Source organism: Garra rufa, chromosome 6 (assembly GCF_049309525.1).
Source record: "Garra rufa chromosome 6, GarRuf1.0, whole genome shotgun sequence".
NCBI lineage: Eukaryota > Metazoa > Chordata > Actinopteri > Cypriniformes > Cyprinidae > Garra > Garra rufa.
The window spans coordinates 16,222,465-16,284,130 of record NC_133366.1 but is presented as its reverse complement, the minus strand read 5'-3'; the positions used below and the strand labels follow the sequence as shown (position 1 = coordinate 16,284,130).

Genomic DNA, 61,666 nt, shown 5'->3' with positions numbered 1-61,666 from the left:
GTATATATATATGCAGCATGGTTCACAAGGAAAGTAAGTAAATACTAAGTGACAGCTAAAAAATAACTTTTAATTAAAAAAAATTTAAATCTATTGGAAAATAGAGAAATGCCAAATGACAAGATGTGCATGATATTTACAATTTACACTCAACAATAAGGGGAACAGTAGAAGAAACGCTCAGCTACTTAATGAAAACGATACAATTCTTCTGTTCCTCTGAGTCATACAGTTTTTACAAAATGACTGATCTGGGAGGTCAGGATTGCAGACACTGCTTCTCACGAACAAACACTATCCCTCTGACCGCTCAGACACAGCAAGTGAGCTTTTAAAAACCTCCTGGCACAGATACTCTTGCAGTAAAATGCTGTGACCATCCAGACAAGGTTCTGAGAACAGCTTAACAGTACTTGTAAAGAATCATAAACAGATATTGTACATAGCCTGTATGTGTGGTCGTTCCTCATCTTAAACACGACAAATTAAACTTACCCCGACACTTCACAATGGTAAACACGGACTAATTCTAAGTGCATAATAAAAACTGGGCCATTTTTGATCCAGTTCATAAAGACATCTAGACCATAACAAAGCCCTCAGCTGTTCCATAACAAAACCTCTCTCTGGGTTATCCTGTAGGACAACACCTAAGCACTTTTTTATTCTTCAGCTCAACTAACCTACTGGAGGTAACACAAATGATTTAGCATTCATCCCTTTAATCTTATATTTAAAGCAAAGCCACTGGAAATCCAACATGATTGTGCTATCAGTTATTATTGTTATTCTTGAACAAAACCCACCTCTGGAGCGTTCCAAGCAAAACAATTGACCCAAATCAAATCCTCGTATTCTGCCAACTTACTTAAAATATGTATTTACTTTACTTTCAAGGAATTGGATGGAGAGACTGGGGAAGGCAGGAATGTCCATTTAAGTCAGACATATTAATAATCTACCAAAAGCAGTCTGCATAAACTCACCTTCCCACACCAAGGAGGAGACAAACAGACCTGTCAGCCATAAAGCGATCACTAAGGGGACATTCAGGGTTAACGATAATGTCAACTAAAAAAATTAAAAAAAAAACATTGCAGGAGTTGATCTAGACATATCAGATTTTAATACTTTTTTAAAACATAAAATGTACTTTAAAAATACACATGTGAAAAGTAAAAACAAAATGGAAAAAAAATGCTAAGTAAATAATAATAATAATAATAATAATAATTATTATTATTATTATTATTATTATTATTATTATTATTATTATTATTATTAACACACTTACATATGCCATACAAGTACTGGACTCATGGGACAGGAATAATAATAATAATAATAATAATAATAATAATAAATAATAAGATTGTTTATTATTGTTAGCACACTACCATATTTCATAGAAGTACTGGACCCATGGGAGAGTAATAATAATAATAATAATAATAATAATAATAATAATAAATACTATATTGTTTATTATTATCATTAGTATTAGTATTATAAACATGCTTACATATATATGCCATACAAGTACTGGACTTATGGAGAGAAATAATAATAACAATAACAACAACAACAACAACAACAACAACAACAACAACAACAATAATAATTATAATAATAATGAATACTATATTGTATATTATTATTTGTATTAGTACTAGTATTAGTATTAGTATTATAAACACGCTTACATATATATGCCATACAAGTACTGGACTCATAGGAGAGCAATATTAATACTACTACTACTACTACTACTACTACTACTACTACTACTACTAATAATAATAATAATAATAATAATAATAATAATAATAAAGTATTAATAAATATTTATTATTATTATTATTATTATTATTATTATTATTATTATTATTATAGCCCCTAGCCTGACTGGTAAGGCATATTCAAGCATGTTACAATCACGATAACAATTTTCAGGTCAAATCAGAGAAGATGTACTCACCTAAATGACAGTGTTTTGTCTTTCTTTACAATGCGATTTTTAACTGACTCCCTCGTTTCCTCCATTTCTCCTGAATGGCAGTTCCATCTGTGAGGTGAGGATGGTAAAGTGCCCGTGTGTGTGTTATTTCGAATATGCCACATTAATAAGCTCTAAAACGGTCCTCTTGTTCTGAATGTAGGCGGGGCATGTGTGTGTGTGTGGGTGCCTGTGTGTTGGGTATTAAGAGTTGGGCATTGTTATGCAAATAATCCTCACATCCAACAAATTTCCTGCACTGTTTGCTGTTTCTCAGTATGGCTAATGCAGACATCAAAGTCACCTAGACTGGGTAATAAACAGAGAGGTTACATGTTTTCTAAATTGGACTTGATGTGTGATTTGGATGAAATAATTGCTTTTCCTAAGTGGGAAGTCGAAGGACACATTCTGCTGTATTGACAGTCTGGATTTCACAGATAAGATCGGTAAACACACTGCATTCCATTCTGATCTCAGAACGAGTTTAGCTCTGCAAGGCTTTGGCCAGGCACATAGGGAATCTGTGCCCACACGACTTTGGAAGATTTTTGGCTCGATCTATGGAGTTATTTAATGATGATGAATACACAAATTAAAATTCATTTTGAACATTTTTGTGAGGCTTAAAGTAAAAACAAAAAAACAAAAATGAAATATGGTGCTGTAAGATTAAATAAAATAAATAAATAAATAAATAAATGTGCTGACATTCTTGAAAAATATACATTTGCATTAGCCTGGCATAATAATAATAATAATAATAATAAGTATAATAACATTTGTGTTACTTATAATAATAAGTAACAATAACAAACAATGGTAATAATAATTGTACAAGCCTAAAACACCAAGACAGTTAAAGGATTGGTTCACTTCCAGAACTAAAATTTACAGATAATTTACTCACATGTTCATGTTTTTCTTTCTTCAGTCATAAAGAAATTTTGTTTTTTGAGGAAAACATTTTAAGAAATTTTCTCCATATAGTGGACTTCTATGGTGCCCCTGAGTTTGAACTTCCAAAATGCAGTTTAAATGCAGCTTCAAAGGGCTCTAAACAATCCCAGCCGATGAAGAAGGGTCTTATCTAGTGAAACTATTGGTTACCTTCATTAAAAAATTACAATTTATACACTTTTTAACCACAAATGCTCATCTTGTCTAGCTCTGTGATGCACTGTTCGTTGTCGAAAAACTCCAATCTCATTTTCTCATCCAACTTCAAAATCGTCCTACATCACTGTTTTACCTTTTTTTGTAAAGGGTGTTTGACCTTCTTTGAACGTTCAGTTTGTAAACACTGGGTCGATACTTCTGCAGCGATGTAGGACAATTTTGAAGTTGGAGGAGAAAATGAGATGGAAGTTTTTCAACATACCCTAACTGTATTGAACCGGAGTGCACAGAGTACACGACACAGCATTTGAGGTTAAAAAGTATATACATTGTAAGGTTTTTTTTAATGAAAACAACCAATCGTTTCACTAGATAAGACCCTTCTTCCTTGGCTGTGATCATTTAGAGCAGCGGTTCCCAATTACAGTCCTCGCTCCCCACCGCTCTGCACATTTTGCATGTCTCTCTTAGTTAACACACCTGATTCAGAAAACCAGCTCATTAGAAGTGAGGTCCGTGCAGGAACTGCGATCCGATTGACATGGTCCCTGCAAAGTGTTCATTGCTCCCTGCTCCCTAAGCGCGGGAAATCTGTTTACTATACTTCAAAACATTCATCCACATATTTGCGCTATGCCACCGCATGTAGCGTCTTCACACACAGATGAAACTTACTAGAGAAGTGTGACATAAGTGCATCTGTAAATAAATGCATTTTAAATTTACGTCTCGCACACTTTAATGACCTTCAAATGGAACACATACGCTCGCTTCGAACTAATGAATAATGGCGGAATATCCTGTGATGTCCACTTCGAAGGGCAGTAACGTTGGAAGAGAACAAACGTCGGAAGCGATGCGTGAAACACACAAAATGTGCAGAGCGGTGGGTCGCGAGGACTGGAATTGGGAAGCGCTGATTTAGAGCCATTTGAAGCTGCATTTAAATGGCATTTTGGAAGTTCAAACTCGCTGGCACCACAGAAGTCCACTATATGGAGAAAAAAGGGGGTGAGTAAATTCTCTGTAAATTTTTGTTCTGGAAGTGATTTAATTCTTTAAGTGTTGTGGCTCCTTAGCATACTGAGGATGATAAAATTAGGAAAAAATATTCCTTTGGATCCACATTGAACATCTGCTCATGGCAGCTCTCTACAGCAGTGTCACAGGCTGCCTAGCAGAGAACATTTGCAGTGGATGAGATGAGCTTCAGTGTTGCTTTTTATGCATTATCCATTAAAATGCCAAAAAGGAAACAGTCCATAATACCCCCTTTCCTTTTTTCCACAACTAAAATGTCAGGCACTTAAAACAAACCACTTTCAAACAATGAGAGTGTTTAAATATACAACACAACTCTGATAACTAAAAAATCAGCTCATTATATAAAAGTTTTTTTTTTATGTCAAAACATGAACAGCCATGAGAACAAGATGTGCAGTTACTGAATAAAGTGCCAGAACACTGGGAGAGTGCACAGTTCAAGGTGGTTACACGACCTTGACAGGTTATTAAGCATAACTGGTGTACGATTATGCATGTAAAAGCATTCAATACTTCATCACCTGACACATCACGAAGGCATCGTAACTGCAAAGGTTAATTGCCACTACTTGATTATTATGGTGTGAATAAAAGCAACACACTCTGCACAAGATTGATGATTACATTCACAAACCCACTCAAATCTAATTCCCATTCTCTTTCCAAATAGCAATCGTTTTTTAAAGTCAAATGATTTTGTTAACATATTCTTTTCCACTGGTTTATCTAACTGCAAGCAGCTTGCTTGCTAATGTAATTCAAGAGATACAAATAATTATTACTAAACTATTAAATTAATTGTAAAACATCATTTAGATGACTTCAAAACAACTTGCTGTAGGACTAAAAAAAACCAAGATATTATAAAGAAACAATGTCTATTGTGAAAATGTAAAAATTCTAATAAATTTGACTTGACACAAATATATTTAGGTCTTTCAACTTATGCATAAGACCAAATGTAACCCTTCTTATTATCTTGCCAAGCCCACTGTGCTATTTGCGTCCCTCTCCCCTCCAGAAACCCCTGCTGTGTTACATCTGGCAGGTGAAACTGGCCTCCAGATACCTGGAACGTCTGTCTGTGCTCAAGTCCTTCAAGTGTGTAGGATGAGCTTTAATTAAACATGTGGGGTTTTCAATTGCTCCCAGATAAAAGGCACACTCACTCCTTGGCCAGCGGTGTCTCCAGCCCAGTCATTCATATGTAATGTGAGTGTTTGTCAGGAGAGGCACAGAGCATCTGCGCTATTGAAAAAGCAGACTGAGACCAACAGGCAGGGATGTGTCACATTGAATTCTGTATAATGAGAGTTTAGTTAATTATGAATATGATCAAGGATACTGTATGACTATAAAGCAGCAGAATTCACTGGAGGTAATCACAGACTACATTACATTGTTGCCCATGTTGGCTGCATTGGGCTATCCATTCATCCATCCATCCATTTGACTTTCTGTCATCTGTCCATCCATCCATCCATCCAATTAACCATCCATCCATTCACCCAAATTAACCATCCATCCAGTCATGCATGCGTGCATCCAATTAACAATGCAATTAACTATCCATCCATTCACCCAAATTAACCATCCATGCATTAACTCACCCACCCATCCATCCATGCATCAATCCACCCAATTAACCATCCATCTATCCATCCATCCACCCATTAACTATCCATCCATCCACCTAATTAACCATGCATCTATCCACCCAATTTACCCTCCATCCATCCAATTAACATTCATCGATTCTTCTATGTATTCATCCATTCATCCACTCAACTAACCATCCATCCATTTATCTTCCCAATTACCATCCATCCACACATCTATCCATCCATCCATCTATCCATCCATCCATCCACCCACCAATTAACCATCCATCCATTATTCTATGTATCCATCTATGCATTCATCCACCCTATTAACTATCTATCCATTCTTTTATGTATTCATCTAGCCATGCATCTATCCATCCACCCAATCAACCATCCATCTTCTATGTTTTCACCCATCCACCCAATTAACCATTCATCTAATTAACTATCCATCCACCAATCAACAGAATCAACCATCCATCCATCCATCCATCCATCCACTCAATTAACCACCTATGTGTCCATCTACCCAATTATCCATCCATCCATCCATCCATCTATCCATTCACCCAATTAACCATCCATCCATCTACTCAATTAGCCACCTATCTGTCCATCTACCCAATTATCCATCCATCCATCCATTCACCCAATTAACCATCCATCCACACACCAAATTAACCATCAATCCATCCATCTTCCCAATTACCCATCCATCCATGCATCCATCCATCTGCCCAATTAACCTGCCATCCATCCATCTACCCAATTAACCATCCATCAGTCCAATTAATGTTTCACCATCCATCCGTGTGTGTACTTATTAAAACACATTATAATTGATTATATTGTTTTGATAAATAATTGTATCAACACCCATATTACTATGATTAAAGTTTTGTTATTTAAAGCTTACAATAATATAATGCATTATAACACATTAGGAAATATAGTGTTAAAATGAGAAAAAATGCCCTCCTTCCAGAAAATAAAACATATTGGCCTGTTTTACAGACAGTGCTTAGAGTAAGCCAGGATTAGGCCATAGTTGAATTAGGAAATTTAAGTAATTTATATTAACATGCCTTAGAAAAAAAAAAAACATTACCAGTGAGCATCTTCAGACAAAACAAAGGCATTGACGGTCAGGGAGCTCTCAGATTTCATCAAAAATATTTTAAACAAAGGTCTTACATGTTTGAAACAATGAGGGTGAGTAATTAATGACAGCATTGTCATTGTTTAGGTGAACTAACCCTATAAGATCAATTAGTGCAAGTTTTTTTCATTTGAAACAGGTCATACTTACATATTTGTCTGGGGCTAGGCTTAAACTATGTGAAACCGGGGATTACGTTGAAAATCTATATTACAATTTATTAAATAATAATGGGACAACATAATTTGATTAAAAAGAATACAGACTTTGAAAAATAAACAGCTATTTAATCAGGCAAAGAAGCAGTGTAGTCATTTTCAAAATTATTTGAATTACTCTGCTTTTACTTAATTAAAGATGCATCTTGAACCTCATAAAAAGTGCTGTGTAAAATGCATATTCTGCATTGTATTTGTTTTTGTACATTAACAATAACATTAACAGTCTTTGACTTTTACTGGCTGAAGAAAGCAGGATATCCTTCAATCTGCTCCAGGATGTTTGGGTTAAAACTCTCCTGTTTTGTTGAATCTATGTAACAAGAACAATGATCTGCATCAAGTAGTTAAACCACTCATGGCAGCTGCGTATCAGGTCATCACAAAAGAAAACAAGCCCACAATTGTGGAGTGGTCAGCAGGGAGACACTGACAGGCTTTGAAGATTGATGGGACATTTGCGGAGCCGGTCACAGGTCAGCAAAAAAAAGCCCAGGCCCATTCAGGCACATCTCCTACAGACACTTCTCACCCAACACTGCCTCGCTTATACAATATGAGCTAGCTCCGCCCATAATTACTCATCCAGCCAATGACTGTCCACAACACGCCAGTGCCAACAAGGCATAAAGCCAAAGCAAACATACTGCACAAACCGTTTCTACTGTAAACATGACCCGTATGTAGCTTATAACAACACAAGACAACAGGGTGACCATGAGGAGGAAGTAACCCCATCAGCACATTCAATGCATATAACAAATCACCCGTTTGGGGGTCTTGGCTCATTGTAAGAAAGCGCCTCTCAGAGGACACTGATCCGGCTTCCGTGACAAGAATCTTAACCGGAGGGAAATTGCTAAAGTGGTCTTGGATGAGTGCCGTTGCTACTTAAGGGATACATTATATACTATATTACAGGAAGCAGGCAGCAACCTGAGTAAGAAATGAATTACAAGGCAAACATGATTATCTTTGAATTCTGCACAGGAGCTCGCGGTGTACCTTTAAGAGATATAAAATAAAGTATTCATGAGGGATTTGAATTTGATTAAGTATTTGTGAGTGATTAGAGTCAAAATACTTGATTTTGGAATCTTTGTTGAACTGAATGTGTTTGTATTATAATCTCGGGGGAAAATCATTCCAGTGTCCAAAAGCTTTGCACAAATAGTGGCACATTGGAAAGGGAAAAAAGCAAACTTATCTCATGATGTGTGTCAACACCTATAATGCCGTGATGCGGTGTTGCATATATATTATAAGGTAGGACTAAATGGGCCTACTGACAAAAAAAGTAAAATATTCCAATGCCAAATATGGAACAACATACAAAAAAATTATAAAAAGCTGCCTTGATTAAAATATGTAAAACAACCATCTATTAATCAGGCAAAGAGGAAGTGAACTTAATCAGTATGTATTTTTAATTTTGTTTTTGTTTTTTACAGGATGTATTATTATGCTTTTAGTAAATGAAAAATGTATCTTGGAGCAAGTTCAGCTTATGCAAGCTTTATAGAAAGTGTTACATAAAATGCATACAGTAGCCAATTCTGCATTATATTTTCATTTTTTTATACAATAACACCAAGATTCTTTGTCTTTTTAAGTGATATAAAAAAGTGTTCCTGGGGATTTGAATTTGATTAAGTATTCATGAGTGAGTCAAAATGCTTGCTTTTGGAGTCATTTCATGACTAAATGCGTTCATAATAATATTTCTGGGGGGGGGGGGGGGGTCAATTTAATGTCTAGAAGCTATGCAAAAATAGATGTGCATGGTATCAGTAAAATGTCAGAAACTCTAAGGGGGAATATCAATGTGATCCCATGAAAAAACATACCTATTTCACAAGGTGGAAATTTCAGATGAATTCATGTGATTCTTATGGAAATATAAAATTTTTACATAGAAAGTATGCATGATAGTCCACCCCTAATTCTAAGTGCTAATGGGGTGTGGGTACATTGCACAGAAACATCATACAGAAACAGCCACCAATTCACTAAAAAAATGTAATAGTTGCAAACTGCCAAAGAGTGTGTTTAATAAAAGAAGTTAACAAAGTTACCTAATCTTTACAATAAAATCAAACCACATTTTTTTATCAAAGCCTGAAATATCACAAAAACCCATTGTTTTTTTTTTTCAGTTCATGTTTCACTTTAATCAGTTTCCATCCTGAATTTATCTTTTAAACAACACATCTTTAAAATGCCCCAAACTTTGGTATATTATTTCTGAATACAGTTCACAGATTTAATCATTCATCTCCTGAGATGTTTGTGTTTGAATTGAAGATTATCTGCAGGAACAAATTCAAGCAAAGTCAAGATAATTTTCGCATTAACTCCAAAAAAAGCACAGACAGACAGACTCATGATGCTTAAAACGTGCTTTTTTATTTCCCCAACAAAACACACAGCCATTCTACACAGCAATGTCTTGTCTGAAAATTGTGCTTTTATGACCCCTGTCACAAGAGGGCAAAGGTTACCAGAAAGCAAGAGGGAAGTAATGCCGATGTGGACAGTCCCTTTCAGCAACGGTAATTTGTAGACTGTTAAGACGGAATCTAGAGTTTTTAGAGGTTTGCTGTCAATATGGTACAACAGTTAAAGGCTTTTAGTGAAAGCTCCAGTGGCAATGCAAGATAGAGATAACTGGTTAAAAGCCAGAAGGGGAATGAATCACAGAGGGTCAACTGTGGAATGAGAGAGCTATTAATGTAATGACCTGCTCTCAGCAGTGTCCATATAGGTGACAGATTACAAAATACAGTCCAACAAAAATGCCCTGTGGTAGAAGAATTGATTTATGAGCACTACCAATGTGAAATGAGTGCTCAAATGCAAGTAAACACTTACAGACATCAGATTAATAAAAAATGGAAATAAAAGATCTTTTGGATACTATTTTCCATTACATTACAGTGCCCAATAAACTTTGTGGTTAATATAAAGATAAAACTTGAATACTGTAACTACAAAAACACTTTGGTATTGATACACACTACTTTTTTTAATGTATTAATACTTATTCTGCAAGCATGTATTCATTTTGTAACAGTAACAGCAACATTTCATTAAAGAACCCTAAAAAATGTTTCCACAAATTGCATTTTTACACAAACATCAAGCAGCACAACTGTTTTGAACAGTGGTAATAATAGTGATTTGGTGTTCAAGAAACATTTCTGAACATTTATACTGAAGAGTTAATGTATTAAAAACAGGTGTGTGTAATATATTTAATATATTTGTAACAATATTTCATATTTTTTGTGTATTTTTCTTCAAATATATATGGAAGCCCGTTTCTACAACTGAATAAAAACAATTAATAATAATTATTATTACTTTTTATCTTACGATTCTGACTTTTTTTTCTCATAACTGAAAATTTATATCTTCTAATTCTACATTTCTTTCTCAAAATTGGGTGATATAAATTTGCAACTGCAAAAAAAAAAAGCCTGAATTTCAAGAGATAAAGTCGCAATTTTGACTTTTTCTTTAGAATTGCGTAATATAAGCTTGCAAGTAATAAAGGCAGAATTGAGAGTTATAAAGTCGTATTGCGTGTTATAAACTCAGAATTGTGAGATACAAACTCGCAATTATGAGAAAAGAAGTCACAATTGCAAGATATTAACACAATTTTAAGAAAAAAGTCAGAAATGGGAGATATAAACTTGCAATTTTGAGAAAAAAATGTGAATTGCAAGATATAAACTTGCAATTTGGAGAAAAATAGTCAGAATTGTAAGATATAAACTCACAATTTTAAGAAAAATGTCAGAATTGTGAGATATAAACTCACAATTTTGAGAAAAAGTCAGAAGTGCGAAATGTCAACTTGCAATTTTGAGAAAAAAAATCTGAATTGCAAGATATAAACTCGCAATTTTGAGAAAAAAGTTAGAACTGTGAGATATAAACTTACAATTTAAAAAAAAATGTCAGAACTGTAAGACATAAACTCACAATTGTTAGAAAAATGTCATAACTGTAAGATAAATTGCAATTTTGAGGAAAAAAAAGTCAGAATTTTGAGATATAAACTCGCAATTGTGAGGAAAAAGGTCAGAATTGGAAGATTTAAACTTGCAATTGCAAGAAAAAAAGTCTTTACTTCTGACAATTCTGACTTTGCTTGCATTTCCTGTTATTGAGAGTAACCTTCAACAGAGTATCAAAGACATATGAAACGGGCTTTCATAGAAAGAAAACACACAATACAAAGTAGAAACAATGTAATACACTCTGAAAACATCCCTTTTTTTGTTTGTTATTTTTTGTTTTGCATGTTAAAAAGTATCTAAACCTGGGACATCTGGTTTAGTAGTCCTCTCCCAAAAGCCAGTATGTCCTCACCCAGCCCTTTCCCTGAAATGGAAGAGAACAGGGAGGTGAGAGCAGCTTCGAAGCTTTATAAACTTGTTAAGAGGAAGCTATTGAGTTCTATTTATAGGTCCTTACCAGCTGTGACTCGTTAAAGGATAAATATTTCCACTCTTTCTGAAATTATGTTGCCATGTGTACATAACTTTTTGGATATGAATGTTTGTAGCCTTGATTGTAGTGATGATGTCATTTTATTACACTATGGTTTTGTAACACAATGGTTGTGTCACTTTTAGTGGTAGTAGTTTTGAAGCACCAATGCTAAAGAATCAGCTGAGCGAATCGAATTGTTGTGATGTGGTAAGACAGGTGAGATGACAGCAATATGATGCTTTCTGAGGTGAATGCCAAAGTGACAGAAACTCCGTACCTTTATGTGGATGTCACCTCGCAGTTCACAGTGGAAAGTCTTGAAAGTGTCAAGAAGAGACTTGGTGGAACTGCTCACATGAATCCTTAGTGCTGGAGAGGGAAAAGTACAACGATATGGTATCTGTCTCAGCTATTACATAATTAAAGACCGGTCAAAAAAAAGTGCTTGAGGTCAAGGCAGTGCTCAGATCAATCAAATGGGTTTCATTTAAAATGCTTCTCTGACATATCTTCCTAATCTGCTGTCAGCACATCCTTCATGAATGATCTTACGTAATCCATATGTCTCCATCCTTGAGGCCGTGTTCACAGTGTCTCCAAATAAACAGTAGCGTGGCATTTTCAGACCCACAACCCCTGCGACACAAGGCCCTGTAACAAACAAAATGAGTTTTTTCCACAACTGCTTGTTGTTTTAACAAACACATTCAGATAGTGTCTTCTGTTCCTCTATTGTAGTACTCAGTATTATCATGGTGTTATGCAATGTATAATGATGTATTTAATTAGAATTTTTCTTATATGTGTCATAAGGCAAGTTGGCAAGTTGTAATCAGTGCACGAATGCCTGAGCAGCATAAACACTCCTTTGATGCGTAAATTGACCAAATCAGATGGAATATACAAATGCGTCATTGATTTCGGCTGAAAACACATCTGAAAAAGGCAAGAGAGAAGAAATGAAATGTACTGTATAAACCTTTTGTATAAATAACCAGTCATAACCAAATATATTTATGAGAAGTAGCCCCCCAAACCATTACAATGCATGATTTGTTACATCTATTTCTTACAGTATAGTGCATATTTTTTTACATATTTTATTTGCCATATACTATACTATATAATTTATTTCTGTGATGGCAAAGCTGAATTTCTAGCAGTGCAACGTGATCAATGATAATTCGCATACATTTTACATAAAATGTGATTCTACAAAACATACATTTGCTTATGTTTTTCCAGACATTAATGCTGCGTTCCAGGCAGGTTTTTTAGCTCATAAATCACGACTTCAAATCACGACTCACGACTTTGTAGCGTCCCAAGCAAGTCATCCCAAACTGCCTGAGCGCATTTATTATTATTACATTATTATTCATTTGTTTGCAACGTTAAATTGTCCTAAAGGCTATTTTTTCACTGTGTACCACTTGCATAAACACCGCACCCGTAGGTGCTGACATAGTGGTTTTGCGGGCTATGTCACGTCAGAACTCGTAACTGGGAGTACATCGATCTAATAGTACGAGTTCACGACTCGAGTGGGAAGTCACGGGTTCGACTGCCGTTCCAGTGAACTTTCACGGGTAGAAGGTTGGAAAAACACGAGTAACGGGTTGCCTGGAACGCGGCATAAAACGTACAATCCTGACGTATTTACAGCATCTAAACGTACAAATACGTATTTTTTATCATTTTAACGTACAACACTTACTTATTGACCACACCCCAAAACAAATCTTATGAATATTGAAATCGCGGCATTAATTTCATTGTTATTGTTGTTTTTAGTTGTCATACCAATGGCCTTATGTTTTCAATTGCATTATTGCATTATATAGTTTAAACGTTTACTTAATATGAAATTACATCATTGTGTTCTGTGTGATTTCCAGCTCGTTTTCAAGATTAGTTCTATCTACATAATGTTAAACAAGACTACACTTTAAACCCTTAAAAAACAACATTTCTGCAATCGTTTAACCATTCATGTAATATTAATGTTGAAAGGAACTGAGTTCGCACTGATTACTATTGCGGTGCCAACCGTCTCAGAGGGTCGATTACCACAGCTGATGCCCAATGGCCATAAGACAAAAAAGCACAGTCATTTGTATTAGTTTACTAATTTACTCTGGTTGAACAGGAATCACATACAAGTTGTAAATATTCAGTGTCAAGGAAATCACTGCAATGTAAACATCAATATAAAGGGCGTAGGCCTGCGCAAAATAATAAACAAACAAATGATTTCAACAGGTGCAGAATTTAAGGATACAGATCTTAGCTACTGCACAATTAGCAGAGAAACAATTACTGTATTAGTTCGTGCTGCTTCCACAGTCCCTTTCAAACGTCCGGTTTCCGATATGAAGCCAGTCTTTAGGCTGCAGTCTCAAGTCCTGTGATGCACGATGAATCCGCAGCGATGACACAGATGCACAGGTGCATAAGTCAATGAAGTGTTACTGAATGTTTATCTTGTTGTCTGGGATGACTCTCGAAAAATGGTTCTATTAATAGACAAATGAACATAATCTGTAAACAGAATCTGCATCGATGTGCGATAAATCCTAACAACGCAACAGCAATTGCTGCGTCATTACAGCAACATAATGGGCGATCGTGCTCGCCGCTAATATCTCTCTTAATTAGGTGACTACACACTGAACCACGCAAATACAGTGCTGCACCGCATCAGTAACAGTAAACAAATCAATAATTATGTGATGAACGCTTAAATGACTCACGTTTTGCAATGACGCACATTCAAAAATCCCCGTAGACAAGCTTCCATAAAGGTTTGGGATAAATCAGTACCATCCACTGCTAAATTGGATTACAAAATATTCTCCTCTACAGATCACGAGTGAAGGAACTGCAGAAAAGGATCTTGTTCTGCTTCATTTGGCCGCGTCACAGGTGAGATTGCAGGACCTCTGCTTTCACTCGGTCGGTTTCGAAATGAACTGATTCGCTCTCCCGCGATCGCTGAATAGACCGCGCCTCCAACACGTAATAGCTCTACAACTCTGTATAATAAAGGGAACAAAAACTGAACGTGGGCTTTTTTACAGCCGCCCCAAATTTGGTAGACAAATTTGTCCAAACCTACTGAGTAACATCTGCATCTTGTGGCAAAGCAGGTAGTCTAATCAGTCGAGCAACTGGTCGAGTGTAAGTATGCTCTTTCACTTTAACAACAGCAGTTCTAACTCTACCATCAGAGCTAGGAACGATGGAGGAAACCGTACCAACCCACCAGAGTGCCCTTGGCAACTGCTCATCAACAATAAGAACTATGGTTCCAACTGTAATGTTCTCTCTCTCTCGATTCCATTTCTGGCGTGCCTGTAATGTTGGTAGAAAGTCATGCACAAAATGCTTCCAGAAGTGATCACTGAGAATCTGACTGTGTCTCCACCTTTTCCGACTGAGCAGATCAGACTCAGGATAAACTACCTGAGGTAGGGAGGAGTCAGGCCGCCCCATGAGTAGTGAATTTGGTGTTACAGGATCTGGATCTGATATATCACTAGAGACGTAACCCAAAGGTCTTGAGTTTAAGATTCCTTCAACCTCTACTAGGACAGTCCTCAAGACTTCTTCCGTGATAATCTGAGCACCGAGCGTGCTCCGCAGAGCCGTTTTCACAGACCTCACTTCTCTTTCCCAGGACCCCCCAAAGTGAGGTGCACTGGGAGGATTAAAGCGGAATCTGATCTGTTCTTTGGCTAGTTGATCCTTGAGAGTGGGTTGCATCTGGATGAAAGCCTCCTCCAATTCGTTACTTCCCCCTCTGAAATTGGTTCCTTGGTCCGACAGAAGCTCATAGGGCTTTCCCCTACGTGCAACAAAGCGTCTGAGGGACAACAAGAATGAATCAGTGTCCATATGATCTAGAAGGTCGAGGTGAATGGCCCGAGTGGTGAGGCATTTATAAAGAACACCCCACCTTTTCTCTGTGCGGCGGCCCACTTTTATTGTAAAGGGCCCAAAACAATCAACCCCAGTGGAGTAAAATGGGGGTTTGAATAGCCTGAGACTGGAAGGTGGAATGTCTGACATTTTTGGAATTTCTGGTCGCCCCCTCCATTTCTGACACTCCGGGCAGCAACGCTGGTGTTTCTTCACTGCCTCTCTCCCTCTCAAAATCCAGAACTTCCGTCTTAACTCAGCGTACACCCTTCCAGGTCCCGAATGAAGTAACTGGGCATCATAGTGTTTAATAAGAAGCTTCACCACTGGATGAGTTGGAGATAGGACCACAGGATGTAAAATGTCTTTGGCAAGACTGTCACATCTTCTAAGTCTGCCACCCACTCTGATTAGATTGGAATCTTTATCATACTCAGGTGCAAGCCCTATCAGTCGACTGCGGACTGGAAGAGTCTTTCCTTCGTTGAGTAAAGCAAACTCTTCAGGGAAGTCTTGCATTTGACAGTGCCTCAGAAGAATCAATTCTGCCTCACGGAATGTATCTGCGTCTGGCGGTTCGGTGCTGTCAGCCGCCCCATGAAGGGATCTAACTGTGGCTTCTAGAAGCTCTTGATAACTATTGAACTGATGTATATCAGGAATGTTGGGTGTTGCAGTTTGGTTAAGCACACCACAGAATACAGGTTTCCTAAGCTCCTGAATTTCATCAGGGGTTTGACATTCAGGTGCTTTCGGCCAACTGCTCCTGGGTTGTGTCAAGAAAGCGGGACCCTGCCTCCAGCGAGTGTCCTGCGCCAGCTGCGTCAGTGTCAGGCCTCGAGTAATATCATCAGCTGGATTAGACGATGAATCAACGTAGCGCCAGGATTGTGGGTCACACAATTCTTGTATTTCGGTAACTCTGACTCCCACAAATACTTTGTACCTGCAAGAGTCCGACTGTAGCCAAGCGAGTACCGTGGTAGAATCAGTCCAGAACAGAAAATTGTGGATGTCCAAAGTTAGCTCTTTCTGCAGTACGGCACCTAACTGAGCTCCTGTCAGTGCAGCACAGAGCTCTAAGCGTGAGATGGAGAGCTGCTTTTTAGGAGCGACCCTGGATCTTGCCGCCAGGAAGGCTATCTGAATGTTGTTCTGATCATCCTCAGTACTCAAGTATGCTACAGAGCCATAGGCTCGCTCAGAAGCGTCACAGAATACATGAACACTGCAACTCTTGATTGCGTGCTGGGGGCTGGAGCTGTAGCATCTCGTCTGAGTGATCTGTGACAAGTGAGGGAGCTCACTCTCCCACTGTTGCCAAGCAGCAAGCAGATCAGTCGGGAGGCAAGGGTCATCCCACCCTCGTTTCTTGTCCCAAAGCAGTTGCACAATGATCTTAGCCCTTGTAGTGAACGGGATCAAATACCCAAGGGGATCATACTGCTTTGCAAGTGTACGGTAGATCTTGCGCATGGTGGTTTCACCTTCATCCTTCTGATATGGCTTGTATGCCAAGGTGTCAGATTTGCTGTGCCATATCAGTCCAAGGGTACGTTCCTGAGGATTAGCCATTTCCTGACTCAGCCAAATCTCATTGCTCGTTGATTTAAGCTCGGAAGGAAAGTGGTGAATGACGGTAGGAACATTACTGGCCCATTGTCGCAACTCAAATCCCCCCTCCATTAGATGGTGCTGTAATCTGTTCACCAGTTTCTTGGCCTGGTTTTCATCCGGGATACTTTTTAGACAGTTGTCTACGTAGAAGTTATCTTCAACAGATTTACGCACATCATCTGTCGACTCGAGATACTTCCCTACATGTGACTGGAGAGCAAATGTAGCGCAGCAGGGGCTACATGTGGTTCCAAAGGGCAAAACTTCCCACTGATAGACGGTAGGAGGATCAGCTGCATTGCATTCACGCCACAAAAATCTGAGGAAAGGCTTGTCTTCATCAAGGAGGCGAACTTGATGAAACATGCCGCGTATGTCACTACAAACAGCGACTGGGTGCTCCCTGAAGCGGAGGAGAACTCCCAATAGGCTTGCCCCAGGAGTAGGCCCAGGTAAGAGGTACTCATTCAGAGACTGGCCGTGGAACTCAAAGGAGCAATTGAATACAATGCGGTCCTTACCATTATGATGGACTATATGGTGTGGTATATACCACGAATGGGGACTCAATCCACACTCCTCAGATGTAAGCGGGGTGACATAGCCTGCCTGCAGCAACTTCTGGATTTCACCATTATAAGTCGCGGCAAGTTTTGACTCCCTGGACAAACGTCTCTCTGTACTACACAAAAGAGCAAGGACTGCTTCCTTCGGTGCATTCAACGGGGGAAGTGACTCTTTCCAGAGCAGTGGGGTAGCGTAACGATTAACTCCATCCACATTAACTCGGATGGTCTTCTCTTCCAGAATGCGGAGGGCTTCGGCATCTTGACGCGAGCGTGTGACAACCTTCTCAGACCGATAAGGCAGGATGTCCAGTTTCCACAACCTTTCAACCTGGTTAAAGAGTTCAGCATCTGGTGTCCCACAAGAAACAAAGAGGCATTCCTGCGGCTGGAGACGAGGACAAAGGAAACGTGATGGACCTTGCAATGTCCACCCAAGTCTCGTATGCACAGCTGCTGGTGCTCCTTTCGGTACTAATCTCACAGGCTCCACTGGTGTGATCAAATCCGGATAGTCTGAACCAATAAGCAATAATGGTTGTGCTTGATTGATATCAGGTAAAGGCAGATCTCTAAGATAGCGATACTTCTTCTGCAAATCAGTGATGGGATAAGTATGTTGAACAAGGCCCAGCTCTTTAGCAGTAAAGGCTCCATGAATTTGGAAGCATCTGTCAGGTTGCGAGACAGGAGCTATTGAGAATGATACTGAACATCCGTGGATGGTGTGGACCTCCTGCCTCACTGTTCGAAGGGCTAGGTCTTCAACTGTACCTTGAAGGCCTAAGCGATGAGCGGCCTCATGCAGCAGAATTGTTCTCTCAGATCCGTCATCTAGTACCGCAAAGGTCTCTAGCGACTTGTTACCATTCTGAATCACGACCCGACTTAGTTTAAGTAACACTTGCTTTCCGCTTGTGGGTCGGTCTAGATACAAAGTCTGGGAAGTGGAACTTGCTCTGCCTGCACTCCCTTCTGACTCTTTGAAGTCACCTTTATTGATTGAATCCGATTTGGCATTAACATCGTGAAGAACTTCGAGATGTCTCCTATCACACCTCTTACACTTCGCTTTCAATGTACACTTTGAACTCGGATGACTTCGGCCACATCTCCAGCATCTACGGCCCATCTTGATCCAATTCTCGACCTGCTCCTTGGTCAAGAGCTTAAAGTTTGCACACTGATTCATATAATGCTGAGTGGAATCGCAGAATGGACAATACCTTTTGGGCTTCTCCGGCATCTTGTCTGAATACACTGATCCTGTTCTTGAGTTCTCTGCTGACACTCCCTTCTGCTCCCCCCCATGAAGAACAGTAGTCACCTTTCGAGTCATGAATCCTATCTTCTTTTCCTTGCGAGGACTAAGCTTCTCATGTTCGGGGCAGGTATAGTATCGAGTTCCCTCCACCTGCACACGAACCTCATATTCAAGCCAGTCTGCCAGGTCCAGTAGAGTAGGGATGGGAGTCTGAAGTGGGTTAATAAATCTCTTGAAGTTGGCTCTTAGGTCGTACGGCAACTTGGCTAAGAGGCGAGATACGTGGGAACCACACTTCAGCTCAGTCCAACCTGGACTACCCAACTGATTCAACATGCCGACTAAGGCCCGAACACGAAGAGCGAATGCTTTGAAAGCTTTGACATCACCACTTTTGATATTGGGTCCGTCCATCAAACTGGTTATCCGCTCCAATGCCAGCTGATGCGGTTGCCCGTACATGTCGGTGAGTGCTCGCATAGTGTCACTGAAGGGTAAACGACTGTGACTGTACGAATCTGCTACAAGTAGAGCACCCTCCAATTTCAGATGATCCAAGAGTATTTGAAACTTAAAAGATTCAGAAGCGTCATAAGGCAGAACATTGTCTAAAGCGAGCTTAAGCCTGGAGAACTCTCGTGGATCATCATGTACGAAGTCTGGGATCGTTGGTGTCGGCCCACGATATTGCCCTGGCAGTGTGTGCGAGCGACGGTGATCTTGATCCAGAAATGAATATGAACGATCAGACGGATACAACCGTTCATTATCATGATAACGTTCAGTTCTCAGGGCCTGCTGATGATAAGGACGAGAATGATCAAGTAAGGCAGTTTTCTGCGGAATGCGCATTTGATCCTCGGGGTATGGATCAGGAAGATTTCTAACCGCCACATCCTCTGTATGTGAATGATAGGCATGTGCGTCTGCAGGAGAATGACTCAAATCTTGTGGGGTGCAGAATGGTGAGTTGGGCTGCAACAACATAGGATTATCAGACTGCCAATAAAGAGGATCAGACTGACGCTGCTGCAAACCACGAAACTTATCAGTATGGCCAGGAAGATGTTGCGGAGAACTATTCCCGCTGTTAGGTGGTTCAATATACTGAGGGGTTGAGTGACCTGAATGTAACTGGCCACCACTCAGTCTGCCTACTCTCTGTAGGCAGTTAGTAAGATCTTCAATGAGATGTGCATGTAAGGACTCATCCCTAGGGGGCACCGATGGGGCATGTTCAGACTGACCAGGATTTTGTTCATCTTGAGGTGAGGTCAACGTCCTTGCAACCGCTGGGGTGGAAGACTCTTTATCTTCTGCACCAAGTGAGCACTGCAAAGGTGATGAAACTTGTAGTGGAGCTAAAATAAGAGTACTAGCCATTGTAGCTGAAATGCGTTGCACTTCTTGCCGTAGTTGCTTATTCTCCTCTCTCATTTCACGAATACAAGAAAGAACATCAGCATTTGTTGCAGCATTAACCGGCTCACCTGCAAATGTAAGGTGTCTCTGAGGATAACTAACCTCATAGTCCTGAAGATACAACGGTTGTCGAGCACTTCTGCGTGGGCGGACCACCTCATCCTCTGCCATTTCTTCTCTGGGTCTGGACATCATTGCTGAGACGGTTATAGCATCCGGCTCGAAGGACCATTAAATGTTGAAAGGAACTGAGTTCGCACTGATTACTATTGCGGTGCCAACCGTCTCAGAGGGTCGATTACCACAGCTGATGCCCAATGGCCATAAGACAAAAAAGCACAGTCATTTGTATTAGTTTACTAATTTACTCTGGTTGAACAGGAATCACATACAAGTTGTAAATATTCAGCGTCAAGGAAATCACTGCAATGTAAACATCAATATAAAGGGCGTAGGCCTGCGCAAAATAATAAACAAACAAATGATTTCAACAGGTGCAGAATTTAAGGATACAGATCTTAGCTACTGCACAATTAGCAGAGAAACAATTACTGTATTAGTTCGTGCTGCTTCCACAGTCCCTTTCAAACGTCCGGTTTCCGATATGAAGCCAGTCTTTAGGCTGCAGTCTCAAGTCCTGTGATGCACGATGAATCCGCAGCAATGACACAGATGCACAGGTGCATAAGTCAATGAAGTGTTACTGAATGTTTATCTTGTTGTCTGGGATGACTCTCGAAAAATGGTTCTATTAATAGACAAATGAACATAATCTGTAAACAGAATCTGCATCGATGTGCGATAAATCCTAACAACGCAACAGCAATTGCTGCGTCATTACAGCAACATAATGGGCGATCGTGCTCGCCGCTAATATCTCTCTTAATTAGGTGACTACACACTGAACCACGCAAATACAGTGCTGCACCGCATCAGTAACAGTAAACAAATCAATAATTATGTGATGAACGCTTAAATGACTCACGTTTTGCAATGACGCACATTCAAAAATCCCCGTAGACAAGCTTCCATAAAGGTTTGGGATAAATCAGTACCATCCACTGCTAAATTGGATTACAAAATATTCTCCTCTACAGATCACGAGTGAAGGAACTGCAGAAAAGGATCTTGTTCTGCTTCATTTGGCCGCGTCACAGGTGAGATTGCAGGACCTCTGCTTTCACTCGGTCGGTTTCGAAATGAACTGATTCGCTCTCCCGCGATCGCTGAATAGACCACGCCTCCAACACGTAATAGCTCTACAACTCTGTATAATAAAGGGAACAAAAACTGAACGTGGGCTTTTTTACAATTAACTTTGTTTGCCGTGGTGGGACACAAAAGGCGTTTTCTCCGACATGCTGTGACTAACAATAGAACCATAAAATACACCTAACACGCATCATAATTACAAAATAAAACAATTTTATTTGTGCGCTGTAACCCTGATCTTCAGAATCTATACGATTGCGAAGAACAGACCCAAATTCAAGCCTTTTATCTGGTGATCTTTATCCCGATCCTGAGCAGCGACTCCAACAAGAACAACAATAAACCTGCGCTGAAATTCATTTTACAAATTCATTATTGCCGCATTAAGAAACTAACTTGCAGGTTTTACGGCAGGAAAATCGAACGTTCATTGGCTCCTGCCTGCAGTCGTCACAGATAACGTCAAGCCGTGTTTCTGGTGAGATGTGTTTGAATGAAGCGCGGCCCCTTCATGAAGAGTATCAGGATTACAATCTGGATAATATTTTCAGCGTTTAACAATTTAAATTCTACTCTGCACCTCAAATAAATCTACTGTATTCCACCAGAGAGGACTGCGGCTGCAAACGCATCGTCATTGATTGCGTTTTGGATTACGTTTTGGTACGACTGTTGACTTTTTTGCAATAAATAAATGATTGTGATTGCAGTTGCTTTTCCATCTGTTATGTTTTTGCTTTATTACTGTAAAGGGAGAGTTAAGGGTATAGGTTTAGAGGTAGGAGTGGGATTAGAGACTTTAAAAAATATTTTTGTGGTATATTTTATTTATACTAAAATGGTAATTTCCCTGTATATTTTTTGGTCAGTTGAGTTGATACTTAATGAAATAACAGACACGTAAATATTTTACGTTTTTTTAGCTAAAAATACGTCTAAATTGTACGTTTTAGGATACATTTTGTGCCTGTAAATGTTATAAATACCTACGTATAAACAATAAGACCACACATGACCCTTCAGAAATCAATTTAATTTGCTGATTTGTTGTGAAATAAACATTTATTTTTGTGGAATCCGTGATATTGAATGTGTTATTGAATGTTATTATTTTTAGATCTTACTTTTGTACATTTTGTAAATATTCAGGCTGAAAAATCTAATGGAAATATGAGAGGCCTACCAGACACTCAAAGTGGAGTGGCAGCTTGAATTTTTTTTCCATGTACAAAGCTTTGGCAGAGGATGGGGATATTTTTAAAATGCATTTTTGGCAGACAGAAAAAAAATTTGCCAACCTAGCTTCTGAAATACTGCTAAGGTTAAAAACCTCCGATCTGATGTATATGTTAATATTAGTAAAAGAGCATTAAAAAAATGTGTTGCTTACATTGCATAAATTACAACGCAAGTTTGTTTATATCCTCAGCACATTTCTTTTTGTGATTGATCAGGGTCGTTACAGGCCAGTGGATATACAAGAATAGCACAGCCAAAGAGCTGTCACCATCCATTTATTACCTGAATGAACTCCAATGCGGACCCTCAGCTGCTGCTCTGGTACGTGTGGACTGTAGAAGCTCCTCATGCCCTGCACTATAGCTAATGACATTCTTGCTATTTCTTTTACATGGTCATCTCCATTTCTAGTAGGCAGGCCCGACACTACCATGTAGGCATCACCGATGGTTTCTACCTGGATACAGCAAAAGACACATGAAGCAACCCGTATCTTACAATGGATGAACTCATTTCGGTGAGTCAAATTATGTACCTTATAAACATTGTGGTTGTCAATGATATTGTCGAAGTATGTGTACAGGTCATTCAGCACGTTCACAACCTACAGCGAAGGAAACAAGTGCAGTCAGTTTATAGCAGTCAGTTTATGCATACAGATACAGAGATCAAAGTTTCTGTAAGGTGACAATAGTTTTCTGTTCTGGTTCAGCTGTGGGCTTCAGTATGGTCCAAAAATAACTTCATGTGAATGTATTATTTCCACTTTAAGGCTTTGACAGGCCAACAGCTATGCTAACAGAAGCCTGATATTCGTGACAGACTGGGGTTTTCGGCAGTTGAGCCATGTCACCTAGTAATGTCAGAAGCTCTTATGTGACATATGAAACCCATTCCTGAGCTTACCATGTGGGTATTTGATCTTACAACAGACCCCTACACAAACAAACACACATACATTATTTAACAAGTGTAGGGTATTTCAAAGTCTTAGACAACAGAAGACAGCAACTCCTCAAGCCTCTCCAAATAGCTCTGTGCATTTTTTTTTCAAAATATGAGCAAATGACCCCACATAGGACCTCTATTTTTAAAAATGCCTGCAAGGCCCACTCAGAAAGTCCCGAGCTAAAACTCTGAGATGCTGTTTGAGTCTCTACGTCTTTTATCACCTGCATTGGCGTGAGAGATGCTGACATGGCTGTGAAGCCTTCAATGTCACTGAAATAGATGGTGACGCAGTCGTAGGTCTCTGCTCTCACTGTCTTTCCCGCTATGAGCTGAGCAGCTACACATCTAAAAATATGAGAAAAAAGACAGGCACTTTTCAAAGGCAGGTTTCAAGTGGAGAGCTTGGTGATGATCACTGGTCTAGTCACGTAGCCTTGTTAGGCCAGGTGCAAGCAAGTTTTTAGTAACTGAAGTGTTGTGGTCGAATTCAATCAACAGTTGTGCCACTGTTGCCCACAGTATGTCAACAAGAAAACCTGCATCATATTCACTATGGATCCAGTGTTTAAAAGGGTTGTTCTTCTAAAACTGAAAATTCTGTCATCATTACCATCATGTCGTTCCAAATGTTTCATCCATCTTTAAAACCACAAATGAAGATTTTTTTTTTAATTAAATCTGAGAGATGTCTATCCATCTATTGAAATATGCACGTTTGAGCTTCCATTTACCATTTTGATTTGCTCTATGTATGTGCACTGACTGATGTTTAAATGTGAATGAATGTCTAAATTATATCTGCTCATCATAAAAAACAATTGTGAATCTTCAGAAAAGTTTGGGGTGAATAAGCTGTCAGTGGATGGACCAATATCATTCAGATTTCATTAAAAATACCTTGATTTGTGTTTTGAAGATGAACAAAAGTCATATGGATTTAGATGAACATGAAGATGAGTAATATATAAAATTTTTAATCAACTGATGGGTCAGCTAATCTTTTTCAATGAGCTAAAGTAACACACCATCATATTTAAATTAAGTAATTCTCATTCTTTTTAGTGCTTACATGCCTCTGTTGTATGTAAATAAGGTGTTAATATAGATTTCATATTAATATGAGATGGTAACATAATTTTATTGATGTTTGTGTATATTTTCATTGCAGCAATATCTCATCAAATGACAGCTATCCATGATGTTAATGTCTTTCTTTCTTCAGTCGAAAAGAAATTAAGGTATTTGAGGAAAACATTTTTCTCCATATAGGCTTCAGTGGGAGCCAACGGGTTTGAAGGTCCAAAATTGCAGTTTCAATGCAGCTTCAAAGAGCTCTACAGGATCCTAACCAAGGAATCATTTTTTTTCTAGCGAAACGATCAGTCATTTTCTAAAATGTAAGTATTTTTTAACCACAAATGCCAGTCTTGCACTAGCTCTGTGATGCCTGTCCACAGCAAAACTCCATCTAATTTTCTCATTTAACTTCAAAATCGCCCAATATCGTTGTTTTAAATTATTATTTCTTTTTTTGTAAAGGGCATTTGACTTTCTTTGAGTCAACACTTCCCTCCTACGTCATCCTACTAACTACTCGTTGGCTGGTTTTGGCTAGTCATCCAGCCTAGTATTACTGTAGCTGGTCATAGCTTTTCAGCAGACTGGTTTTAGAGGGGTTTTGGCCACTTTCTTAGCTTGCAAGACCAGCTAGAACAATCAGCTAAAACCAGCTCATTCCACCTTAAACCAGCTAAGACCAGCCAACCAGCTTAGGCTGGTTTTAGCTGTTTTTTCAGCAGGGATACATGACCTTTTCAACATGACTATGTAATGCGTAAAGTCGAGCTAGTGCAAGACGAGCGTTTGTGGTTAAAAAAGTGTATACATTTTTTTTTTTTTCGAAAATAACTGATCATTTCTCTACATAAATCCTTATTCCTTGGCTGGGATTGTGTAGTAGTATTAAAACTGCAATTTGGCCCTTTGACCTATTGGCTCCCATTTGAAGTCCACAATAGTGTGAAAAATCCTGAAATCCTGTTTTCCTCAAAAATGTCCTCAAAAAAGAAAGACATGAATATCTTGGACATGGTGGTGAGAAAATTATAAGGAAATATTTAATCTGGAAGTGAATTAATCCTTTAAGGCCAAGACAACAAACTGACATAAAAAAGCGGAAAAAAGATGATTATGCTAAAAAAAAGAGCTTGACTAAAGACTAAAGCCAACTAGCAAACAGTTTCTGTGTGTGTGTGTGTGTGTGTGTGTGTGTGTGTGTGTGTGTGTGTGTGTGTGTGTGTGTGTGAGGAAATAACTCCATACCAGCAGGAGTCAGTAGTCTGTATTCATCACACAAAAAGACAAACTAAAAGAGCCAAAAGAGTGTTCTGTGTGTGCCTTCTTAACTTCCTGTGCACTGTTTTGTTAAATTGAACAGCCAATCGTGTAGGCACTCTCTCCAAGTGGCTGTTGATTCAACATGCTTAATTGACATTAGGAAAAGCTGGTTCAACAAGTGAAAAATACTGCAAAAACTAGTCCAACAGATGCTCAAGGACAGCTTGACGTCTGTTGATAGCCAACCTTCGGCTTGGTGTGTCATAGCCTAAATTCATATTAACTTTGTAAATCAAAGACTAGAAAAATGAAGAAGAATTAAAAAAAGGGATTGTTTAATTTCAATCTGAAGCATTACCTTGGCAGCATCTGTGTGAGCAATCCCTCTGCTCGCTTTTTCTCTTCCTGGAGTTCAGCGGTACGTTCACTGACTATTTCCTCAAGATTGCACGCATACTGCTCCATACGGGACAGCAGGTTATCCAGAATGTTCTCAGACCCCCTGCACACACACACACACACACACACACACACACACACACACACACACACACACACACACACACACACACACTCTCTCAAATGCTTAGCAAAAGTAATTTAATATTATTACTAGCTATTAACTAGCTTTAGTACGATCGCATTAAAGAAGCAGTAATTCTTTATTGCCCCTTCAAGAGCTGCAAAAGAAACATTTATCAGGGCACACACAACACTATTGCTTTTTTAATCTCTCTCTTCCTCCACCCTCCAAGGCCAGTATAAATGTTTAGCGTGATACGTTGTGACAGTGTTGCTCTCATGGGACTCTGTGATCACTGGGCTGTGTGTCACTGGTCCCCAGAGCGGCCATATCCTGTGTGCTTGTCTACCTGATTAAGCACTGTCATTTGTAAGTGTAATTAATGATCCTCTGTGTCTCTGCCCTGCTCTTCTTTATTACCTCAAAAGCGCTCATTAGTCACAACTACCATCATTTAGAGCTGAAACAAGCACAAAAAGGAAGAATGTGCAACTGTTACAGTGTCAAGACAGCATTAGATTGGGAAGGAGAGATAGCTGTACACTACTGATGCCTCAGCACTGCTTGTTTAAAGTGCCTTTAATCAAACTTATCTCAATGCTAACACTGACTTCACTTGGGAATCTTACTCTGCAAGTGGGGAAGATCATATCAGCAGAAAGTCTAATAAAAGGCCAGTCCGCAGAGGACCATAAAAGTCAGAGTGTTTGTGGATCTCTTTGTTTTAATCTGTTGTAAACAAGTGCCCATTGCCAACATGTCACTGTTTTATAGTGTACTGTATAGAATGTGAAATAAAAATACAAATTATAAGGTTTATTAGCTGTAAACTAAATATAGAAGGTTGACTCAAGCTACAACTAACTAAAACCAATTTTCAACCACTTGAAAATCAGCTCTTCATCTAAAATGAAGCATCTATAATGCAAATAATTAGGTTTGGGACTTCAAATAGAAATATTATAATATTGACTTAAAAAAATACACTAAAAGAAATGTAGAGATGTAAACATGCTTAAATAAACATATTATTGCTCTGTGTCTTGCTTCATTACTGACCCATTAGGAAAAAGTTTCTTGATGGCAGTCCTGAGAGAAGAGAAGTCTGGTCTCTCTGCAGGTTTCTCTCTCCAGCAGCTGACTATGATTCCCTCCAGTTCCTCTGCACCCTCTGTTGGGTCTATGTGAGGCCTCAGTGGGCTACAGCTCGCCGCCCTGACCCTCTCCACAATCTCTGAAAAACAGAAAGGGAGAGATTCACCAACAGTCCTGTAGAGTTGTCCATGTGAAATGGCTTGCCTTATGTTATGAACAGTGGCTTCATAGAGAGAGGGAGCAGAGCGTATTACCGTACCTCTAGCACTGAAGTGACAGTTGGGGATGTAGAAAGGCCCTCTACGATACACTACCTCTTGAGCGATAATGGCAAAACTGTAGATGTCCCCTTTTTGAGTACCATTAGCTGAAATGGACTGCCTCAGCAGCTCTGGTGCCCTCCATAGTAGAGCTTAAAATTGAAACACATATTTAAAAACCCACAGAATTCACTAGAACAATCCACATTTTGTGTGTTTATGTATTAAACTCTATTATAACAGTGGTGTGAAAAAATGATGTTTGTCACACTTTAATGTTTCAGATCATCAAACAAATTTAAATATTATTCAAAAATAAGACAAGTAAACACAACATGCAGTTTTTGAATGACGTTTTTTTTTTTTATATGAAGGGAAAACAAAATCCAAACCCACATGGCCCTGTGTGAAAAAGTGTTTGCCCCTTAAACTGGTTGGGCCACCGTTAGCAGCAACAACTGCAGTCAAGCATTTTCCATAACTTGCAATGAGTCTGTTACAGCGCTGTTGTGAATAATGGCTCTCAATGTGGTTCGCTGGAGTCCCAAAGCTTTACAAATGGCTTTATAATCTTTTCCAGACTGATAGATCTCAATTACTTTATTTTTCATTTGTTCCTGAATTTCTTTGGATCTCAACATGATGTGTAGTAGCTTTTGAGGATCTTTTGGTCTACTTCACTTTGTCAGGCGGGCTTGTTATGTTTACTTGTGTTATCTTTGATTAACATTTAAATTCGTTTGATGATCTGAAACATTAAAGTGTGACAAACATGCAAAAAAATAAACAATAATTAAGGGGGCCAACACTTTTTCACACCACTGTATATATTTTTCATTCAAACAAAAATGTATTTCTTCCTAAAAGTTCCACATTTCCAGCTTACCGGTCCAGGGGTCAAATCCAGGGCTCTGCTCTGGACGTCTAAGTGCGTTAAGTCCAAAATCAGTGACCTTCAGGACAAAGCGGCTGTCCACCACACAGCTCGCTGACGAGAGGCGACCATGACATTGCAGCGGACTGTGGTGCAAATAGTCCATGCCCTACACCGGAGTCAAAATTTATCCATCACTGTTTTATATTTTACTGTCAGTGAAAACAGTTTAGGCTATAAAGCACAGACACAATGACCTTCACGATGTCCAGCATGAGGGAATACTTGAAAGTCCAATCCAGCTTGATAGACTCATTCTTCAAAATGTCCTGCAAATTTTGGGGACAAAAACTTTTGCTACAGTGGACATTCATAAGTCAGAATTGTTTCTAAAGACATTCTAAATGTTTTTCTGAAAATACGTGACAAGGATTCAGGATTTTTTTGGGCGGGCCTGAAATCATGTCTCCATGACAGACAAACAAACCATCAAAAGTTACTGTAATTACTGTTAGTTATTACAACCTGCAGTTTGCTAGTTAGCTCAAAAGTTTAAATACACCTTGCAGAATCTGCAAAATGTTCATTATTTTACTAAAATAAGAGGGATCATACAAAATGCATGTTATTTTTTATTTAGTAGACCTGAAGTCCGTAAGAGAAAATAATACTTGAATTTACTAAAATGACATTGTTCAAAGGTTAACATACACTTGATTCTTAATACTGTGTTGTTACCTGAATGATCGACAGCTGTGTTTTTTTTTTTTTTCTTCTTCTTCTTTCTTAGTCCCTTATTTGTCCTGAACAGTTAAACTGCCCACTTTTGTTTAGAAAAATCCTTCAGGTCCCAAAAATGATTTTTTTTTTTTTCAGCATTTTTGTGTATTTAAACCCTTTCCAACAATGCCTGTATAATTTTGATATCCATCTTGTCACACTGAGTACAACTGGGGACTCATGCAACTATAGAAGGTTTAGAAGGAAACCTTCAGAAGGAAACACAATGCATTAAGAACCAGGGAGTGAAAACTTTTTGAATTTGAAGATCAGGGTGAATGATTTAAACAAAATAAAAAAATGTGCACCTTCATTCCGTTCAAAAGTTTACACCCCTGGCTCTTAATGCATCTTGCTTCCTTCTGAAGCATCAGTGAGCATTTGAACCTTCTGTAATAGTTGCATTTGAGTCTCATAGTTGTCCTCAGTATAAAAGATGGACACGTTTTTTTAAATATATTTTCCTGCCTAAGGATTACAATGATTGTCCCAATAGTTACACTCATTTTATTCATAAATCTAAAACTCCCATTATTGAAAACCCAGAAGAAGTACATAATTTGAAAATACTAATTAACTAATATAAAAGAAACAATTATCTGTGTAATAGCACCTGTAGTCTTCCTTTAGGGCAGTACTCTGTAAGAATGAAGGGCCGAGGGGTCTCCAAGGCTGCTCCAATGAATTTACAAAGGTTATAGTGGGTCAAATCTCTGCACTGAAGACACAAAGGTACTGATTGAGGTACATCATAATTACCTACATGAGTAAATGCATATTGTATAAACAAATTAAATCCATTTGTCAATGTTTTAAACAGAGTTTACCTGTTTGAGTTCCGCCAGCAGCTCGCTGCTCAGATGAGTGCTTCTTAAATTCAGAAAGCAAACAGAACAAATTGTCCCCTGAAGGTGAGAGAAAATGAATTTAATTAACTGAACTTTGAATCATTTTATTGACCAGCTAAATCATGTCCAATGATTTGTAGCATAAATGTCTTCTACATAATGTCGCTATGCAGTGACGCAAATGTGTAAACACTAAGATCCCAAATACTTCACTTTGTAGACTGCGGTTCTGTGTGCTGATGGCTTGTCTTGCATGCTGCAAATTATAGACTCCAAAGAAGCCTGAATGGGTTTGGATCTGTGGGACTGAACCACAAAGGGGAGAGTGTAGTATGTAATAGATTCATTCATAGTGCATATAATAATTTAATCCAAACAAACCAAAATGAAAACTTTAATTATATGCAATATTTCTGCCTGACAATTGTTATTAGTACTTATGTACAAGTTCACACAATTCTTGCATTACAAAAGAGAAGAGTTGCTTAACCAACTTATAGTGCATTAAATCCTCTCAAAACCTTTGCTGGCATAGTTGAAGAGTGATGCTCCATCATTACAACATCATCAGCATTGACTGTCCACAGCATCTTGGAAGCTTCCTCCTGGAGTTTGAACTTCCTGGTAATAAATATAAGTTTAATTTGAAGACTGTAATCTTAGAACGTATATTTACAAAGCAAATAAATTCTGAAATATTGACAAAAACTAAAGAGCAGCAGTGGGGCTGACTGAATAAGGCTTGCATTTTTGGGTATCAGCTCTAACGATTTAGCTGAATTTAGTCTGGCATTCATGAACTCTAAAATCAACAGAATGTTTCAACATAATTACAGTATAACATGCACAATCTTATGTCCAAAATAAATGAAAATGCTGTAACTAGCAAACATAAATCTCTTGGGAAGAAAAATCTAAGTATATGCATCACATTTATGCAAATGATCTCATTCTACACTTGATTCTGCAATCCTGAATGTGCAATGATAATGTTTTAGAGCAGTTGAAAACACACACTTTCACTATTACCTGTATAAAGCACAGATTGCAAGGGTCCCTGCGGCAACCAAACCTGCAATAATCCCCAAAGCAATCAAGAATTTTCTCTCTGAAAATAAAGCACACACATTTGTAATCTGCAGGTCTGCAGGGTGATTAGCACTCACTTGGTGACAAAATCCAACTGCGTCTATTTATAGAAGTACGATACAGCAAGACTGGAAGCCACCAAGAGTAATTCTGTAGGAATGCAATATGAAACAGTCACATCCAGTCATCTTTTCCGAATTTTGATAAAAGTATTATGTCTGGTTCCATAAGTCTGTCCAGACTTTATTTCTTCGACCTGTTAGCTTGGGGGAGATTCAGTCAGCGAATAGCTGAGAAATCTATATTGCCACAGAGCTGGACATTTGGATCTTGCAGGCATTGGTACATAATTCAAGATTTTTTTTTCTTTCCTCCTTTTTTAATCAAAGAGAGGGTATGGTGAACTGCCAAATAGATGAAAATGAAGGGCTGAGAAAACGGGACTCAGTGCTGGGATGTGAATGCACTGATGTACAGAGCAAAGCTGGGCATCTGGTGCCCCCTACTGGAAACAAACTTACTGCACTATGGCCTCTGACTGGCCCCTTGAAAGAGCTGATAAGCTAAAACCACATCAACATGCTTCCAAGCCTCATTTAATGTTGTGGTGTGTTAACACACCTTCAAAATTAACAAATGACAGACTAACATTGAAATACATTCAACTTTGAAAGGCTGTGAACCTTCAACCCCTCATTAGAAAGATGTTACACTTTGAAATGTGCAAGAAGTTATGTAACAGAACTGTCGCCACAGTCATAATTTTGAGTCGTGTTGCCCAATACCTAGGTTGATGCAGAGTTCTCCATGAAAGCCACAGTCTGGAGAGTCTTTTGGAGGAGTTGTCCGTCCTCCAGGCCACTTGATGTGAACCCCTTGTACTGCCTTATAAGTCCCAAAATAGTTTGCAATGACCTGTGTGGAGAACCCTATGACTCATTCGACAGATGTAATTCAGAACAGCAGAGCAGTTTTCAGACGACTTGCATGGGTTGTGCTTACAGTCGGTTTAGATCAGGGGTGCTTAACCCTGTACCTGGAGATCTACCCTCCGGCAGAGTTTAGTTCCAAACCTGATCAAACACACCTCAACCAACTAATTAGCATCTGAAGGAGCACTTGATAATTACAGACAGGTGTGTTTTATCAGGGATGGAACTAAACTCTGCAGGAAGGTAGATCTCCAGGAACAGGGTTGGACACCCCTGGTCTAGATAGTAAGCATATGTTAGTAACTCACCTGACACTGGTTACTACTACCTTGGAATTGTTTCATCATGTAATTTAACTCACGGTCTCCACTTGCATCAATAGTTACATCTCCTTGGATACCTGTTTAACAGAAAGTCACAAAGCATATACCATAACAAATTCTTGTCAACTTGCCTTGGTGGCAATTTTACTTACAATGGCAAATGCTAGGAAACTCAGCAGTGCATATGCACATGCAGTTATTTCAAATTTGCACAGTTTTTGGTTTGCAACCCAGTTGGGAATCACTGGATATAGTTTAAGCTCTACAAACCTGTGATGGTCCTGTTCCACATTCGTCTAGTGATGTTTAAGCCATCATATGGGTTTCCATTTTCTGCCAAAGTTTTGTTTAATGCCTGAGCATACAGCCAGACACTATCATGGGCTATGGCTGCTAGGACTGACACCTGTAGAATTAACACATTTGAATTTATAGTAAAATAATCTCACTAGAATAATGATATTTACAAATAAACTAAATTTCACATCATGTGGCATCATTGACAATAGACTCTACCTTTGGTAATGTGAATAATGTAAAAGCAAACCTTTTCATTAGGAGCATATGTATAGCCAAAGTCTATTTGGGATCTTCTGATGACATTCTCTGAGAAGGCCTGATACCGTTTATCACTGGGTTTATACAGAGACAGGAAAAACAGAGCCTGATAAGCTTGCCTCGCCACTGAGTCATATCCATCACCTAAGAAAGAAGAAAACCGTGTACTATAAATAGCAAATTACCTCATGTTCAGTAATGTCTCCGTTTATGAGCAAAGTCATTGATTTTGTGGTTACGTAACACACCTTGGTTCCAGTCAAAACTGCCAAATAACACCTTTTGCTTGTATGGCTCGAAACAAAAGAAAACGAAATCTCCATTGGTGAGGCCTTTCTTGTGAGCTTCAATTAGCAAACTGCGGACCACCTTGCCATGTGCTGATATCACAATAACTGTACATAAAGGACATAAACAATAGGTTAATTGTTTAGTTCCTCACTGCTTTTATGAGAACAAATTCTCATCAGAGGGGATTTTTTTTCTTACTGCGAGAGAATCGAGACACCTCAGTTAAGGCCCAGGACCAGGTTGACAAGGACCCTTGGGTGAAAGAGCCATGGATTTCTTGATACTTAGTCACTGTGATGTTATTGTGCTCTGCCTGATACCTTTCGAGAAAATGTGATAATTATATTTTTTAAAATTCTTAAATGAACTTCTTGAGTTCATAATAGCAGGTAGGGCTGGGTTTTGACACAAATTTCACAATTCTATTCAATTCTGATTCACAAGCTTGCAATTCTATTCGATTTCCAATTTGATTATTTTGGAAAATCTGAAAACAAGCTAGAGTAATAAATTTTTGGGATTTAAGAATTAATATTTTTTAATAAAATTCAGAATCAATTACAAATCGAAGAATCGCCATTTTTAACCCAGCCCTATAATAGCAGCTATATATGTAGCCTATCAAACAAAATGATCCATTAAAAATATGTATTTTTATACAACAGTTCTTCTTGGTGCTTGAATCTGATTGGCTAATAAGAGTGTGATATTGGAGCAATATCAGAACTCCAACAGCTGCTTCACAGTTTGTAATCGTATCACTCCGCTTGCGGTACTTCTTATAGCGAGTGTCAGACACCCAAATCCAGTGACCTATCATTTTATAAAGATCATTGTTTTTGTCACGGAATGTAGTTTTAAGAGGTTTTCAGGTGAGAATGTACTTGTTCAAATACGCAGTTTGTTAATAAGATAACGTCTATTTGAAAATTTGCGTCGACGTTTTCGGACATATGAGCTCCGGATCGTCAGCGGCCGTTCTGAACTCATGAACCCGCACAAGAGAAGCCTCAGTTTGGCCATATCTTCTGGAATTTACCAGTGGCTCCGATGACTTTGTAGTGGTTAAACATGAGATATAATTCATTTGGGGCAAATCTAACGGGCAGTCTTTGGTCTCATTAGTCTATTATTTGTTCCAGAGCAAATAGTTTTGGCAAAATGTCATGTTTATGTAAATTTAATGCTGTATATCAGAGCTCTGCCTGTGTAATTTTGATTTAATTGCTCAGCAACTTTTATGATGGCTGTTGTTGTTTATTAAATATTAGTATTAAGAAACGTTCTGTGCATGTGTTTGTGATGGTGAATTTAGTTATGGCGACAAGAGACTGTTTTACATGTCAGAGGAAGACCTTTATACTAAAATATTAGAAACTGAAGTTATTTTTAGATTCAAAAACAAACGCAGCTAACAAATGCACTGAGCAACTCTGTCATCCGAAATAACCCTTAACTGATGATATTAAGGATATTAACGTTATGACAAAGAAAATGCTTTCCTTAGCGGACATTCAAACTACATCGTGAATATGAAGATGAATACTGTATCAGACGCAGGTAATCACGATCGCTCAGACCATCTCTCTTATAAAACTTTACATAATACAGTGAGCTTTTAATACAGTAACACAATAAGCTTTCAATGAAGCAACTCAACATTTCTTCATTGCTAGTTCTAAAGTGACATTTGGAATTAGTAACTGAGGCTTTTGACTCAGCTGTTCAACTGTCAAACTTTAATTTGAATCCGTGGCAGAAGGAAGTAGTCCTGCACAAAATAGGACTTTTAAAGAAACACCGTTGTTATTTTGTTTATTTACACACTTGTGCCGTCGAACTGTTGTATAAACGCAATATCACACTCCTAGACTGTGATTAACTCACAGCCGTGCAGGTATACAGCCATATCTCAAGTCTACTCCTATTTTATTTAGCAAAATAGCTGTAGGCTAACATACATAGCTGGTAAGAAAGAAGAAACATAGCTGTTTAAATGAAAAACTTGCTGTTAACAAATTTATAGTTTTTTTTACTGTAGGTCTATTAACATTAAAGTTTTTTTTACTGTGTACATGCACTTTGTAATAAAATGTAAATGTCCACCTCTCAATTTCAAGGTACATACATACCTGATCCCCTCGGCTGGAATAGCCCAGGTGGTTTTATTGTCATAGATGATGCCAATTTGCCGCCAACCAAACTGCTTACAGATTTCCACAAAGAAAGCCCCTAGTTTAGTGAAAGATCCGAACACTCTTGTTAAAGTTGGATAGGCCTGAATTTAAAGGGGACGAGAGAACAAGACATTTATCAACTGAAAAGCTAAGTACATTTTGAGATAGAAGCATGTCAATGGTAACATACACAATACAACCGACCTTCTTATCTAGAAACTGTTGATCTGCACATACGGGACTGATGACAGCAATGTTCCAATAAGCTGCTAGTTTAGCAGTCACTGCACAGACCTTAAATAAGAATTAGCAACAGATGATGATACTCCATTTCCTACTCAACGAACATTTGATAGTCCGCCGTCTTGTAATGATGATATCTCGTGACAAATGAGATTATAACGACTTTTGTAATTACTTTTTGATAGCCCTTCATGCGTTAAAAGTCAATTTTAAGCTTTAATTGGAACTGTGTGCTTGTAGAAGACAGATACTTTAATTTTAGAGTCTATTGTCTAATGATATGAGTGAGTGATTGTTATTTTTGACACGTTCCGTTTGAACTAGCTGTATTTTTATTTATTTTGACCTTCAATTGTCTTGCAAATGAAGCTAATGCAACCACATACATTTGAGCAGGATGGTCCGATGAAAGCACTGTATTTGTTTGTATGGTAAAGCGCCGCAATTTTCCCTGGGCCACGTAGATCATTGCATTCATCATCCACATAATGGTAATCCAGATGATGACCTGACATGAATAATTCAACAACATATTACATTAAAGATGATATATAAATATCGCTCATCTTCGTTTTCTACTTGGCACAAATAGCACACTGACCTTGCAGAAGGTCCGGACGGCTGTTTACAGAGCTGATAGCGATAAGAGCTCCAGCCCCAATCCGACCAATACTGAAAGAACTGGAGGTGTTTGGCATGGAGATCAGCAAGGTAAATCTGGTGCCCAGACTGAGAGAAACCAGGCTCATCAAAAAAAGCAGTGAGCCAGGAAGTCTCTCGAACTGCTTCATTACCTCTAAATGACATATTAGTCCAAATTTACATTTATATTTTACAATACACAGAGAGATATAGTTGTATGTATACATGTTTGACAATATAAGCAAACTGTGTATAGATATACATGTTTGAATATAGCTTCTAACTGTAGTCAATATTACAATCTGTGGACACTAAATAATCCTGTAAAATCAATAAATTAAATCACTTACCACTCATTCCAATAGAATAATTCCCACTTCAACACAGAGGTGGATCCAAATGTGTCAAAAACGAATTAAATCAGGATCAGAAACTACCTGTTTCGCGGATGGGAAAAATGGCAAACTGTGGCCATATGGTTTTGCTCTGAATCCAGCCATCCACAACAGTGATCTCCCCAGAGTGACTGTAAATCAAGGGTCTCACATTAATACTGCTCTGTATCTCAAGCTCTGGTGTTCCTCTGACATTTGTTTACAGCTAAACAAGCATATGAGTAAACACTGGTCTACAGATGTCTTTGGGAATTCTCATGTCCATAAGGTCTGAAAAAAAAGTCCGTCTGTCAATGCTTTGAGTGATACTATAGCATATGTTTCTGTTTACATGCATAAGGGCTCTTTTGTAAGCACAAACAAGGCTTTGCTATTATTAAATAAGGACGTGCATGTGAGGATCTAAAAGGTTAGGTTTTTAAAGAAGAATAGATAGAAGAATATTAATGTATACCTTGCACATTAATTCAAATCATAGCATTAGAATCAGCCAGGTCAGGAACAAGAGGTCAAAAGGTTAAAGTTAAAATAAGAACAGTGTCAGCTCCCTGTACACTGGCACTTTGGAGGCTTCTGTATCGTGGGAATGCCCTCTAGTGTGTCTGTCAATTTTACAGGCCAGAAAACATTTGAAATCTTTCTCAGTACAAAAAGCTGAACACCAAGAGAGAGATAAATCTCATGGACATTTTCCCCCAAAATATGTCTGCCTATAAAAACAACAAAAACGGTATTGGGGTTAGTTTGTGTCACTGCACGAATACACTGGGAATAGAAATAGTACAGGAATAGCGAAAAGAGTTCTGCTTTAAAATCTTTGCATCTGGGATGTTAAAGTTAAGCTCAGTTTACATTTACATTTTAATTTACATAGAAAGAGCCCAGTATGTGATATGATTTTTCTTTTAAATGTTATGCTGTTTCAGTGTTACTTACAAAGCAGAAATCTTTTTTTTTTAAATTGCTTTGTTTTTAGCATCACTGAAGTCTAATCATTGAAGACAATTATTAAATTTTTTTTAAATATTAACTTTGTATTATGCTAACATTTTTTAATAAAAAACAATGTGCACCATTTTTTCATAATATAATTTTAAAGAAGAAAACAACCAGTGGAGCAAGTAACAGATGAAAAACACAAATGCAACTATTTTATTGCAAGGTATGAGAGATGAAAATGTATTTAAAACTACATGTATACTTTGTTGCTTTTTATTATTTAAAATAATCTATTTATCTCTTAAACCTTTCCTAATTTGAAAACCGCTAGTTTAAAGCAACTGTTGACAAAAGTGAACCCTGGACCACAAAAACAGTCGTATGGGTAATTTTTTTCAGATTTATGCATCAGTTGAAGCTGAATAAATAAGCTTTCCGTTGTTGTATGATTTGTTAGGATAGGATGATACTTGGCCGAGATGCAACTATTTGAAAATCTAGAATCAGACGGTGCCAAAAAATCTAAATATTGAGAAAGCCGCCTTTAAAGTTGTCCAAATGAAGTGTATCACTAATCAAAAAATTGGGAGGTGGAAAAAATTGTGTCATATTAATTTTGTTTGATGTTATATAAGTGACGAATACGTTTACATTATAAGCATAAACTTTTAAGCATCTTATCACTTGATATGAAAACAACGTCGTCAAATAGCTCCGCCCTTTTCAATAACTGTGTTGCCAAGTCCTTGGTTTTCCCGTGGAAATAGGCTGCTTCAACACAGTTGCCGCGGGTTGTTTTTCATGTCCGCGGGTTGAAACGACCCCAAATAATATATAGTCCCTGGAATGCTAATTTTAAAAGGGGAACCCCGCCAAAAATGTGTATTTTACCCTCCTGGAACGCGATTTTTACAGGGACTAGTGGGGCTAGTTTCAAGTAGCAATTGGGAAGGTTTTGTTGTGAAAACCTGGCAACCCTGCTTAGGTGACAGTTAATCAACTAGTTTACAAACTGTTCATGGTACGAAAAGCGCCATTTTAGAGTCATGACCCTCTCATCTAGCTAAAAAGGTAAGCAGCTATCTCCCTTTTTATATTATTTAAACGTGTATTTTGTGCACAAGATAAGCCTATATTTGGTTATTGAAACTTAACTTGTAATCATGACTCTGGGATTTTACAAATATATATGATAAGAAGATGGCACACTGTGGGAAAAGTTACGGAAACCTTTCTTGGATATGTCGATGTGAATGAAACACTTGCTAAATGTAGCAAATAATTAAACAAGCCTCGTCTAGTGATTTTCTTCCCCACCAGAAGATGGCAGTCAATACATTAAGCTTAGAATCACTGAGGGCATTCAACTCATGGAACTCAAAAGGCAAACAGACTGGAATTAATTATTACAAAAAAAACACTATTAACGTAATTTCTACAAAAATATATATATATTTTTTTTTAAAAGGAAACAACAACAGTAAGAATAATAAATAAAGATACATTTTTGTTGTTTTTAATAATAAATAGTGTAGCTCTGCAGTAACATGAAACCGAGATAGTCATCCTTAATTTGGTATGTTAATGATTCATCTAAAATGGCCTAATTAAATCCTGTACAGCTTAAAGGGATAGTTCACACAAAAATGAAAAGGTCTGTCAGAGACTGACGTCAACGCTGCCCTCTTGTGGTCGGTCAGTATTTTCGTTTTCCTGTGGCTAACCATTGTTTCAAAATAGAGCAGAGCACTAAGACTACAATTTATAGTCATACAGAGCCAAAACTGTATTTTAAAAAACGTATCGTTGCACTAGATGATGCACTGAATAGCACTATATTTAAAAGAAAAACAAATACCTAAATCTTTGAAGCCTGGTAAGTTAGTTCAATCACTATATTTCAAAGATATGTAGACCCGGTTTCACAGACAGGGCTTAGGCTAAACCAGGATTAGGCCATAGTTCAATTAGGACAATTAAGTAATGTTTTATAAAGATGCTTGCAAAAAAACATTACTGATGTGCATCTTAAGACGAAACAAAGGCACTGATATATTTTAAGATCAAACAGTGCAATTTTATTTCAGTTGAAACAACTCAGACTTACATTTTAGTCTAGAACTAGGCTTAACCCTTGTCTGTGAAACCGGGGGGTAGTTTAGTAAGAGAAGATTAACTTGAAACAAACTTGGAAAAAAAGAAAACACACTGTTCTTCACATTAACATACACTTTATTCATATCAAGTTTTTTTTGTTTTAATTTTTAAAGACAACATTAAATACAGAAGGCACTTACAAAAATTGTTAAATTATAGAAACATATTAACATGGATTAAAAATAATAAGAAAAAATGATACGGACCAGAGATAGCGCCACATGGCAGCCTTGTACAATACATCTCAAGTAAAATCTACGGAGCGCTAATTTAAATACAGTATAAAGAGGATTTATTGTTATTAGTTTAATGCCCCTACTAGGTTTTCATACATAATTTCATCATTCGAAATACAGAAAGCACATAACACATTTGTTTTTGTCACTAGTAAGTGGTTCTTGTTTTTGTTGCAACTTATTTTAAATGTTAGGCTTTGTGGTTTCTGCACCAAAGGAGTACTGGTACAGCTCGATCAAGCGGTTGGCCTCCCTCTGCCCTGACAACAAAGCACCATGGGTAGTGGAATAGTATTTTCTATGGGTGGCCTCCCCAGCAAACAACACCTGTAGAGGCTTTAGATAAAAGAAAAGGAAAGAACAACAAAGAGTTAGCTTGACCAAACATGTGCTCTACAACATTACTGCCCTGGGGCCCAGTAAGCGATTTAGTTTCTATCTTCCTGCTATAGAAAAGTGATTTAACAGTCTCCAGCCACTTGTTCTTTTTGTGCAGCATGCTTTGCGGGGTCAGACTGTTCCTTTCAGACCCTTAATTGGCCAGAGCATGTTTGTGTGCGTAGATGTGCGTGTCTGTCTGGCCCTTGTACAACTCAACCTTCTCATCTGACTCAAATTTCAGTCTCAGTGCTGCACAGCTCAACATAACACATTTTAAAAAAACACCATGCAAGCAACTCGGGTCAGCCTGACTTTAGAGCAGTCATGGGAAATTCAAACAATGACTTGAAGCGAAGAGGCCGTGTAAGAGGTTCTAAACAGTATTCGAAGCACCTGCTATTTTTGGTTTAACAGGCAGATATAGGCACCTATAAAAAGCAGTGATACTAGGGCTGCTCGATTTTGGCAAAAATCATAATCATGATTATTTTGATCAATATTGTAATCACGATTATTTAACACGATTATGACTGGGTCCAAAACTTTATATTAGTGATTAATTTAAAGATAGCAATACAGCAGAAAAAAATATACAAATAAAAAAACAGTGCTTTAAAAAAAAATACTGAAAAAGTCTAAAAAAGTCTAACAATACTATAGAAATTAAATAGAATTATTTGAATGTAAAATAAAACAGCGTCTTCACTGTAATAGTTAAACATGCTTTGCTTCTTATTAAAACTACAAAACTACAAAATTCAAGAGCTGTGAGTGATTTTTCTTTTTGTATTTTTACATTTTATTAATATTAAGCACAGAGACGGCAGAAGGAATATTATTTGATGCCATATACTGTTACAGGTGCATTTTCATTCTCAACCGTTTATAATAATTTAAGACATAACTGACGAGAGTTTACATGAATAATCACCAAGCACCTCATTCTGAAATATTTTTGTGTGCATTTGACCATTTAGGTGCGCACCTTGAGCTAAAAGATAACTTTACATGTCCGTCTCTGAGCGCATACACAGAACAGCACAAGTTTTCTTACGCGCTTTTAAAAACAGTACAAAGAAACATTGATAAATCAAGCACGTCCTGTTTTATGAAAGTCACGTTACATGATTTTGCTGATTTGCATGTGAAATGGAGGCTTTTATAGAGGAGCAAAATCGCGCCACTGGTAAGGGGTGGGGCGCAATAATAGTTTCATCTCGATTACTGCATTTTCATGATGGTTTGAAGCAGAAATCGAATCCGAATTTCGATTAATTGCACAGCCCTAAATGATACTTACATATACTTTGTTGTTCCAAAAAGCTACTGCATAAATTCAGATACCTTAAAGGTACCATAGAATGCATTGAGAGAATATTTTAAATTGTTCTCTGATATCTACAAAGAAGGTTTATGGCATAGGAAAGGGCAAAGAAATTTCCAGAAACCGTTTTACAGGTCAATTTACAACCCTAGGATTTGACCCTAGAATGAAATGCTCTGTTTTTGCCTTATTTGGAAGCTTCATGAATAATAATGAGCTCTGCTCTGATTGGCTGTTTCACAGAGCGGCTCAACTCTATAGCTGGCACATTGACAAAAATATATATTTAATTAGGAGCTCTAGCCGCTTTTAATATGAGGTTTGTTGAATCTGCGTTTTGAATCGCCGACATTTTAGTCTCATTACTGTGATAGCTCTGTGTAACGTTATAATGCAGAGGGAGTGCTTCTTACCACACAAGTTCAGCTGATTCTCAGTGAAACTCGGGATCTGTAAATCATTCGCCATCATCAGCAAAGTTATTTCTCCATCATTCACCATCATCAGCACAGTCATCTCTCTGTTTATGTGGTAAGTGAAATCTTTTGGACTGCAATGTAACAGACTAGCGCTAGGATTAAGCTAACCGTGTCCCTTCAGTGACTCGCCTTGTTTTACTGATGTGCTGACGTTACTGATGATTGAGCGATGCAAATGTTGGAGGCATAACTATTAACGATCCCGGGGAAAGTTTCGTAACAGTCGGTGTTATGTTGGAATTGACCTATTTTTCGGTGGTCTTTTGCAAATACTAGATTTATATAAGAAGGAGGAAACGATGGTGTTTGAGACTCATGGTATGTCATGTCCATGTACTGAACTGTTATTATTTAACTATGCCAAGGTAAATTCAGTTTTCCATTCTATGGCACCTTTAACTATGTTAAGCTCATACTGCAATTTTGCAAAACAAAAGTGAAAATTTCAACTCACTGGAGCCTTAGTGTTCTTAATATAAGGCAGTGGCTCAGCTAGTTTCTCCACATCTCTGCCGCTGGAGCCCACTCGAGTGAAGGAGTAAGAACCCCGGATATAAGGATTACTGCCCCACGAGGAGCGCAGGATCCTCCTTGGTTTCGGAATATTCTGGTTCCCTGTTAGAAACATCAAAATTAATTGACTTTTTGCTATAATGCATCGTTGCTACAATTTTCAACCCAGCTAACCAAGAGAATACTTTGTACACAAATCCTTTTTTCTTTTAAAGTGTAATGTAAGGTGTTGTTCTTTTACACTGATGTATGTTTGTTTTGGTGGTGTAGGTTTAGTGGGCACGTGTTGAAACAAGGGAAGTTAATCCTAAATCTACTGTCATATAATGACAGAAATTAGGGTACCTTTCAATTATCAGTGGTAAGGTGTGACCAAATCCGATTTCTGCACACTAATTATAACTGTCTGGGGCAGATGGGAGGGAAACCTGCTGTGGATCTGGATTAAAACACACTGACCTAGTTAAGAGGAATGCCAGTCTGTTCATCATCCACAGAGAATGTGTGCATTGACCCTTATATTTGACTTGTGTTCTGTCATGAAAGGGTTACAGTGGAAGAGAAACCAGAGTTGTTTACAGTTCAGTACAATCTTTTACATGACCCTGGAAACTTTAGAGCCATTGTCTATACATTTATACCAGTCACCTTGTCAGAGGTCCCTTTTCTATCCTGATTTAACAGGAAAATCCTTCTTGCCTTTTTGTCATAGAGAAATATAATGCATGTAACAAAACTGGATGACAAACTTGAATGCATTAAATCCCTGAAACTCTAGTCGTGGCCAAAAGTTTTGAGAATTACATAAATATTGGAAATTGGAAAAGTTACTGCTTAAGTTTTTATAATAGCAATTTGCATATACTCCAGAATGTTATGAAGAGTGATCAGATGAATTGCATAGTCCTTCTTTGCCATGAAAATTAACTTAATCCCCCCAAAAAACTTTCCACTGCATTTCATTGCTGTCATTAAAGGACCTGCTGAGATCATTTCAGTAATCGTCTTGTTAACTCAGGTGAGAATGTTGACGAGCACAAGATCATTATGTCAGGCTGATTGGGTTAGAATGGCAGACTTGACATGTTAAAAGGAGGGTGATGCTTGAAATCATTGTTCTTCCATTGTTAACCATGGTGACCTGCAAAGAAACGCGTGCAGCCATCATTGTGTTGCATAAAAATGGCTTCACAGGCAAGGATATTGTGGCTACTAAGATTGCACCTAAATCAACCATTTATAGGATCATCAAGAACTTCAAGGAAAGAGGTTCAATTCTTGTTAAGAAGGCTTCCAAGAAAGTCGAGCAAGCGCCAGGATCGTCTCCTAAGGAGGATTCAGCTGCGGGATCGGAGTGCCACCAGTGCAGAGCTTGCTCAGGAATGGCTGCAGGCAGGTGTGAGCGCATCTGCACGCACAGTGAGGCAAAGACTTTTGGAAGATGGCCTGGTGTCAAGAAGGGCAGCAAAGAAGCCACTTCTCTCCAAAAAAAAACAAACATCAGGGACAGATTGATCTTCTGCAAAAAGTATGGCGAATGGACTGCTGAGGACTGTGGCAAAGTCATATTCTCAGATGAAGCCTCTTTCCGATTGTTTGGGGCATCTGGAAAAAGGCTTGTCCGGAGAAGAAAAGGTGAGCGCTACCATCAGTCCTGTGTCATGCCAACATTAAAGCATCCTGAGACCATTCATGTGTGGGGTTGCTTCTCATCCAAGGGAGTGGGCTCACTCACAATTTTGCCTAAAAACACAGCCATGAATAAAGAATGGTACCAAAACAACCTCCAACAGCAACTTCTTCCAACAATCCAACAACAGTTTGGTGAAGAACAATGCATTTTCCAGCACGATGGAGCACCGTGCCATAAGGCAAAAGTGATAACTAAGTGGCTCTGGGACCAAAACGTTGAAATTTTGGGTCCATGGCCTGGAAACTCCCCAGATCTTAATCCCATTGAGAACTTGTGGTCAATCCTCAAGAGGCGGGTGGACAAACAAAAACCCACTAATTCTGACAAACTCCAAGAAGTGATTATGAAAGAATGGGTTGCTATCAGTCAGGATTTGGCCCAGAAGTTGATTGAGAGCATGCCCAGTCGAATTGCAGAGGTCCTGAAAAGGAAGGGCCAACACTGCAAATACTGACTCTTTGCATAAATGTCATGTAATTGTCGATAAAAGCCTTTGAAACGTATGAAGTGCTTGTAATTATATTTCAGTACATCACAGAAACAACTGAAACAAAGATCTAAAAGCAGTTTAGCAGCAAACTTTGTGAAAACTAATATTTGTGTCATTCTCAAAACTTTTGGCCACGACTGTACACAAATCTCCTGTCTGGAAATTATTTACCTTGATTGTTGTGTAAATGCAGCTCTTTAGAGCATCAAAACAGGGATTATATGAATCAGGGGAAAGGTATTGCGAAGCTGAAATATCATTATGCAAACAACACATTAACAATGCTCTTTCTTCTAATGACAAATGCCAAAGAAAGGTTACAGTACTCTGAAGGCTTAGTGGTAGTGGGAAATTAAGTGCAATTCAATGACATAATTTACTGCAGAGAATTAAGAGAGGTGTAATTTTTTTGTTTTGGTTATAGTTTAAACAGGATTTCCAAATGGCAAGAATCTTGTGGACACTACTTGTGCATGTGCTCACCTGTAAATTGACGCAGTAGTTCAGTGCATATCTCTGCCACAGTTTCGTCGTCACACCTTTCCATGCGCAGGGCCTCGTCTCCGCAGATCCAGCCACTTAGCATATGGCCATAGCGCTCCGGCGGATACAGCACATCAAAGCTGCAGATCTTTCGGTACCACAGCTCTTCCGGGTACGCCTGGCTCTCCAGTTGTGCCTCGTCCTCCCACACAAACTGAATGCTGTTGCACTCTGGGCTCCAGAAGGGCTCTGCAAACTCTAGAAAGATCTTGTCGGTAGTGCTAATGCCCAGTTTCTGGATGGCCTGTGCCTTGTCTAGCGGCAGTCCTGGTGAGAAGAACGTCTCGTGAGCTTTCTTCAGGACCCCAAGAGAAGCCGTAACGATCACGTGGTCTGCCAGCAGACACTCACCATCTTCGCACTCCACACAGACCGGAGAATGGCTGGGCCGTTGGTCCTGGTTATGGTCAACCTGGTCTACAATTTCCTCTGTATCATGGGAACTGCAGTTCCAGTGGATGCGGCGGACAGGCTTGCTGAGGCGGAGGACACGACTTGGGATGTCTTGAGCCAGAATCTCAATGATTTTAATGAAACCAGCAGGAATGACGTGGTGAGCGCCGGGAATCTCGGTCCACTCACCAAACTCACTTAGAGACACTTCATCCATGCTGGGGGAACTGCTTTCGCAGCTCTCCACCTGAGGCACAAAAGAAGATATTAAGAAAAGAAGAAATTGCGCATTACCAGTGACTTACCAACATCTTGCTGTTGAGGTATTTTGATGACCATTGATAAATAGCCTTGCAAAGATTCATTTACTGTTGTTTTCACACAGAAAATGCTTGAGCTCTGCTAAACACACCATTTATTCTAAGGTTACACTTCCACTTTGTACTGCTGTAAACAAACACAGGCAGTCATAGTCTAACAGGCATATGGCCAGCTGAGTGCTTTTTCTGGTCCTGCCCCTTCCTCCCATAACCTCTAGCATTACAGGATGACATTCAATGTCTGTCCTACTTTTACCACAGTAATCCAGAGCTTTTATTACTATGAGAATTTCTGTGAATAGCCTGACTAAACACAAACAGTACTGGGAAGGCTTTTATAAAGAAGTTTAATTATTTCATGAATTGTAAATACAAGCCCATTGTGAGTCTAGGTCAAAGTGTGGGAAATGATTAAAACAGTAATATGTTTGGAATCCACACCCCTTTGTATTTCGCAAGAGAAACTCTCTGTTGCAAGTGAGTGGGAAACATGCACAGCAGTGAGCTTGACGTCACTGTTATCTTACAAAGGTTCAATGTGGTTGATGTTGTCATAGAGTTTCTGTAAATATGCTCACAAAATGAAGTTATTTCCGGTTGTGGCTTGTTATGGCTATGACAAGCATGATGCCACACATACAATTTCAAAATCAGGTCTATAGAGATATATCTTGTTTTTTTAACTACCCTTTGATAGTTGAAACCTTGATTTATGTATGAAGAATCTCTCTTAAACATTACAGCCCTGCTCACCTTGAGGTACTGTTGTAGCATAGATAACTTGAGTTTCTTGGTGCTTTCCGAGTCATAGGGATCAAGCATGATCTTCTTGCGCACCACATCTCGTGTGAAGATCCCCACACTGTTTTGACTCTCGGCTCCCACAGGCTTTCCATTCTGGAAGAACTCCTGAGTCAGCTCGTACACCTGCACCAAGGATGTTGTTCAACAAGATTAGGAGAGAGAGATTGTAGAGTCATCGGATCATGGAGCTAGCCTTAACACAAACAAGGGTTTAATTGCATTAGTTACTGAGGTTGGAATACACTTGGGTCAAAATATTGCAATTCTGTCATCTTCTATGTGTTGTTCCAAACCTTTATACAAGAAGACATTTTGAAGAATGTCATTGACCACTGACTTCTATTGTATAAACAAAAAACAATGAAATATTTCTCAAAATATCTTCTGTTATATTCCACAGAAGAAAAAGTCAAACAGGTTTGGAACATCATGAGGATCTTTAAATGATGACAGAATTCATAGAAATTCATACAACCTCACTCGTACGATTTGTCTAGATCCCAGTGACTGGTAGGTTTAGGTTTGTGAGTGAGGTTGTACAAATTGTCCACCTCGTAAAATATGACTTGCCATGAGATTGGGTTGGAAAGGCTCAATCTGAGAACACCAGCTCAGGATGAGATAACAACCACAGAACACATGACTTTGTGTTCTGTGACTACTCTGGCAGCTGTGAGTTTGAAGTGAAAAGTGCTTTCACTGGCAAAAAAATAACAACTTCTTCAAAGAGGGCAGAGTCAGATGACTTAGCAGTTTGTTCAGCAGACAGTAACAAAGTAACAGTCATAGTTAACCAACAAAATGTTGAGCAGGTATATTAAGGAACAAAAATGCTGAGATTCTCTGGACTGTTTCAGGTCGCGTGAGGGCATTAATGAGCAAATTTTCAAGTGCCTTGAAATGCATCTCAATATGATTGGATTGCTGAAAGCATGTCTTGATACCAGCTGAAAACAGGGCCATACTGCATCCAAGGTAATCAAGCCTTATAGAGGCAATAGGCTACATCAAAAGAGGCTGCACTCAGCTCTTCAATCACCTCATTGTACAGGTCACTGAACTCCTCCACCAGATCCTTTGGGATCCGTTCGCCGTTGTTGGTCTGGTAGTGGGCCACACCATTCTTGGCATAGAGGCTGATGCGGCCCACACTCCTTTCCTCCTCAGTGGTGTGCTCCAGTAGCCCATTGTCCTCAGCCAGGTGGTAGATGGGGTTCCCATTTGCCCCATGGATCCAGGTTGCTCCAAGTTCCAAAGTGGTTTTACCTGTAGAAAGAGGAAGATGAGAGAGGCACCATGAAAAGACACATTTTTTGATCTGAGAAGGTTCAGGATGAAGCAATAAAAGGGATGCTATCATAACCAGATACTTGTCTCACCGTACTGAATGCTTTGCACTCTGCCTCCGATACGGTCTGAGGCTTCTAGCACCGTGACATTGGTGAAGCCGTTCTCCAAGAGGGTTTTTGTGGCGGCAAGGCCAGCCAAGCCCGCGCCAATTACTACTATTCGCGGTTGTCGATGTCTGTGTAAAGCACTACTAAGAGGATCATCAGTGCTGTCTGAAGATATTTCACAACTTTGCATGCCGTCCAAACTCTTCTTCTAGGGAATCTGGGGAAAGGTCAGATGGGGATAAACTATTAGAGTGAACAGCAAGCCCTCCAGCAAGACAAGTAATCAAGATTATTCACAGAACGGAAGAACACATCAAAGATACAGAACTTTACATCTTTGACCATGTGGTTTATAGGAATGACTGCAACACAGTGTCTTTTCAAAGCACAACCTTAAATAACACCATTACCAAAGTAAGGTTTCTTATCGCCAACCTCATGTTGAGAGTGTTTATAGCACCACAGTGCTGAACAAGAATGAAGACCAAGCAAAAAGGCCGGTGAAGAGTGAATTTGTGTCCTCAGATGGGTAAAGATTTGAACTGAGAATCAGTCAAATGTCATCATACAGAACCCATTACACTAGTAAATGGAAATGGCCTGTATGTGGCTGTGAAAATAATTACACTGTGATAGCCACAAGGAAATGAATGTGCTCTTCACATTTCCGTTCAGGCTTTTCAGGCAAGGCCTTCACGTAAACACAACGACAGCCACAAGGAAAAGATGCACCTGATGTTGGACACACCTCATAAGAGAAGTTTATCAAGGAAGAGTCATAAGGGAATATTGTCATGGATAAAGGACGTTATTATCGTGGACTAAACTGAGTTTTTCCTTTCATCAAAGTGAAAGGACAATGTTCTCTTCTTTGTATCATATGCAACTGCACACACTCCTTATCTGTCAACACTGTTGTTGTACCCCGTAGGCATAGCCTTGCGCATGCAATGAGGAAGAGATGGACAACTGTGAATGAATATGATTTAAATGAATGAGGTTGTGGCTACTATGCCCTCAGTACAAACCACAATAACCTCCTGTTGGGAGTTTGCACAGGCCAAATTCATTAACACAGTTTGTTATCAGACTGTTGAGAGGTCAGGAATGGCTGCCTGCGGCTTCTGTGACGCACAATGACAATCAGAACACTTATTATAAATACTAAAAGGAGCCAGTTGGTGGCTGCATTGTATCTGCTACTACAAGAATAGGTTGTTTCCTTCTTGAGAATTCTCAGCATGTTACCTCAATTGAATTTAGCCACACATCAGCAAATTTTACATATGGCTGAACTAAAAACTTCAGATGGTTTGTTACAAATACAAATGATAGATTTTCAAAGTTAATTGATCCACAACCATTGTCAGGGCAAAATCGCAAAATATGAAACCTTATCCTAGCTATAACGTGAAGTAATATTTATGTAATAAGGATTAGGTAAACACATAATATTTTCTTACACTGAACTGCTGGAAGCATGAAGCATTCTAGAAATCTCTATGTGTGGCCTACAGCTAGAAAAACAACCCAACTATAGACGAGCTTTGCAGCTGTAGCCTATATCCAAAATTACAGGGTCAAGTTTTTCCAGATTCTGGAAAATATAACAATGCTTTAAGAAGTTAAACTTAGACTATTCTTGTCATTTATAACTTAAGCAGAAGCTGCTTCTAAATCAGCTCTTTGGTTACTGCCAGCAGTGATAGTATGAGATGTGCCTGTGAATGTGTCATCTCCTTGATCTCCACTGACCTCCTGTTGAACTGAGAGAAGCAGTAAGATGTTTATCAGTGACTCACAGAAACTCCTAGGAAAGATGCTCCTGAGGTGGAGAGGTTCTTTGATGGGGTCCTGAAATGAAAAGGTCTGGATAACCTCAAGTGCAACTGCAGGTCCTAACTGCATCCGTTCCAATCTCTCGCAGTTTGACAACCAGAGTGTATGTGCAATGTTTAGCAGAACGAGTGCTCTCTAGATCGTGGAGCACATCAGAACTTCCTGAAGGCATTTCAAACAGCTGTACCAAATAAAACATAACTACAGACGTTCACCTTTTTTTTTTTCAACACAGTGGTCATGGTTGAGAAGGCCTGTGTACGAAACATTGTATGCATGAGAAAGTCCCTGCCTTTTGGTACATCTGGTTTCAAGGCAGAGGCCACAGAAGAGAAGGTCATATCTTGTGAAGTTAGAATGAGGTCATAACGGAAAACTAGATGTAGTGTATATGAGGCATGGTTTTCATTGTTCCAGTCCACTGATTGGACATTAGATGACCCATATAAGACTGTCTTTCAAACTTTAATTTTTTTTAAACAAACCCTTATGTTCCCTGTTAGCATCACTAGATGTTTTAGGCACTTTTGCCCCTTGTTATTAGACAGTGATCAATGTAAATCATAAGAAAAAAGTTTCAAAACGACAGCAAATCTGATGCAAAATGAAACTAGAGACATTGTCTCACAATAAAAAGAGAAGTAACTGATGTATTTTGAAACTCTCCTATTTGAGCAGCCTCAGATAGCACTACTCTTACATCACTGTGGCTTGAACATTTTTTTTTTCTTTCTGTGGACTTTATAAGCATTATCCTTGTAGCAGGACAATAACCACACAACGTGTCCCGGCACCTCACTTGCCAGAGATTAAGGGTGGGCTTTGGGGGAGGCAGACACTCTGAAAACACAACCTACATACTCTATAATGCCCCCCCCCAGTCACACATTGTAGGACAAAGGATGTATATCACCGCTGAAAAAGTTTTCCCCTCATCCCATCCTACATTATCAGCATGGTCCCTTTGTTAAAAAAGACTTGGAATTGTTAAACAGTCCCATATTTAAGACTTACAGGAAATAAAACAGGACAGGAACTGTCTATGTGGAGAAGATAACCTTCACCAAGCCGGTAGAGGAATCTCTTTCCTGATCTTGTAGCTACAGGAAAGGATTTTATCTATACAAATTAATCAGTTAGCCTATTATTATGCTTGCATGGTCATATATGATTGATTTGAAATAGCTGTGTGTACATAAAGCCTAAAGCACTGGGTCATTTGAGTTGAGATAAGCGAAGTTTGGCTGATGATAAAGTAGGAGCACAAAGTGCGTCCAGTGGAATCAGCGCTGCCACGTAACTACATACTGTCACGGGCGAGTGGCCTCCAATGATAAAAAAAATAAATAAAGGTCAACCTATAGCATTTGCCAAATATCCTTTTCATGAAATCAACCATCACCTTTTATTGTAGCTATTTTAGCTAACTCAACATGTAAGTCATAATTTATATGCCTTAAAACAACAGCGCGTTATTAGAAGCAGCTCAATGAAAACTGAATTGTAACAGACAATAGACTGTGCTTTCGAAAAAAATAACGGAAAAAAAACAAAAAACGAAAAGGACAGAGAAACACCTTCGGTCCAGTGTGAAAACACTGATCAGTCCTGCGAGTCAGTTTTGTTTACGATTTTGTTTGGATTCACCGTTTCTCCTGTTTACAACCTACATCATTAAAACGCGGAGTACCGTAGCGGTATAAACACACACAAATCATCTTATTTAGTACGGCCTTTACCTGACTTTGTCGTCTTCAGCGTAAAGCGGAGAGCGATCCTCTATTCTTTGTATATTCGCAACGTCTCGCTTTGTATTTATGTGTCTTGAAACCAGAAGCAGCCAGTTTAGTCGATGCCGCTGCCTCCTCGCTGAATAAATATGAGGAACCGTGACGTACCGCCACGAAACCAACACCGGCGCTTAAGCGAGTCTTGGCGTGACTCACTGTTTGTCACAGGGGCGTTTGAACTAAACACAAAGCCCACCCCTCTTGTAGTAATGAGAGAGTGAAGCTGGTTTTGTTCTGTTTTGTGATAGTACGGCGAAAGCCTATCCTTATGCAAACAAACAAATGTATGGTTGAATAAAAGAATGAGTCAATGAGTATTTCAATGTAAGTGCTGAACACTATATAAATACTTTAAAGCTGCATATAAACCTACATACTGTACATAGAATATTGCTTAACATAGTTCATGTCTACATGAGTTAATGAAGATACACTCTTTTTATTCTGTAGTTATTAAAAAAATGAAGTCCTAAAAGTGTTTTTAGTCTCTGAATGTTAACATTCCGAACAAGAAATCGTGATATTCATAATCGAAAAATCCATCACATTTGTAACACTAGCTTGAAAATGATTTTTTTTTTAAACTTGGGTTATAGCACATTTTATACCAACATTTATTTGTTTATTACAAAGTTATATGTGACCCTGGACCACAAAACCAGTCATAAGTTTTTTTTTTTTTTTTTTTTTTACTTTTATACTGAATAAATAAGCTTTCCATTGATGAACGGTTTGTTAGGATAGGACCAGGGCCGTGCACAGATCTTTTGAGGGGCATGTGCTGAAACTCAAAAAAGGGCACCCCCCCAACCCCTCCACGAACCCCTCCACCACCTTCTAAGAGACGCGCTTTTTAATGCCTTTAATTGGTTAAATATTTGTTAAAAAGACAAACAGACGTAAAGGGTTACCAATAGCACTGATTTATTTACAAAAAAAAAAAAAAAAAATCCCCCCAAAAAGGGCACTTCCAAGTGTAATTACAAAAAGGGCATGTGCTCTGCACAGGTTGAGCCCTACCTGTGCACGTGCCTGGATAGGACAATACTTGGCTGAGATACAACTCTGAAAATCTAGAAACTGAGGGTGCAAAAAAAAAAAAAAAAAACTATTGAGAAAATTGCCTTTGAAGTTGTCAAAATACCTGTGCTACTTAGAACTGGTTTTCCAGGGTCAAATATAAACTCAGTAGTTATAACTATACTTAGCAATGTGTACAAAGAAAAAGACAATTAACTAAAAGTGAGACTCTACTGAGGTCTATATACATGTGGGAAAGTCTCTGTCTTTCAATACATGTGGGGATGATTTTGATCATCAATTTGCCTAAAGATTATTTCTGATCCAATAGCTGTTACGTAATTCACTGAATACCATAATATGGCATTGCTGTTAGATAAAAGATGTGCTTTTTACCCACTTACGAAGATTAAATGCAACCTTTGAGACTAATTTAATCAACTGACAATCTGATTTTAATGTGTATTTGTATCTTTAAAGGTATTAATCCCATCAGGCTTGCATTCATTTGTTTCCAGCTCTCATCTTTTGTTAGTTGTTCTAATATAAACCCAGTTCAGCAGAATCACAACTTCCCTTTTTTAGCTTCAATAGAACACCGTGTCCTTGTTGTGGCACGCAGAGTGTTGGTAACTCACTTTGTCATGTCTGTACAATTTATGTTCTGATATAATTAAACAGATAATTTATCTTAAAAATGCAAGACTAGATAGTGAGTTATTGATGCATTGGTTTACGCATTTATCTAATCGTTTTGCGTAGTCTGTTCTTTGTACATCATGTTTTTCCTCATAAATTATATACAACTTTCTATATTTTCTTCCAAATTATCCCTGACGTAAGCTACTATGTTTCAGCATGTGAAAGAGAAGGAAATTTTGTGCTTGATACAAATTCAGTAGAATATAAGAAAACTTATTTTATGAAACCTAATTTAATAAATGCCTGGTATATTCCAGCGCCATGCGATTAAAGGCCTGTTTTCCACAGGCTTTGGTTTAAAAAAAAATCACAAGAGGATTAGCAGTGGTCAGTATGTTCCTGAGATGTAAAACTAGTTAAAACCCATTCATGAATGGGTGCCAAAGCGCAACTCATTAAAATTAAAACACTGAGGATTAGTAGCTTTCCATTTGGGAATTGGAAAAAAAAAAAAAAAAAAAAAAAAAAAACTTGTGATCCCAGATACAGTTAAAAACTCTAATGGCGGTATGTTTGCTGGACGGTTTTATACTATAGAGATATCATTTGCCATTCAAAGCTGTACTTTGCTTATTACATCCAATTGACTTACAAGATTGAATTGAAATAACATTTTATGTTTACTCAGGGTGGGGGGAAAAACACAGAGAAGTGCCGGGTGGAGCAGACATGCTTGTTGACAGTCTAATCTTTAGATTCCTCTGTTTTGAAAACACTGCATATACCTCATTAACATCGTCTGTTTAGTTGGTGTATGAAGTATTTCACTTGCATACACAGATTAAGATATGCTTATTGTGCTGTTTTGTAAATTCCCCAAACTAGTGTTAACTGGGTGGAAAATGCTGTTGTTGGATAGAAATGATCTGTTGACTGAGTTGACTGTATTACACACAGATACACAAGTGTGCGGGCATAATTACCTGTAAACACAAAGTCTTTCTAATCTTTGAGAAATCACCCACTTTGAATCGCTTTACTTGCTGAACTGCGGTTAACCACTTTGAAAGGAATCTAATAGATGCAGTCGCATACAAACCACACTGTGGACAACACATGGGCTCCACTTTGTATGTGTTATCGTGGTGATGTCAAAGCAAGCTTGGCCACATAGATAGGCTGCTGTTATGTGGCCTGCACGTGAATGAACACGAGCCTCTTGAATAAATGGAACGAAGTGGAATGTGTTAATAGGCCTTCACCAGTGGACTCGTCTAGAATGGCCCTTCTGTTGGTGACTTCAGTGGGGTGCATAGCCTGCACATTGTGAATGCTGCCCGCCTAGCCTCCGTGTTCTCTAGCAGTCCAATTGGCATTGGCCATGTGCCTCAAGAGTACAAAAGAGAAGGAAGAATGTGTCTTTTCATGAATGGGAGGAGAAACAAGCACAGGAACTGGGTGGAATCGTTCTCATAAGAGCAGCTTCAGTGTGGATGTTGGCAGTGGCTACCTTGTGGGCTGAACTAAGATTTTGTGTTGTTTTGATGATTCTTGTTATGATTAATGATATCATTTTGTCTGGAAAAGGGAGGCTTTTTAAATTTTCAGTAACTTATTTCATGGTTTCTTTATATATTGAGCACCAAAAGGACAAAGAAGTAGATGCGCTATTAAAAAAATAAAGATTCCAATGGGGTGTTTTTGCAGGGATGCCCTAGAAGAATCATTTTTGGTTCCCCAAGAACCTTTCAGTGAACAATTCTTAAAATAACCATTTGAAAAAAGAAGATTCTGAAGAACCTTTTTCAACTATAAAGAACCTTTTCTGCATTTGAAAGGTTCCATGGATGTTCAAGGTTCTTCATGGAATCATTGATGCCAATAAAGAACCTTTATTTTCAAGAGTGTGCCATGAAAGTGGCATGTTTAACTTTTTACTAAAACTACATTATACATTAGAACGCTAAATCAATGCTGTTCTCTAAAGATTAAGGCCAAACTTAAATGTGATTCCTTAAGCCATTTGATCTAGGATCAGCCTTGGGGAAAACAAAAGAAAAGGGGAAATGTAGAATGGTTTTACATTTAGTTCTCTTAAATATATGTAGATCTGCTCAACTCCACATTTAGAGTTAAAACTATGAGCAACAATACTTGTAAAAAAAGAGAAATGAATAGAAATGAAATTACTACAGTATATTGAACTAGTGAAGATGCATTAAATTGATCAAAAATGACAGAAAAAGGTCTATTTAATAACTTTCTCTTGAACTTTCAATTTAAAAGAATCCTGAAAAAAAGTATAATGGTAAAGCAGTACAACTGTTTTTTTTTCTTTTTCTTTTTTTTCTTTCAGTGATAATAATGATATTAGAATAATTTCTGAAGGATCACGTGACCCTGAAGATTGGAGTAACGGCTACTGAAATCTTGGACATCAAAAATAATATATATATTTTAAATATATTAAAATATTTATTTTATAATAAATAGTTATTATTAATAAGGGTGTTAATAATAACCTTTAGGTTAAAATGCATAATTGCATAACTATATTTCTACTCCAATTTGTTTTTGAAATATAAACATTAAATAGTGGCTGTCATAAAACCTTTTTTACAGATTTATTCAAACATAAATAAAACATTGAAAAGTAGTAAAAACAATATTAAATATGTTATATGGTGCACATAGTTAGTTGTTTCTCTCTTAAGTCAATATTTCTAGCTGAGTTTATGGTCGGCGAATATGTTTTTTCTGAGGTAAATGTGATGATATATGATGCAGGTGAAACACTGATTGAGCGATAACATGAGACTAGACAGATTTTGGCAAGTTATATCCTCTCTTTTAACATACCTTTGGTTTATTCATGTTTATTTTGTGCTGCAACTAGTATTAAAGCTGCCACTACTCTTGAACTGAGGCTCTGCACATTTGTCACTGCACATTAAACAGTGCCAAAACATAATTTATTGTTTGAATACTGCAATAAAACAAACAAAATTTGAAATCTGAGACTTTGTTTCTTATCAAAAATAACAAAGCACAAAGCTTATTGTGATTTATTTAATGGGAGGTGCACTACAATGTTGCATTCGTTGCCTGAAAACAGGTTAAACTAATCGAATTTTTAAGATTTAAGAATCAATATCGTTTGGAAAAAGTGAGGATCGATTAAAATTGAGAAATCAATATTTGTAACCCATCCCTATTTATTTATTTATTGGTGATAATTATCATTAGATGTCAAGAATGATGCAAACACAGCCAGCTGTAATATGCTGTACCTAATGTGAGAGGAATTTTAATTGACTGTGTATAAAGACTCTCTTTTTTGCAACAAAAATGAAAGGGTTCCAGTCTGACTAGGCAAGCCAAGACAGTCACACCACTGCCTGCACTCATTCGCTATCTCACTCTTGCTTCCTTACCAGCTCTTTTGTATGCTTTCCCTCACAGCTCTGGTTGTGCAACACTCTTGGCTGAAAAGTGAGCTTTCTCTTCATTGTGGTTGTGTGACACAGTGCTCTGTTACCATGCGTTACGAGTAAATCTCGTTTTCCAATGTAACTCATAACTCAGGGCAGCACAGCACACCCTCCCACTTTAAGCTGCTTACATAAAGACTTAACTATAAAAGAACAAATCTAACACCACATTTTGTGCTCAAAGTAATTTTGTTGTTGTGCTGCACCTGCTCTTCTACTCAGTGCACACTTAAATGGCATGTGTGGTTGGTAAACTATCCTGAAATCCGTTATCCTATTTAACTAGAAGTTTGAGTGAATAGAAACAGGACTAGAAAATTTTGAATCTGCGGCTTGCTAGCAATTAATTGCATCTTCAACAGTGTAATTAGATTACTATACTATTTACTGTCTTAACATTAGTGCATTACTTATTACTTTAAAAATCATAAAACTTCATGTTTAATTCAATGTGCTCCACTTTTAAAAAAAACAAAGGTGCTTCACGATGCCACAGAAGAACCTTTTTGTCTAAATGGTTCCATAAAGAACCTTTAACATCTGAAGAACCTTTCTGTTTCACAAAAGGTTCTTTGTGGCGAAAGATGGTTCTTCAGATTTTAAAAAGGTAAGAAAGAGATGGTTCTTTAAAGAACCTTTGACTGAATGGTTCTTTGTGGAACCAAAAAAGATTCTTCTATGGCATCACTGTGAAGAACCGTTTAAAGCACCTTTATTCATAACATTCTGTATGACAATTTTTGAATCTAGCTAAATCTACCCTACCCATTTAATTTTACATATAAACTTTAATGTATTCGATAAAACAATAATATTGCTGCATAAACCTGAATAGAGCAATGAAAGGGTCACAGTGAATGCTGGGATTCTGTATCCTCTTCTTCCAACAGCCGTTATGTTCCTTGTACCTTCCGCCCTGCTATTCTTAGGCTGTGTTACACTGGGTGAGGTGACATCGGGCGTCTGTCCTTCTGTCCTCTCTTTGGGTGTGTCTGTAATAACATGGCCTATATCCTCCTCTCTGAATCATAGGAAGGAAGCCTGTGATGGTGATGGACTCAAACAATTCATCTCCATCCTCCTCGCAGGTATTTTCTCAGAAAGGGAAAGACACAACCGGAGAGGGTGGGATGGACTTGATTACCTTCATGGGTCTTAGGTCTCTGCGGGGGACAGAACACGGGTCCTTTGCAAACGTGTCCTGGGGTGAGTTCAAAGACCCTTTGCACATCAGGAATCTGGTTTAGGGTTTTCATAAACATCTTTTTGGGTGGTTTCATATTAGGGACCATGCCAAGATTGCATCTGGGATGTTTTAGGTTACAACAAATTTGTATTTTCAGTAGATTCGGTATGGATGTTTCTTTAACTTAATGGACGGTTTTATGCCCCAGGAGTTGATTTCTATCAAAACAAACAGATTTGAACCTTTTATTTTTGTAAAACTGACTTAATTATTCCAAACTTTGAACCGGTAGTATATATATCATACAATATCATGCAAATGCATGTTATTTTTTATTTAGCACTGACCTGAATAAGATATTTCACATATAAGAGACCACAAGAGAAAAAATGACCCCGTTCAAAAGTTTACATACACTTGATTTTTAATACCGTGTTGTTACCTGAATGATCCACAGCTGTGTTTTGTTTTGTGATAGTTGTTTATGAGTCCTTTATTTGGCCTGAACAGCTAAACTGACCAATGTTCTTCAGGAAAAACCCTTCAGGTCCCACAAATTATTTGGTTTTCCAACATCTTTCGCGTATTTGAACCCTTTCCAATGATGACTGTATGATTTTGATCTTTTCACACTGAGGACAACTAAGGGACTCCTACGCATACTCATACTATTACAAAAAGTTAAAACGCTCACTGATGCTCCAGAAAGAAACATGATTAAATAACAGGGTAAATTAAAATGACTTTTGTTATCTGGGAAAGATATAAGTATCTTCTATAGGTTCTGAAGGGCAGTACTAAATGAAAAAAAAAAAGATATTTAGGCAAAATAAGAAAAAAGTTCACATCTTAATTCTGTTCAAAAGTTTACACCCCTGGCTCTTACTGCATTGTGTTTCCTTCTGTAGAATCAATGAGCGTTTTAACTTTTTTTTGTAATAGTTGCGTATGAGTACTATCCACAAAATATTGAAATTGTAATTTTCATCATAGAATGCTGTTAAGTAGCACGGGTACATTTGTAGCAATAGCCAAAAATACATTGTATGGGTCAAAGTTATCCACTTTTCTTTTATGCCAAAAATCATTAGCATATTAAGTAAAGATGTTCCATGAAGATATTTTGTAAATTTCCTACCGTAAATATATCAAAATTTTTGATTAGTAATATGCATTGCTAAGAACTTCATTTGGACAACTTTAAAGGCGATTTTCTCAATATTATTTTCAATATTTTCAAATAGTTGCATCTCAGCCAAATATTCAAAAAACTTACCTTTTTGTGGCCCATGGTCACATAAATTTAATTAAATACAGCCCATAGGTATTTTGCAGCATTCAAAAACCTTTGGCAAAGGTCTAAACTAGACTTGTCATTTGGATTAAGTAGATGGCAGACCAAAACTAAATATCAAGTGGTCCTTTGCTCACTTTAGGATCGTAATTAATGGTTAGCCAAAATCACAGTACAGTAAAGTCTGTAAAGTACAGTCTGTGCATTTAGTTGACACCACAAATCAGCAAAATGCTGTAATACTAGGAGAGATGGTTCCCTTCCAGATTCCTTTCAGTTACAGTTTGTTAAATCGCCTTTAAACCGACTGTCCCTCTAGCTTAAGTACAGCTGTATAACCCAATGATGTATCACTAAATAAACATTCAATACCAAGATCACAATAAGTGCTTTAAAAATTATCTTTAATAAAAAACAACAAGACCTAGGGGAAGGGTAAAGCAAGCTTATTAGATGGTTATTAGCGTCACAGGCTACAGGTTCAATCTGTTCTTGCCCTCGGCCTCTATAGAATGCTGTAAAATGATACTGTAAACAGTCTATCAGCTGGGTTAGTCAGCATACCTTCACCGCCAGACAGTCAGAACCCGACTGAGAGACGAGGATCATGTTATACACAAACAAACTCACAGTAACAAGGCTGAAGCTAGTGATTAAAGGTCATTTGTGTAGTTTGTAATGTTAATACAAAATGTTTACACATGCTTTTTGTGTGGACAAATATGTCATTCAGTCATTAAGGTTTGGAATGACATGAAGGTGAGTAAATGATGACAGAATTTGTGAACTTTCCCTTTAAGCCGTAAAGAGCACACACAGACACCCTGGACAACAGTCAGGATTTAGTGGATTCCTGTTTAAAGAACATTTGCTCTGGGAGATTTCACACTCTATGTAAATTAAAAGCTTACAAAAGAGTGAAAATACATCAGCCAAATCCCAGTGGGTTCAGTTCTCCAGAGCTTTATAGACAAAATGCGACCCTTTCCTTAATTAAAAAAAAAAAAAAACAATTTTTTCCCATGGCATTATCTCTAAAATAGCCACCTGTGATGTATTTAGTCAGTGTGTTGGTTAAATGTCAGTCTGACCATATTGTTTCTGAATTGTCGGTTGGAACCCCCCTGCAGTTGCACTAATCTAAGACAAAACCTGCTGATATACTGTCATGAATATCAGTGTGTTTGGTTTTGGTGGGGCTGATATCAGATCATTGCATATTAACCACACTCACCCAGAACTAATGACTTCACATTGCCATTCATATTTTTCTAACAGACCTGTCTGTCACACAGCAGATGGGCCAGCAGCTGTGTGTCTCAGAGATAGCGTGCTGTTATTCTCCAGCCCGCCAAGATTTCCAAACAGTCTCAGATGACAGAAGAAAGTACACTACAGATGCACAGGTTATGATTCACTAGCATGTATTTTCAGTCTCAAAGTTTGCTCAAAGTGAATTTTGAAGAAACAAATTACTTACAAGAATATAAGATTTATGTGAATGCTTGTAGGTTTAAACAAATGTGTACTTTT

General features: G+C 38.2%; 2 protein-coding genes across 3 annotated transcripts; both read right to left on the bottom strand.

Moving 5' to 3' along the window:
* Positions 1-11,104: 11,104 nt before the first annotated feature.
* LOC141336644 (atrial natriuretic peptide receptor 1) lies at positions 11,105-37,267 on the bottom strand. The gene is made up of 27 exons (XM_073842353.1): positions 37,158-37,267; positions 36,767-36,961; positions 36,552-36,673; positions 36,127-36,216; positions 35,878-36,023; positions 33,944-34,065; positions 33,703-33,849; positions 33,444-33,598; positions 33,167-33,302; positions 32,882-32,973; positions 32,427-32,556; positions 31,582-31,660; positions 31,074-31,173; positions 30,766-30,858; positions 30,532-30,609; positions 30,318-30,422; positions 29,182-29,253; positions 28,937-29,093; positions 28,050-28,202; positions 27,755-27,929; positions 26,531-26,674; positions 24,057-24,180; positions 23,420-23,488; positions 23,167-23,341; positions 12,196-12,294; positions 11,921-12,012; positions 11,105-11,532 (listed from the first exon to the last, which is right to left on the bottom strand). The coding sequence occupies exons 1-27, from the start codon at positions 37,162-37,164 to the stop codon at positions 11,485-11,487; spliced, it is 3,105 nt and encodes a 1,034-aa protein (XP_073698454.1). The 5' UTR covers positions 37,165-37,267; the 3' UTR covers positions 11,105-11,484.
* Positions 37,268-40,352: 3,085 nt separating this feature from the next.
* Positions 40,353-52,592, bottom strand: smox (spermine oxidase). 2 transcript variants are annotated; one of them, XM_073842916.1, is made up of 8 exons: positions 52,450-52,592; positions 48,854-49,088; positions 48,514-48,740; positions 47,424-47,597; positions 46,309-46,597; positions 45,898-46,224; positions 43,173-43,333; positions 40,353-40,870 (listed from the first exon to the last, which is right to left on the bottom strand). In XM_073842916.1, exons 2-8 carry the CDS (start codon positions 49,059-49,061, stop codon positions 40,718-40,720), a joined length of 1,539 nt encoding a protein of 512 aa, XP_073699017.1. In that variant the 5' UTR covers positions 49,062-49,088; positions 52,450-52,592; the 3' UTR covers positions 40,353-40,717. The 2 variants fall into 2 exon arrangements, with proteins under 2 accessions (XP_073699017.1, XP_073699016.1); XM_073842915.1 differs by having other exon boundaries at positions 45,898-46,597.
* Positions 52,593-61,666: the final 9,074 nt, after the last annotated feature.

What these genes read in the sequence shown, in the direction of transcription:
- LOC141336644 (XM_073842353.1), bottom strand. An exon ending in TCGGACCATCCTGCTCAAAT is followed by an intron (nt 36,217 to 36,551) that starts GTATGTGGTTGC and finishes TTCTTATTTAAG; the next exon opens with GTCTGTGCAGTGACTGCTAA. An exon ending in CTGTCACTTCAGTGCTAGAG is followed by an intron (nt 27,930 to 28,049) that starts GTACGGTAATAC and finishes TCTGTTTTTCAG; the next exon opens with AGATTGTGGAGAGGGTCAGG.
- smox (XM_073842915.1), bottom strand. Translation starts at nt 49,061, where the DNA reads ATGCAAAGTTGTGAAATATCTTCAGACAGCACTGATGATCCTCTTAGT. An exon ending in AGTGCAAAGCATTCAGTACG is followed by an intron (nt 48,741 to 48,853) that starts GTGAGACAAGTA and finishes CTCTTTCTACAG; the next exon opens with GTAAAACCACTTTGGAACTT. An exon ending in TTAAGAACACTAAGGCTCCA is followed by an intron (nt 40,871 to 43,172) that starts GTGAGTTGAAAT and finishes TTTTATCTAAAG; the next exon opens with CCTCTACAGGTGTTGTTTGC.